Genomic DNA, 67,760 nt, shown 5'->3' with positions numbered 1-67,760 from the left:
TGGAGTCCCCAGAGGTACAAGCCGCTTTGAGTCAGTTTCATCCTTTGCCCAGAACGTATATTGTTGGTTTAACAACAGATTTAAAAGATGATTATGATCGTTTATACGGTGTTCGCGAAACTCCCGAAGGTTTCTACATTGGAATCAGCCCTGTACACTTTGAGGATCAGGATATTCACGTTGGAAATTTCAAATACACGGGAACCGTTGGTTTATACGATTTACTATTTAAAAACGAACCAGGCAAATTTACAATTCAGGACATGCGCAACTACAAAGATATCTTACTACGTTCAAATGCTCCGTACATTAATTACATTCCAGAGGCAGGTATGACTACTGAAGACGAAAGTGAGAAATTTCAGAATATTATTAAGCCTATCGTTGAAGGTAACAAACCCAAGGTGCATTGGGCTAAATACTGGCCGAATCCGAAGAAAAAAGTCGGTGGTGCATTACAAAAACAAGTCGTTCCTGGGGCTCTTATCGAATACGAGTATTGGGACGATCCCAACGAACTTGTCGACAGACTGCGTTTGTTGATGGCCTCGCAAACTGCAGGTCATTCTGCACATGACAATGAAATATCATCAATAATATCGGAGCTAACAGAGGCCGAGATTATACGTTAAAATATTATCATAAATATACGACTCTCACGTTTTTTGTTTTAAAACACCGACGTTTGTGAACTAGAGCAGATGAGTTTAAGCAAGTTCGGAAAACATTCGTCTAGTATGACGATCGATAAGTTTGGTAAACACGTACACGGACACAACATTGCTGCTCATTTTAATAAACGTGAAAACTTACAACTATATTTCAAACAACCAACAATACTTACGTTTAGCGGAGATGGAACTACGGATACAACGGATAATTATTACATTATTCAAAATTTAGGTTACGTAAGTAAATATATAAACTTTTTATATATTGGTGAAATAGTGAAATACCGATTTGAAGGAGACATTGAAATGATTATTAACGTAAGTATCTTCGATCCAAATAAAAAGTTAAATGTTCTCTCCTTTGGAGATAAAATAGTTTGCAAACCCACAACGAAGACCACTTTACTCAAGAAACCATTTATGGTAGAACTGCTCATTGAAATATCCAGAAAATGAGCGATATTAAAAGGTCCGTCGTAAACGAGTTGCACGCGTCCGTGAGGAAAAAGTATAAACGCAGACGTGTTATTATAAAAGGTTTAACGGACTTATTTCAAGCTGATTTAGTGGAGATGATACCTTATTCAAAAGCAAATGGTAATTTTAAATATATTCTAACAGTTATTAATTCTTTCTCAAAGTATGGATGGGCTGTACCACTAAAAAACAAAACTGGCAAAGAAGTTACGCGAGCTATGGAAACAATTCTATCGGAAAAGCGGAAAAACATACCGAAGAATCTGCAAACGGATAACGGAAAAGAATTTTACAATGAGGATTTTAAAAAGCTCATGTCACGATATCACATCAATCACTACAGTTCATTTTCCAATTTAAAGAGTTCTATTGTTGAACGGTTTAATAGAACAATAAAAGAAAAAATGTGGAAAGAATTTAGTATGCAAGGTAACTATCGTTGGTTGGAATTGCTTCCCAAATTAATTCTGGATTATAACAACCAAGTTCACAGGACGATAGGAATGAAACCTAGCGAGGTAAATAACAGAAACGCACCGACACTGTTAAAAACTGTTTATAATTACATAAAAATTGCCGATCCTTATACCAAAAAATTTAATGTCGGTGATCACGTCAGAGTGAGCAAGCATCGACACGCCTTCACCAAAAACTATACTCCCAATTGGTCTAACGAAGTGTTTACAATACATTCTGTTCGTAATACTTTCCCAACAACATATCTGCTCAAAGATGCATCCAATGAAAAAATTATGGGTGGTTTTTATCGAGAGGAATTACAAAAAGTTAAATATCCTGACGTCTACTTGGTGGAAAAAGTGCTACGGTGAAAAGGAAATCAAGTGTTTGTGAAATGGTTAGGATTAGGTCCGTCTCATAATTCTTGGATCTCAAAAGCTAACGTTCTTTAGAACGTATATATAAAGACCTATATAAAAGTTCACAAGACTTTATTAACAATCGAACATTACAAATACATTATTATTATTATTATTATTCTTTACAATTTTTTCTAAAATTAAATTCATTTATTCGCATTCAATATTTTCATCAACCAATGACCCCACGCCAAAGTATTACATCCGTTCGGTAATATGTATCGTTTATCATCGCACGATGAAACAGCAATTTTATTCTTTAATTCGGTATACATAGTATGAAATTCTGACTTAAAAATGTACATTTTTTTATGAATCGATCCGCCACATTCAACCACACGTTTATAATCGGTCACGCTTAAATGTTTATCTATAACATATTTCTTTACTCCTTTAGCCTTTTTTACATTATCATTCAACAAGGTGATGCAGTACGCCTTAGCTCCTGTTCCAACAAATGACGTTATGCACCTGTTTGGATATTCATCTTTCATTCTTCCCAACACAGATCGACCGCGAGGTATATTGTGTATATTCTCTAACGGATAATTGGACGTGTCAAAAAATTCAATATTTTCTTTTATATCCTCATATACATTGGGAGTAGTAATTTCTAGGATTAGAGAGTCAGTATCGGTGTAAAAAAGTGTTATGTTATTTCCATATTTAACTTTTAAGTAATCATAGAAGAAGCTGTACATTACGGTTTTCGAAAGCTCTAATATACTGAAACCCACATACAGCGGTTTGCAATAACGAACTTCCGCGACGTTCAATTGAACGGCTATCAAATTATCGCAAAATATTTTCGAAGATTTAAAATTTGGTTTAGCTATTAGGGCTTCCACGCCCGGTTTCTTATGACGACATTCCCAGTGGGTAACTAGTCTTATATCCACTCGCTTTTCCACATTTTCCATTGTCTTACCGTATGCGATGTTATTCATTGCTTTGTAATGATTTTTTTCAAATTCATTCTTAGCTTTCGCACGTTTATCGGAATTCAAATCGATGTAGCTCCGCATCCAGTTGGATTGTTTAAATTCTAATACTCTGTAAATCTTCGTTAGTTTCAATCCGAACTTGATACACTGCTTTAGATTCACGTAATGAATGATGTATTTTGTTTTATTTTCCAAATTTGCTATTAACTTTGCATTTTTTGAACCTGAATCCGTTCTGGACAAAATGGCAAATCGTTGTGTTCATCATGTATTGCTTCCGGATACTCTAAATCTACCTCGAACACGTAACCCTTTTCGGAATCGTCTTCCGTATTGTAAATATCTAACTTTTGAATCTCTTCATCTGATAGCCATCGAAATCCCCCCGTCGGTAATTTTCGTCTCATTGCGTGTCCATACAAATTCGTAGCGTCGAGATACAAAATATAAGATGGGTCTTTGGTTTCATCAAATTCCATCATTAATTTATTGTTAGCCTTCGCACTGCGTTTAGTGCACATACTTAATCCACCGCGAATACCATTTTTAAAGAAGTGTAACATGTCTATGTCCGTTAATAATTCTAATTTTACCCCTGTCATTCGTAATAATGCATCCCAACCGAAGCCCGGCGCTGTGAAGTAATGACATGGATCTAAAGAGTAATACTTCATCGAGATGGTTCGGAAATTCTCAAATACGTCCGCCAAAAGTAAAACGTCAGACGTTAAATAAATGTCGCTATATTCGCCTAAAGTGCGACAGTTAAACAAGTTCCACACCGTTTGTGCACGACAATAATTTTCTTCGGTTATACTATCGTCGCATAAAGTATTGTAAAAACTACTTCGATCTGGCAGAGCGGTAAGATTCAGCTTTTCGAATGAATCCACAAAGGAATACGGAAAAACTCCTTTCTGACGTATAAGTCGAAACTGTTGTTCGTTCCTAAAATATTTTCTGATTTGAACGCATTGGTTGTCTTCCAAAAATGAACCCAACTTCTCTAGCGATAAAGCCATAAACCTAAATGAATCCACAAATCTCAATTTCATATGAACCCGCCTTAGCTTTCCCTTGCTGTCAATGTTTTCTCCTACGATAATTTTTTTCGAAAATGATATATACTTTTCTTTATTCTGTGCTATAACGTCCACGTCTTCTTCTTTTAATGCCATATCTTTCACAAACATATGACAATCGTAGTTCGAAAGATTGTGAAAGAATATCGGTATGAACTTTGGTAATTGATAATTGATGTTACATACAGCATGTGCGGGTCCTCTATACAACCCAGTTAGGTGATCATGATCGCACACTTTATTACCTTCTTTTATTTTGTGCGAACAAATGTGACAGATATCCTGCATCTCATGTATTAATCTATCTATAGGTGGTAATGGGAGCATTTCTTTTGGTTGGCTTAAATAATTTTTGTATATATTCAGAACGTCATGTTCCAACTTGCTCATGAAAATTTGAGCAGCATTACATCCGCGATATATTTCAAACTTCGACAATGATTCGTCATATGAACATTTTATATAATATGCAAATGCATAAGGTTCGTGTTTGAAACATTTGACGGAGTATGAATTATCATCGTTAAGTTCTGTTGCTTCCGCATCGGCGATCGGTTTCTGTAATGCTTCAAAATCTGCATACACCACGAACGGTATTTTTAATTGTCGTTCAAAATTTTCGAACTGTAGTATATTTTCCTTTTCTTCATTTCCATATTTATTTATTTTCAAATTTGTTGTTGGTAAAATTGCCCTTACCTTGGTGCAATCGTCACTTTGATGACGGATAAGTTTATTTTCTGACGTAAAGAATACCAAGCATCCGTCGCAAATGTACTTTTCATGACCATTCTGCGATGCTTGCGATGATAGTAATCGAGACAGATTTTTTATCCAACAATAGTGACTATTGCCGGAATCATTTGTAACCAATAATAAATTTATATGTGTAGTGTATGAATAAAAACTACGTACATATTTTACTATAATATATTCAATACCACTTAACCTTATGACAACCCATTAATCAGTGTCGGGGCGATCGGCATTGCGCACCGATCGACGATCGTGAGTAGAGGGGAGGCTTTTTAAACATGTTTGTACTTTAATACACTACATTTCCTTCCCCTTAAAAATTTACACTAATTAATAAAACAAAACTTAACATTTTCTCTTAATTATATTCTAATCGATCGGGAGGACGCCTTTTACGAATTGGACGATTTACATTACAAGATAAATCTTCCTCAAGTGAGGTGATGAACTAGTGAAGGTGACGAATTAGTTTCTGTTAAATTTTTATTAATTGATTGTGCCTTCATTAGAACACCCGAAGTTACATGTGAATGTGTTAACATATCAAGGTAAGGATGACTGTCATTACTACTATTATTTTGTTTACATTCTATCATTTGATTCGCGTGTCTTTTACAGTAAGTATTTGAATCAGGTAAGTAAATTATATATACAAACTTTCCTAATTTTTTTGTTATTTTTCCGTCAATCCAACTAAATTTGCTACCTTTATATTCCTTAACCAAAACTTTTTGTCCTATTGAAAATACTACTTTTCTTCCCCCCTTAAAATTGTATTTATTACGATTATTACTAGCCATAATATTGTCTTTAATAATTGCAGACGTTTTATTATCTCTGTTTTGAATAGAATTCGGCTTGATTAAATCAAATCTCGTTCTTAAGGGTCTATTCAAAAATATTCTTGCTGGTGATTCACCAGTACTGCAATGTTCTGTGTTACGATAATCCAAAAGAAAATTATTTAACAACAAATTCAAATTGGCTAGATTTCTCTTTGAATCTTTCAAAACTTTAATTAAAAATTTCTTTACAGTTTTTACAGAATTTTCGGCACTGCCATTAGACGCTGGATGATAAGGAGGTGAAGTTATATGAGTAATACCATTTGACTTTAAAAAATTTTTAAATTCTTGTGATGTTAATTGAGGTCCGTTATCAGATACAACTGTTTTTGGTAATCCAAATCTAGAAAATAATTCCCTAAGTCTATTGATCGTATTTAAAGAAGTTATTGATAACATGGAATAAACTTCTAGCCATTTTGAGTATGAGTCAATGACAATTAAATAAAATTTATTGTTAATAGGACCCATAAAATCAATATGTAATCTTTCCCACACCCCGGCCAAGGGCCAATTCTGTAGGGAAACTTTTTGTGGGGTCTGTCTTATACTTTTACAAGATGAACAATTTCGAATCATATTTTCTATTTCGTTGTTTAGGGAAGGCCACCAAATGTAAGATCTCGCTAGACTCTTTGTTTTAACAATTCCAAAGTGATTTAAATGTAATTCATCTAATATATTTTTTCGTAAAGTTTCAGGAATAATTACTCTATAACCCCAGACGAGTATATCGTCTTCAATATTTATTTCATTTTTTCTTTTAAAATATGGTTTAATATAATCATTGCAATTTGCAGGCCAACCTGACTTAACGTAAGTATAAATTTGTGATAAAATTGAATCCTTTTGTAATTCAGAACGAATAGTTTCAATATTTATAGGAATATCCGTATTATTTGCAATATAATTAATATAGTAACATAGATCTTCTTCTTTTTCTGTTTCAGGTAAGGGCATGCGTGACAAAAAATCAGCAACATTCTCAGAAGATTTGACATATTTAATTTCAAAGTCAAAACCAGATAGAAACAATGCGTATCTTTGCAATCTGTTAGCTGTCATCGTAGGTATTCCTGTCTTAGGACCAAATATAGACACTAATGGTTTGTGATCTGTTAACAAAATAAACTTTTTGCAATATAAATATTGATAAAATCTTTTTATTGCCCATACAATCGCTAATGCTTCTTTGTCTATCTGTGAATACATTTTCTCAGATTTTGAAAGAGTTCTGGACGAAAAACAGATTGGTCTTACTATTCCTGACTCATAAACATGGGAAAGCACTGCTCCCAACCCGAATTCTGAAGCATCAACTGTTAATTGAATTGGTAAATCGGGATTATAATGAACTAAAAATTGATCTGAAGCTAAAATTTGTTTAATTGTTGAAAATGACTGATCACATTCGTTACTCCAACACCAAGGAACATCTTTTTTAATTAATTCATACAATGGGTGTAACATATTTGGTATATTTGGCATAAAACGGTGATAATAATTAATTGCTCCTAAGAATGATTTTAATTGGGTGACATTATTTGGTTTCGGGATTTCTGTGATTGCTTTTATTTTATTCATCGATTTATGAAGTCCGTTCTTATCAATTACATAACCTAAGTATGAAACTGATGGTACAAAAAAAGAACATTTTTCTCCCGTCACCGTCAATCCGCAATCTTGCAAAGTTTCAAAAACTTGCTCTAATCTATGTAAATGCTCTTTATCGTTTTGACCAGCGATCAAGATGTCGTCCATAAAACAACATACACCATCCATTTTATTAAACAGTAATTCCATCGTACGCTGGAATTTTGCTGGAGCACAAGCCACACCAAAGGGTAATCTATTATACTTAAACAAACCTCTATGTGTACTAATTGTAGTTAATTCTTTGGACTCATCATCGAGCAATAACTGTAAATAAGCCTATCTATTTTCGAAAACTGTTTACCCCCCTTTAATTTTGAAAACAAATCATCGATCTTAGGAAGTGGGTATTTATCAATAATTAAATAGGGATTAATCGTGACTTTATAATCTCCACAAATTCTGACAGTATTATTTTTTTTAAGTACAGGGACGATAGGTGCTGCTACACTGCTAAAACTTACAGGAGAAATTATTCCTTCACTTAATAGCCGATCTAACTCCTGATCAACTCTTTCTTTTAGAGCATAGGGAACAGGTCTAGGTTTATAACATTTAAAAGTACAATTTTCTTTCAATTTTAAATTCACCTTAAATTTATTAAATGTACCCAATTGTTTTGAAAAAACTTTAGAATATTTCTCCGCAAGATAATCTTTAATTGTATTTCTGCATTGCAGACTTTTAATTTCTTGTAAGGCCAAACTAAATTCACTAATGAAATTACGACCCAATAATGGTAATTTCCCATTATGATCTACCACACAAAATTCAATGTATTTTCTATTTTTATTATATGTAATTTAAAGTTTAATTTTTCCTATCATTCTAAGTTCAGATCCACAATAATTAACCAACCGTAAATTTGTTTCATACAAATGATAGTGACCAAAATTATTTAACCAATAATCTTTTGACATAACTGATATACCAGCTCCACTGTCCAATTCAAATTCATACTCTTTATTAAGTACAGTAATTTTAACCATTATAGGTTTGAATAATTCAACATTTGATTTAATATTATTTAATGAAATATCTAAATAATTAACTTTTCTTTTACTATTGCAAACTGCGCTCAAATGTCCTATTTTGCCACAAGAATTACAAATATAATTTTTATATTTACATCTATCTGCCCTGTGATTTACGTTACCGCATCTATAACACCTTACTGCGCCGCCACCACCGTGGATGTCACCCCTTGCTGATGACGCACCGGCTGACGTCGGCGTCGTGTCTGCATAAGCTCGGCCGCTCTGGCCGCGCGTGAATCTTGTACCATGTCCGCCTCGCTCCGACTTCCCTCTTCCCCTATTTCTGTGCCATCGCTGATCCAGCCGCAGGATTTCTTCTTCTACGGGCTCGGTCTTGAATCGGGAAACGCCGCCGCTAGCCTCGCTCGCCGCAACCCCGTAGCCGTCCAAAACTGACTCAACCAGTTCCGCGATTTCGACCGCCTTCTCGAAGGTTAACTTGTCGTCTTCGGCAAATAAGCGATCTATGATTTTTCTATCGCCTATGCCTACAATGAATTTGTCCCGCATCGCAGTCTCAAGGAATGCCTCAAATTCACAATTAGTTGCTAATTTCTTTATTCTAACTGCCCATGACTGTACGTTTTCATAAACGTCTTTCTTTGCGGCGTAAAAAACATGGCGCTCAGCAAAGATCACGTTTTTCTTAGAATAAAATTTGTTTAAAACGCTTATTATATCCGCATATGGACAATCTGATAATTTTTTTGGCATTAAATAACTTTCTACTAACTTGTAGGGTTCCTGGGACAAACTGTTGATGAGGATTGCTTTCTTAATTCGGTCTTCGACAATACCATTTGCAATAAAAAATTGTTCCAGCCGACCTCGATGCACCGTCCATTCTATATTTTTCGGATCGAACTCATGCTGTATACCAATATTTCTCATACTACCGCGTGTTTCATCTTCTTTGTCAACCATTCTTTAATATCCTCGTCGCCACTGTAGTGTATGAATAAAAACTACGTACATATTTTACTATAATATATTCAATACCACTTAACCTTATGACAACCCATTAATCAGTGTCGGGGCGATCGGCATTGCGCACCGATCGACGATCGTGAGTAGAGGGGAGGCTTTTTAAACATGTTTGTACTTTAATACACTACAATATGTCTTTCTTCTTTTTGTCGACATATATACATTGTAATTATGTCATAATTCATAACACCGTCTTTAAAATACTCATTTATTCCATATACATTAATAGATAGTTTGTTCTGCTTTTCAAATACAGGTATATCTCGTAATTTAACTGGAAAAACAATATTTGAATAGTCTAAGCCGCAGTCTAGGTAATTCGGATACGAAGATGTCCTCTGTGGTAAACCGTTCGGTTCATGTAGTGCGGATGTTACAGCCCATGCAAAACATGCATCATCCGCGTTTTGTATATTTATCACAGCACGCTTTGCTTTTATTTGCGATGGTAGATCGATGTAATTAGATGCTCTGATAGGATTATATTTGTTTAAATTTAACTCCATATAGAGAATTTGCATTAAAGTCCATCCTAAATAAAATATTGAAACATTTATTTTTTAATATATAGGTATATTATGTCACATTACGCTTACCTGAATCTCGTTCCTGGAATTCTGACATTTTTGATGAAATTTCATCAATAAATTCCTTATATATTTTATACAGATCCGACGCTAATGATACTACCTTATTTTTCGTATTGAATGATTTTATTTCACAGTCTTTATTTGATTGTAAAAAATACAAACCAAAACATTCCATATTTAATTTTACATTTCGGTGAATATCGATTGCGCTTTGTATTAGATTTAGTATTTTTTCTCGAATTCTATGAGAAAATTCATCCAAATCCACAAAAAAACCTTCTTCACTTATTCGATAACTGACGATTTTGTCACCGAATGCTCCAGCTATTCTCTCCACTCCGTCATCGATTATAACAAAAGCGTTACGCTTGTGTGCGTTGCTTCGTAAATGTGCAGAGTAACATTGTCTATTTACATAATCATCGCAAGCCTCACATTTTACTGCTTTTGGAATTTGCGGTGCGTCAAGCTTGATTCTCTTGCCAATACAAGATAATCGTTGATGTCTTTTTAAATTGTCAACTCGAGTAAAACTTTTTCCACAATCCTCACACACGACCATTTTACAATTTAATGTTGTACACTTCTACTTGTTATGAAAGAACTACGTCAATGCCACATTTCGCAGGCGTTTATAAACCCTCACCGCTCCTGAAACTTATTGGGAGGAGGAGGATGCATCGAGTGCGTTTGTATACATGTATATTTATAACTCCGTATACTTCTGCATAATAAATTAAAAAAATATCTCGCAGGTAGATCATGACTCACTTACTAGTATTAAGTTAATTGACCTCCTCCTCGAACGTATCCCCCCAAAAAATTAGCCGATTCAAGAACCTCCTCGCATATTTTAAAGCTCCGTATACCTTTACACAATAAATTTTAAAAAAATATCCCGCAGGTAGATCATGACTCACTTATTTGTATACCTACATGTGCTAAAACCGTATACCTTTGTGTACAATAAGTTAAGAGATATATCAAAAACATTAACAGTTCATTGAGAAGCGTCGAAGGATAAACATAGTAATTGTTTTCATCTAGGTAAACAGGTTATAAAGATAAATTTTTAATAACATAACCTAAATAAAGATAGATTTTTAATAATTTTGTCAAAATAACATGACCTTCTCAAGTTAATTGACCTCCTCCTCTCTTCATCGAATCTCCTCCGACCCTCAAAAGAATCGCCGATTCAAGAACCTCCTCTCCTCATCGAACCTCCTCTGACCCCCAAAAAATTTGCCGATTCAAGAACCTCCTCCTAGAACGCAGGTTCGAGGAGGAGGTTCTTGAATCGGCGAATCTATACTACTGATATGGTTCTCCGAAGAGATTGTTCGGAATGGATTTAATCCCCAAAATAAAATAAGATGCCAAATTTGCTCCCCACAATAAAACCTGGATAGAGAATTAAGAAGAATAAAAAAAAAGATTGTAAGAAATCCATATGAGACTGTTATAGTATTAGAATATAAACAATTATAAAAACCAAATGGGCCTCAAAGTCTCAATTTATTTTAAAATTTTTTCTTTTTAAAATATATTTAAATTTATATGGTACATGTTTCGACTTTCGTCATCATCAGCCAAATCTATAAACATCAGCAACAAATATATAAAACGTTAAAGTAAATTAAAGCACTACTTACAGTCAAAGGTGTAAAAAGGTAAAATACATCAAAGAATAAACACGTTCAACACATAATCACAATCGAAAATACTTATAAAATAGCGAAGCGAAATTTTCTTTTATTTTAAAAATAAACCATTTCTAAACAAAATAAAATTATAGAACGAACGACCAAAACAAGAAAGGAAAAATGTCTGTCAAACAACACGAGAAGAAACACAATGAAGCGGTCAAACAAGAAATATTGACGATTAAAAATTGGTATTCATGTAACCAAAATTAAAAAGAATATAAACATCATCAAAAAATTATTAATATTTAAGAAAAGAAAACAACGGTTTATAGAAATCATCATAAATTTGATCATTAATAGGTTGGAATTCATATTTCTTTTCTCTTTATCAATTTCTAGTCTTTCTAATAAGTGAAGTTTAAGACCCTTATCACATTTATGAATTAATTTAACGTTGTCATAGTCAATAATATGACCTGTTTCGATGTAACCTCTTAGAACTAGGGATTAATACCAAGAATCTCATACCTATGAATTGCTTCATCCCACAGCTCTACTCACTCATTAAACTCCACAAAAAAGACTTACCCATCAGACCAATAACTGCATACTATAATTCTCCTACCTCCAGATTAGCCACACTTATTCGAGATTTATTTAAAGAGATCGACTGTTCAGGCAACCCATTGTACCGACCGGTTTTTGAAATAATTTTATATATAAACTTTTGAGAGGGGGCGCTCGGCCTCTTGCGACTCGACCACCACCACGTGTGTATCGTGCGTTAAATTAATCAATGTGCGTAAAACTAAAATTCAAAGTATTGTGATAAGGAAGGGAAAAATGGGGAAGGAAATATAAGTAAGAATAGATTTTATTATTTTATTCTTTTATTTAAACACAAATCGCCATCCAAAACCTCCACCTTTTTTTATCTGAGCACGGTTACTACCGGATTGTTCATTGGTCCTTCGAGCCGGATCGGCAATTTGTGATATTGTTTCTCCGGCTTTTTAAAGAGCGTGTTTCTGCGGTATTTTCTATGCCAATTGATCTCCTTTACAAATTCGTTTCGTTTTTTGGTGTTATCGCCGTTTTTATCTGTGACCTCGTGCAACGTGGTAAACGGGTTTTGTTCGCTGTCGTAAGGGCGACATTTACTCAATCCCCCAGTGGAATTACCTGCAATTATTTTTTATTATTTACGGTTTATAATAATTATTTAGTATTAATAATTATTTTAAGTTTTCTTTTGAATTAATTTTTGGTTTGGGTCGTTACCAGTTTTTCTTTCTTTTCTTTTTTTTCTCGGTCTTTACCGGTTACATTTATTTTTTTGTTGTTTTCTGCAACAGATGGTCTTTACTTTTTAGTAAAATCTTGGTCTTTTACTTCCCCTTGGAAGCATTATTATTTTTACATCATACTATATCTATTATTCTCCTTGACCATTCCTTTCTCCCTTGAGACGTGATGGCAGAGGAATTAGACAAATTATTAATGCGGCGCCAGGTATTTGAAAATCGGCTCATTGAGTCAATGAACCTGGGTAAGGCTGTAAAAGACGATCCTGTAGAACGTTTAATATTTATCGCTCAAGCACAAGAAGCAGATACTTCATATGATGATTTCAAAACAATTCACAATCAGATCATTGGGTTAATTTCGGAGGAAGCGTTCGATGAGCAAGATACCATTCGAAAACGAGTGGATATGGCATACTTTACTATTAAGGCTCTAATCCACTCTTCTACGTTTACTACTACAAGTCCAACCAATGATCATCAAAACCTGTCAACACCAAAATTAAATAAATTATCTCTTCCAACTTTCGCTGGCAATTATAAAAATTGGCCCAACTTTTTTGACCTGTATCGTACTATGGTCCATGATAATGAATCGCTATCTCCTGTGGCAAAGTATCAGTATTTGCTAACATCGCTGACTGGAGAAGCTCTAAATATCATAAAAGGGTTCCCAGTTACCAATGACAATTATCTTATTGCATACAACACTTTAAAGGCGAGATACCAAAATAAACGCCATCTAGCAACACTTTATTTCAATGAAATCGTTGCAATGAAACCGATGGTTGAAGAATCTTCAAAATCATTTCGCTTGATTGTCGACTTATTCAAAGAAAATGTCGAGGGTTTCCGTATGTTGGGATTTCCCGTGGACCAATGGGATTTCTTATTATTTAATATTTTGCTCCAGAAGTTGAATCTTTCATCTAAAACGAAGTTCGAATCTGAACATACAAATGTTGAAATTCCAACCTATGTTCAGTTAATAGACTTTTTAGAAAAACAAGCAAAGGCTTTAGAATCTGTATCGTTAACATTTTCAGATAAAGCTTACCTTAAGATCAATTCATCCAGTCTGCCTCGTGGAAAGGTCGTCAATCTGAAAGTTGAAGAGGTAAAATTAACAGCCAAATGCATTTTATGCCCAGAATCTCATAATATATATCGATGTCCACAATTCCATAACAAGTCACCAGTTGACAGGTTAAAGATTGCAAGAGACCATAATTTATGTCGCAATTGTCTAAATAAAAATCATTCAACAAATAATTGTTCGTCCAAGCATCGATGTCATTCCTGTAATCAAAGACATCATACATTACTTCATTTCGAATCGAACCAATCAACTGTGTCTGCTCTTCATGTGAGAGCCACATCAGATGATTCATCACTTCATATTGATAAACGTCAAGTTATATTACCCATCACATTTGTACACATTCGAGATCGATTCGGTCAACTTCATTTGGCCAGAGCGCTAATTGATTCCGGCAGCATGTCGAATTTTATTACTACCAAACTAACGCAGCGCCTTCGATTATCACGTCAAAATGATTCGTCACTGGAAATATGCAGATTGAATTCAATGAAATCGATCTGCAACAAAGGAAGCGTTAATTGTACTATCCAATCCTGCCAATCAAATAATGTATCCTTCGATCTAAAAGCCATCATTACCTCTTCAATTTGTTCAGCACAACCTTCATTGTCCTCTATCATTAACTCATACGATCACCTCAAACATCTCGATTTTCATCCTGCCCATAATTATTCATCTAACGAAGTGGACTTATTATTAGGAGCTGAATTGGTTCCTCAATTATTTACTGGTGGTCGTATTTGCGGTAACCAGAACGATCCCATAGCCTTGCATTCTATTTTCGGCTGGATAGTGATGGGTAAATCAGAACTGTCTTCAAATAAATCATTGGCCACCTGTGTGTCTACCATCGATGATTCATTAAACTCCTCGTTACGTGACTTTTGGGAGCTGGAATCCATACCTGAAAATAAAATTATGTCAAAAGAAGAAGAAAAATGTGAACTTCATTTCAAGAATACATACCTGCGTAATACTGAAGGAAGATTTATATTATCGCTGCCGTTCAAGGCCGAAAAACCTATGCTTGGGGATTCTTATAATATGGCTTTAAAAAGATTTAACTTATTGGAGCGTCGACTGCTTAAAAACATAACTCTTCGTGAAAACTACGTTGAGTTTATGAGAGATTATTTATCGTCAGATCACATGTCTCTGCTTCCTTCTAATTTTCCCATGTCCAACAATAATTATTTTATTCCTCACCACGGTATATTTCGTGATGAAAATCCAAATTCTAAATTGAGAGTCGTTTTTGACGCCTCTGCTGCGTCAGCAAATGGAAAATCTCTAAATGATCTCCTCCTAATTGGTCCAAAGTTGCAACAAAACATTGTTGATATTTTACTGAACTTTCGTTTATTTCAATTTGTCTTTATCTGCGACATACAGCACATGTATCGTCAGATCTTAATTACACCAGCAGATAGAATATATCAATATATTTTATGGCGTTTCTCTCCAGACGAACCCATTCAAATTTATCAACTTAATACAGTTACCTACGGTATTGCTTCTGCGCCCTTTCTAGCGCTTCGAACAATCCTAGAGTTGTCTAATTTATATTCAGAAGAGTATTCACAAGCTTCTCATGTCCTGAAACATAACGTTTATGTTGATGATATTGTAACGGGTGCCAATTCGATTCAAGAAATACTTGTTTTACAAAGGGATTTAATTGAACTTCTTCGACAAGGAGGATTCAAACTCCGAAAATGGGCAAGCAACTGTTCTGACGTCCTCGAGTCAGTCTCCCAAGATGATCTGCAACCTCCTTTGTCCCTAGATCCAGAATCCAATTGTATTAAAATCCTTGGCCTTCAATGGGATCCAACTAAAGACGTATTTAAATATCATTACTCCCCACGTTCCAATTCCATCACCAAACGTCACATACTTTCCGATATCGCCCGTATTTATGATCCCTTGGGATTCCTTACTCCTTGCACCTTTAAAGCTAAACACATCATTCAACAGCTTTGGCAATTGCAATGCGACTGGGACGAAATTCCCCCGGATTACCTGGTAAATCAATGGAAATCCTTTAAACAACAATTATCGTTATTGTCAAACTTTGAATTACCACGATTTATATCATCCGAAGATTACTTAATATGTGAACTCCATCTTTTTTGCGACGCGTCTGAGATTGGATACGCTACTTGCGCTTATTTAAGATATCACACAATTGATAATTCCATCCGTACCTACTTCATTGGCGGTAAATCTCGCGTAGCACCTCTTAAAACAATTACAATTCCTAGATTGGAATTGTGCGGAGCAACTCTTCTTGTTGACTTTCTTGAAACCATTCAACCGATTCTTACATCTGTACTTAAAATTAAATCTATCACTGCTTGGTCGGATTCACAAGTAGTTTTACACTGGCTGAATTCTGTTCCTAATAATTGGAAAACATTCGTAGCGAATAGAGTGGCTCATATTCAGAATATTTTACCTGCTAACTGTTGGCGGTATGTTCCGTCTGCTCACAATCCATCTGATTGTGCCTCTCGAGGTCTTAATCCGGAGCAACTTCTCAATTCTGATATTTGGTGGCATGGTCCTCGATGGTTCTTGGATCATGATCGAAATTGGCCAAATAATCCTTGTGCTATACCGAATGAGAAAATTAATTTGGAGAAAAGAGCATTACAAGTTTGTTCAACAGAAGTTATACCAAATTTTCTTGACAATCTACTTACCAAATTGTCGTCGTTGTCTAAAATCCAAAAAATTGTCGCTTATGTTCTTCGATTTATATATCATTCTCGCAAGAAAAAACGATTTACGTCAACAATACTATCAGCCTTTGAACTCCAACATTCATTGGATACTTTAATCAAACATGTTCAGCGGCAACACTTCTCGGATATTTTTAAATCTATCCAAAACAATGAATTGCCCAAAAAACCCTTTCGTCAACTTGCTCCTTTCTTGGACCGTGATGGGTTGCTCAGGGTGGGTGGTCGGTTGTGTAATTCGGGAGTGCCGTTTGAGCAAAAACATCAATTATTACTTCCGCGAACGTCTCGGTTAACCAGACTCATAATTGAAGAAGCTCATCTTAAGTTTATGCACCCTGGACATCGAACGTTATCATCATTGTTATCTCAGCGATATTGGATCATCTCTCCTCGTCATGCGATTTATCAAGTTCTATCCAACTGCATCCGATGTTTCAAAGCCAAGCCAAAGTCTTATACCCCATTGATGGCCGACCTACCAACATTTCGTGTGACCGACTTGAAGCCATTCTCAGTAGTAGGAGTGGATTTTGCTGGTCCTATATTCACCACCATGCACAGAGCTAGAGGTGTACGGTCTGTAAAATCGTATATATGTTTGTTTGTGTGTGCGTCCACTAAAGCGGTCCATTTAGAAGTAGTTTCAGATCTATCAACGGATGCCTTTATCGCCGCTCTGAAACGATTTATATCTCGGCGTGGTAATTGTAACACCATTTTCAGTGACCAAGGCACCAATTTCATCGGGGCTTACAATAAACTTCGACAGTTGGCGGACGTCACCGGCACAACATTGGGCATCACGTGGAAATTTAACCCACCTGGGGCACCCCATTTCAACGGTCTGAGTGAAGCAGGAGTTAAATCTGTAAAGTATCATCTCACTCGAGTTATTGGATCTCAAATACTCACATTTGAGGAGTTATCCACAGTTTTAAGTCAAATTGAGGCCGTACTAAATTCTCGGCCATTATGTTCTTTATCCACCGATCCCAATGATTTATTGCCGTTAACGCCAGCACATTTTTTATGTTTAGGGCCATTAAATCTGAGTATTCCAGACCCAGATGTTACAGCTGCACCACTAAACAGATTAACTCGATGGAGTATGCTACAAAGAATGGTTCAAGATTTTTGGGGTCGCTGGAAAAGGGAATACTTACACACCCTCCAACAACGATCCAAATGGAACAAATCGATACCACCTGTTAAGATCGGCGACTTGGTTATTATTAAGGAGGACTCAAAACCCCCGTTGCACTGGACCACTGGACGAATAATACAAACATATCCCGGTCAAGATGGTCTGATTCGCGTGGTCGACGTAAAAACCATTAAAGGCACGCTAAAGCGCCCTGTGGCGAAATTATGTTTATTGCCAACCGAATAGTCAATAATACAGATTACAGATTAATACAGAGAGATAATGAGAGATTAATACAGATTTCTATAATTCCTGTAATTACTTAATAGTCAAATTCATTTTTTGATTTGTATAAATTCAATAATTCTTGTGTTAGACAATTATCAATTTTCACTAGTTTTTTTTTGTTTGTTGAAAAAATAATTATTCACTTATTTTTTGGTGGGTGGTAATGTTCAGGCAACCCATTGTACCGACCGGTTTTTGAAATAATTTTATATATAAACTTTTGAGAGGGGGCGCTCGGCCTCTTGCGACTCGACCACCACCACGTGTGTATCGTGCGTTAAATTAATCAATGTGCGTAAAACTAAAATTCAAAGTATTGTGATAAGGAAGGGAAAAATGGGGAAGGAAATATAAGTAAGAATAGATTTTATTATTTTATTCTTTTATTTAAACACAAATCGCCATCCAAAACCTCCACCTTTTTTTATCTGAGCACGGTTACTACCGGATTGTTCATCGACTTTAGACCTGACTTTGCCGTTAGAAACTCTTTAGAATTTATAAATAAAATTAAATCCATAAAACCTGAAAAATACATTATTGTCTCATTTGATGTTAGTAATCTTTACAACAACGTTGATACTAATTATACACTAAAAATAGTTGAAAACATCTTTGCAAAATATTTTAAAGACAAAAATCTTACCACTGACCTTACTAATATCATCAAACACATAATCGACCAAAATTATTGTCGTTTTAACGGAAAAGTTAAAGTTAAGATATATAAATTAAATGATATAGAAAATAAATACATCAATAGCAATAAAAATCTTTATTACAAAAATATAATAAAATGGGTCCGCTATGTGGACGCCTTTTTTTGCGTGTGGAATGGTAGCGTCTCAGATCTCACTGATATGTAGCATTACATGAACAATATACACGATAAACTAAAATTTGCTCTAGAAATCGAAAGTGATAAGAAACTTAATTTTCTTGATTTAACTATTAATAGAGAGCAACAAAACTTCAATTTTGAAATCTTTCGAAAACCCACTTCTCTTAACATAGTTATTCCTTACGATTCCAACCACTGTAACAGCCACAAACTTGCTGCATTCTGCTCATTCATTGATCGCGTCTTTTCATACCCCATTAGCAATACATCCAGATTTAAAGAAATTAATTATATCTTCAAACTTTCATCTAAATATGGATTTCCCAAAGGAATCATTGATAACATTCTGTACAGAAATATTATTAAACACGATCCTCTATATACACCAACAATAAAATCCAATAATATTTTCAAGTCACTCACTTACAACAGAATTAACTGTAAAATTAAACATCTTTTACAACAATATAACGTAAACATAAGTTTTAGTAAGGCAATAATCAGCTTATTGACATTTTTTCGAATTACAAACAGATTGAGAAAGATTGTAACAATAGCGGTGTTTATTCTATAAAGTGTAAGAATTGTCAAGCTATTTACATCGGTCAGACTGGTAGGAAATTACACACAAGAATGCAAAAACACAAAAATAGACTATCATCTAACGTTTTTAAACACCACATCGAAACAGGTCATATTATTGACTATGACAACGTTAAATTAATTCATAAATGTGATAAGGGTCTTAAACTTCACTTATTAGAAAGACTAGAAATTGATAAAGAGAAAAGAAATTTGAATTCCAACCTACTTAATGATCAAATTAATGATGATTTCTATAAACCGTTGTTTTCTTTTCTTAAATATTAATAATTTTTTGATGATGTTTATATTCTTTTTAAATTTGGTTACACGAATACCGATTTTTATTCGTCAATATTTCTTGTTTGACCGCTTCACTGTGTTTCTTCTCGTGTTGTTTGACAGACTTTTTTCCTTTCTTGTTTTGGTCGTTCGTTCTATAATTTTATTTTGTTTAGAAATAGTTTATTTTTAAAATAGAAGAAAATTTCGCTTCGCTATTTTATAAGTATTTTCGATTGTGATTATGTGTTGAACGTGTTTATTCTTTGATGTATTTTACCTTTTTACACCTTTGACTGTAAGTAGTACTTTAATTTACTTTAACGTTTTAATATATTTGTTGCTGATGTTTATAGACTTGGCTGATGATGACGAAAGTCGAAACATGTACCATGTAAATTTAAATATATTTTAGAAAGAAAAAAATTTTAAATAAATTGAGACTTTGAGGCCCATTTGGTTTTTATAATTTTTTATATTCTAAAAAAAGAAGCATTATTTTCAATGTCTTCCTCTTTTTCAAACTTTTCAGAGAATATATTGTTTAAAGCAGTATCTTTTCCTTCAGACCAGAGCTTAATAACATTTTGAATAAAATCTAATCTTTTGTGAAATATTGGTGTTGACACTTCACTGCATAACTTAGCCATTATTTCCCTTGGTCATCAATCATTTTGAATTTTTGGTGACTTGTCATAAATTTTGGTTTTATATTGGTTACTTTAACTGTTATCTCCTTGGCATTTGCTGTCTCAACCAATTCAACATTAGTTGACAAATTACTTTCACATTCTTGTAGTATTTGTTCAGAGTACCGTCTCGTTCATCTGTTTAGACATAAGCAGATGGACGAGTTCGAATAAAGACAATGATAAAAGTTTTCTGCATTTAAATATATGTCTGCAGGGTAACTGATTGGATTTACGGAACATGCATTCACAATCTAATGGTGTTATTTTTAACAGTCCTTCTGTCGATATAGCCAAAAATGTGTCATCCTCAATATTTTTGAAGTCAGTACATGAATCTGACAATTCAAGCTGTTTTTCAACTTTTTCATATGCAAATGTCGTCAAAAGTTCGCAATATAACGCTTTCACAGATCCAGTCTTAAACGGCTTTGCCAAACGCTTGTTTAACATTTGTGAGATTTTGACGTCTTGTCCAGTACGGAACCTGTTTATGTAAACAAACAAGTGCTTGATAAAATCTTCTAGAGGGCTATATCGGCTTATTACGCTTTTTAAATTAAAGTTTAAGTTCTCCAACTGATTGTAGTATTTGATAGACATAAATTTTGGAAAGACAGATATTTTACCCATTGATCAGTAATAGGGGCCCAGTTTGTTTCATAATAATCTTTTACAATTTCAAGTACATTGTCTATCATTTCTTTGTAAATTGTGTCATATTCATGCTCTGATTTAGCATAAGTTAATTTTTGTAGAAACAATTTGCTCTTTTGAACTTCACTGGTTGTAATATTCATTTTTTTAGCAGAAATCTCTTTATTAAATATTTGAAATACATGAAATAACCAAATCATGAACTTTGCGTTTGGAAAATGTATTTTTATTATTATGGAGATTTTAATGATATTAATGATGGATGTTATGAAATTTATCGAAAATGTAAACTTAAAATTAAATTTAAACATTTAATTGATTGCTTCCTAATATTGCTCCTTAGAATTAACGGTTTAAATTTCTATTTATCTGTATGTATTTCCTTTCCGTTAATAATTCTATTGCTCAGCATTATTGTAACCACAAGTTAACTTAACACTCCCGCTGGCGTGGTGCATTGGACTTTACTTAACCTTGGTGATTTAATAAAAACTAGTTAATTTGCATTTTATGTAGATTTGGGCCTCTCTGAGTTTAAACGGAAGAAAAATGTATCCGAACTTCAGTTGGATTTACCTTACCCCATTCTACATGCAAAGCGTCTTCCGATCTGCGCCTGGCCTTCGGTACTGATGGAGTTAGAAGCTGCTTTCTCAACGTTTTTGCGTAACCGGCTCGCTAATTATATTATCGATCAAGAAATTTTTGAAGTTAGAAGATCAATGTATAGTGTATAAAGGTACCAGGGATCTTGGTAAACCGAAGCCTACTCATATAATTGAATTTGTAAAAAGTACCGATAAATTTAGAGTTTATTTGTTTAATTGTGCATATACATTGATGATAATATCTATTTGTAAGTTTTATTTTAAACTGCTTCAATATACCTAAGTTGGGTTGATTGCATTATTTCCGAAATATTCCTAATTTCCTGAGCGCGCGCATTCAAACGTTGTGATGCACGCCTTTAAGGTTTCAAAGTCTGTTAGGTAAAATTAAATTTTGGAATTTACGCGCGCGCCATCTATCGCTCATCCGGTAAACCTCCTCCCCCTTCGCCGCACACTACAAGATGGCGTCAGGATAAATTTTTAGGTTAGGTTTTCAATCAAATCAAATCAAATCACCTTTATTCACCCTTTCAGACTATAGTTAGTAGTATAAGGTATGTCAAAAATAAGTACTAATCGTTATAGTATTCATCCAGAGAGTAATTTTAAATTTGTCCAAAGGTAAAGATTTAACAACATTTGGTAATTTGTTAAATATATTGGCGCACGAGTAGAGCGGCGAGTTTTCGTACAATGCCGAGTTGTGCAAGTCTAAAGTTAATATGTTGATGTTTCTAGTATTATATGCGTGGTGGGACGGTACGGGTTTAAATTTGTCGCTATTAGATTTCACGTACATGCAACATTTATATATGTATATCGCAATTACCGTCAACATTTTGTGTTTTCTAAACACAGGACGACAGGAATCCCTCTGTTTTAAGTTAAATATTAACCTTATTACGCGCCTTTGCAAAACGAAAAGCCTCTTGATGACAGTAATATGCCGTAAGAAATATGGGAATGTACGGGGAGTAGTACAATTGAAGGGGTTAATGCAAGAAGTGGACTTGTCCACTTTTAAAAATTTTACAGATTGGGTAAAAAACGTTTTTAGTATTTATTAATATAATTAATCAAATTTTGAATTTGGACAGTTAAATGTGGTTACTTTTTTTATAAATTATTCCCATTTTATATTTTTACTTGTCTAATAACAATAGTAATAATAATGGACATGTCCACTTTTTGCACAGGTTTTTTTTCAGTATTTATTAAATTATTTATATATTATCTTTAATTTAATAAAAAACATTAATTTTATTAAGTATTGTTTATTTAATTCTACCATAGTTGTAACATTAACATTAATCATCATCTTCAAATTCCGAGCAAGATGTTCTTTCTTCAGGTTGTAGGAAATCCTGATGAAAGTTTTTAATTTTCTCATAGAACCACTGATCCGATGCTGGTACATAATTTGTAGCAAGAGACATCACATGTTCGAATTTCTGCTTCTTTAATTTTCTTCATTTTATGTATAAAATGTTCGTATCTAGGGGCATTGTCAGAGAAATTTTATTATTTATTTTAAGTTCAAACTCTTCGAATATTGGTAGTGATACTGAAACGCTACATGAAATCTTTGGCAATTTTGCCATTTCATATTGAAAGATTCTATATTTCGATATTGTAAATTTGTTTTTTTTTCGTACTGGGATTCTTTTTGAAACTTGGCATAAAATGTTCTTTAAAATTTAGAAACATAATTTGGTCAGGTTTTATAACATGAAAATTTTTTTCAAATTCTTTAATGATTTTGCTGTACTCGCTTGGAAGATAAATTTTGTCATATCGTCGCTTTCTTTTTTCAATAGCTGCAAAACATCTATCACAAGGTAAAAAACTGTGACCTGGTTCAGGAAAGCGGTGGTGAATTAATTTAAATCTTTTCATTTCTACTAGTGTAAAAAGGTATTGAACCATTACAAAATTTTTGTTTTGAGAAGCGCAGTTGTCAGAGTAAAGACCTGTAACTTCTGGCCTAATAACATGTTTGAAGAAATAATGTAGTAGACTGATTACTTCGTTTTGTCCTTTTCCAGCAATGGTTTCATCGTATAGAAAAAAGTAACTTTTGCCAGTGCTTGCAACATGAATACAGAAGTTATAGACCCACATTTGAATCTTATAGAATACATCTCCACTTGATGATACTGGTAATGGAAAATTTTGTTGGAAGTCGAATGTTATAACTTCCACGTGAGCAGCAGTTTTCGATAGTTCCGATTTATCTTTAAGATCCTCATAGAAAGTTTGTGCTTTTGAAACATGAAGCGATTTTTCAGTTTGAAGTCTGTTTTTCTCATCTTCTGTGTCAGCAGAGTCAATTTGTTTAATCAATTTGTCACATTTTTGACACGTGTCAGATTTTGGACTGCCGAATGTGATATTAAAATTTTCTGTGAAGTATTTCCTAAAAAATTCATATTGCACCACAGGTTTAAAATTTTCATTCGTTCCATTCTCTTGTAGTATTCTATAATGAATATATCCAGGTTCATGTTTTTCCAGATACAACATGTGTAATTTGGCAACATTTAGTAAAGGTGAAAGATAATATTTGCTTAAGTTATCATTTCTGCTGTAATGAGACTTATATTTCGGAAAGCTTAATATATGGTTGTGGATCTGGTCAACAATGTCTTGAGAAATTTTATTTGGTCTATTATTATGTCGTCCTCTTAGATCTGTTGGAGGGGTGGCATTATTTTTTAAATGATTGATTAATCTATCTATTCTTCCTTTGTTAATACCATGTATTGTCAGTAACGCATTTTTACAGATTTGAAAATTCTTCACACCATCTTTAACCTGAAATAAAAAATAATAAGTTGATGCTAAACATTAGGACAAAAAATGCTTACACTAAATTTGCAACTAATACTTTTTGGTTTGAATTGTTGGTCCATACGTTGTCTTTTTCGTGCGACGTCAGTCACGGTAATAAAGTGACATAAATAAGAATCTTGAAGATCTTTACTTGGTAGCTTATTGAAGTTATCGAAAAGTTTTTGTCTATCTGCAAGGAATATTTTATGAAAACAGTTTAGTCTACAGTTGCAAGAATTTCCCATTACTCTCTCTGGTACAACAACATTAGAAGTATTAACATATTCTTTGCCTGAGTTGCGATTTTCCTTTCGTATGTTTCGTTTCCATTGTTTTCTTATTCATTAACCGTTTTTTCCCTCTTCGGTTGGTTAGGTTATGATCATTTTCATCACTGTTTTCCAAACTTGATTCACTTAGCTCATTTGGTTTATAATCACGATCAACATCAGAATCATCTCCACCAAATGGATCTTCTTCAGATCCCGAACTCATTATTATTTTATTATTAAATTACGTTTTTGTGGGACAACGTTAACACACGAACTTTTAACAAGCTGAATAATTCACAGAAGAATACTGTGCAAGAAAGAGATATGTCCATGTCATGTCCGGTTCTTGCAAAGTATTGTAGGGTAGACAACAAACATTACTCTGCTGTATTGTTGGCTGTATAAATAAAGGTCTGCTTCTTGCACACGACGATGCAAAATTCTTCAGAGAACATATCTACATCAAAAAGTAATTTTCACCAAAAACTGGACATGTCCACTTCTTGCACTGACCCCTTCAATTGCAAAACGCATCTTTAGGTAACTCCGATCTTAAGTTTAACATAGCATAGTAAGACTGAGCAATTTTTTTACATATGTGATCGATGTGCGGCGACCAGGATAAATCGTTGTCGAAATAGATCCAGAGGCATCGAACACTGGTGGCTACACTGATGTTAGGAGTGGAAAGTTGTTCCTTACCAAAGTATAAATATTGAGTTTTTGCTACATTCAGTATTAGTTTATTTTTGTAGCACCATGTGTCGAATTTTTTTACAATGCCTGATATATAATTTTCCAATGACGTAACATCGGGAATGTTAATTATTATGGAAGAGTCGTCCACTTAAATAACTTGGTAAATCGTTTATAAATAGTACGAGGAGTATAGGGCTAATAATTGTACCCTGACCAACGGCACAGTCCAGATTATATTCGTCGGATTTTACGCCTGGAACCGATACATAGATCGTTCGATAACTTAGAAATGACTCGAACCAACTTAAAATGTTACCTCTTATACCAACGCTAGATAATTTATTCAAGAGAAATTTTAGATCTACGCTGTCAAATGCACGAGACATGTCAAAAAATAATGCTGCTGTTTTTTGTTTTTGATCAGAAGCTTTATAGATAACCGATACTAAATCTACACATGCAGTTTCCGTTGATCTACCAATTCTAAATCCATGTTGAAAATTATTCAATATTAATTTGGTTTCTAAGAATGTCACAACTTGCTGGATTACGGTTTTCTCAAAAATTTTTGATATTGTATTTTGTATACTTATTGGTCTGTAATTTGCTATGTCCGAGAGCGGACCTTTTTTATGGATTGGGATAACAACAGAGTTTTTTAGTATATTGGGTAATACACCTTCGCTAATTGGCAGATTTACAAGTTCGCTAATGGGTTTCGCTGTTGTATCAGCTATTGCCTTCAGCACTGGAACGTTGAGCGTTACGTAAGTCTTTAATAACCTTTATGATATGTTCCACGCACACCGGTTTCACGAAAATTGTAAAAGGTTGCAGTTCACTTGTTGTGCAAGACTATGACACTTTACCTTTAAAATGTTGATTTATTTGTGCATTAGTAACATTCGCGAAATACTCGGCAAATAATTTTGATACCAATGTTCGTCGCAAACCTCCGCACCATCATTTTGTAGTGTGATTCGTTGGTCTGGTCTTCTTTTCCCTCGATTTTCATTGACAATTGACCACATCGCTCTACTTTTATTTGAAGAGTTTTCAATTTTATCTAGGTTGTATATTTTTTATTGTCCAATGGAGATTTTTGAGTGATACACTCACCTGTTTTATTCTGTCGGTTATCCATTTTTTTTTTGGTTTACATTGTTGTATGTTCCTTGTGGGACACGCGTCGTTATATATTGTAGTTAATGTCTTGTGAAACCAGTTGAATTTATCTTGTAAAGTAATTGATGGGTTATATATCATACTCCAGTCTATCTCTCGGAGCAATGTGCATAGTCTATTTAAGTTTTTTGAAGATAAATTTCGAGTGTATCTAGTGATATTCTTTGGGATTTCGGTATTATAGCGTATAGTTAATATTTACACTGTGTGGTCCGATATACCAAGATCCAGTATCTTGGATTTGGTGTCAGTATCCTCAATGTTAGTTACCATGTAATTAACTTTTAAAAATCCCACACTTTTTTGAATTTCTTTAATTTCAAATTTCCCGCGCTAACGTTGGCGCGTGACGTCACAGAGGGAGCAATTTCCGATCCAACTTAACAATATAACAGCCCCATGTATCGATCATCAGGTAAATTTTAAACTGCACCATCTATCGATCATCAGGTAAATTTTAAGCTATGCCATCTATCGATAATCAGGTAAATTTTAACAATAGCGTATAGAATTAAAAACATGACAGCGCCATCTATCGATCATCCGGTAAATTTTAAGCTACACCATCTATCGATCATGAGGTAAATTTTAGAATTGCGCAAGGAGGCTGAAAGTTTTACAAAATATTTAGATCTAAATATCCCAATGGTTCCACTTACACCAGAAGAGCAAATAGAATTTGTTCTTTATGTTCAACTACTTTTGATTTAAATTTCACTAATAATAAAGTCAGTGATCACGATCACGCTACAGGTTATTATAGAGATTATAAAAAATTAAACCAATGAAACGATGTAACGATGAAAAATGTTTTATTTTTATTTTTGTGTATAGCTGTTTCGAAACACCAACGTGTCCTTGTTCTGGCACGACTAAAGATTAAAATACACATTGTAAGAAAAGTTGTGATATAAAGAAGTTATATAAGATTATTATTGAAATTAACATTTAAAAAACCCTTGAAAATCCCTTTAAACATTCTTAAAAAATTCAAAAAATATATATTTACCGTGAAAGGTTAATGATGAGGGTTCATGCTTATTATTTTAGGCATGTTACAAGTTGAAACAATTCGAAAAGGGCTGCAAAATATCATCGAAACTCAAAATTGATACCTGAAGGGAGCGTTAATTTTTGTGGAAATAATTGCTTAAAATTCAATTAAATATCATCGAAGTATTTCTGTAAAATAATTGAAAAATATTAGATCAGGGCAGCGTGCTACCAAAAATGGCGACTTACTTCATCGTTAAAAAATTTTTTTTGGTAAAACCACGTGGATAAATAAACCACCAAAACGAAGTTTATAAACGTAAAAATTAATTTTCTGTAAAAGAACCAAGTGTTAGGGAACCCAAGACCATATTATAGAACATTATAAAATTTAATTTTGAAAAAATCTACTTACAAAATATGTGAGCAACCAATAAGTAAGGGAATCAAAGGTGTACTGGCGTTAAGAAATGAATTGACTGCGTATGAATGTATTGAACAAGACGGAGAAATTCTGTGAAAGAGTAAGATGGTTGTAAATTAAATTTGAAAATAGGTTTAGAAGTCAAAAAATAAAAGTGAACATTATAATTTATAAGAAGATTGAATTAATGTTAAATGAATGAAATGAAAAATCTATTTTTGTTATCAATGTTAGTTAAATCATTGAGAAGTTTATTGTTTTTATCTTTAGTTTTATTAATGTGAAGTTCCTTATAAAGGTCTAATTCCGGTGATTTTGGATATGAGGTTAAATTATTTTTTTTGTACTTTATCGATGTTATTTATTTTTGTGTTTTCTACATGTTTCGAGGAATCTGAGCCCTCATCATCAGGAAGAAGTCCTGTTACAATTATAAATGTTCATTATTATTATTGTTCGCGCGACAAATGTCGGGAATAATTGTAGGTGTTGGTTCGAAAGAAAAATTGGAAAGTTCTTACTTGAATTGTGGTTCGAAGTTGAATTCTTCAGAGGATCGAATAAAAAGCGTCGTTTTAATAACGAATACAACATTGGCTTCTTGTTTTATTTATAACATTTGAAATCGACAAAATTGTCATGGTTACATAAAAAATTTGGTTTGTTATTTGGGTTGCCTAAACAATTATCTTAACTACGTTTTAAATTATCTAAGGTTATGTTGTTGAATTTGTTCTTAATTAGCTAATTATCTTAAAATATAATAAAACAAAGTAAACTTACGTCTATTTTCATGAATAAATTCACCATGTTCCGTTTTTCTATTTGTTGTTATTGATGTTTATCGATTACTTATATAACTTTTAATTTTCTCGTTGTTGTGGCGTGTTTAGTAATGGAGGATTGTGATATTTCGTGTTTGGTTGGTATCATTGAGAACAGTTAATAATGCAAAATTAACTGTTTTTATGTTTCGAAACTTAAATTCAAATTTGAAATTTAAAATTTTTAATCTTTTCCTTTTATGAACTTTCGAATTATTTCTCTATCACTATTTATGTTCTATTTCTTATTTCATTTTATTATTGTAGGTATGTTGGGAAAGGGTGTAGGTTGTATGTTAGGATTTATGTAGGTTAGGATGGGAGTGTAGCTTAAGGGAAGATAATGTTGCAGGGCCAAGGTGCTACTTGCCTTGGTTCTCTCGTTCATTTACCTTTTGTTTTATATTGTGTTGTTATTTGGTATTGTGTTTTTCGTTATTTTGTTATTTTCTTTTCTTTATATATGTAATTGTTCATCTTATCTATTATTTTCTTCCTCTTTGTTATATTTGTGGTAAGTTAGAATTTTCTTATGCTTTGTATATTGTAGCGTACAAAAAAAATTAATAATCAAAAAACTCAAAACAAAACGCCACGAAAAACAAGGTGCCGGCAATCTCAGTAGAGAAGGGGTGGATTTCTTTTTTTTTTATAGGGCGCCAGTGGATCTACGATAGTATTCCTTGTCTCAATGCCAATCATAACAGGACCCACTCTGAAGTGAAAGTGAATGACGAAAATCAAAGAAAACAAAACGGATAATAATAATAATAATACTCTATTAAAAGAATTTAAAAAAAAATAAAGTAACTTTTCGTGCAAGTAAAAAAAATAAATAAATCAATTATAATAATAATCATTCAAAAACTATAAGAAACAAAAATTTAATTTAACCAAAGTTTACTCGAGTTAACTGTGATCTTACAAAATCAAAAAAAGTAAGAAAATGAACTAAAAATAAACTAAACCAAATAATAATAAATAACCAATTATTTCAGGTAAGTATAAAAATATCAAACATAATTCTAGGTAAGTAACAATAAACTGTTCTATTTTTTTTTATAAATTTTTTCCTTTTTCTTTTTTTTTTTATCTCAAACTTTATTATATTAAATTATATATTTAATTCAATATTTTTCTCAAAATATATATAGCGTTCATATATTTGAAAAACACGCTTTTTTTTGTTTGTTAACAGGTTACGAAAAAGACGACTCGACGAATGTTCCGAGAACGAGAAAATTAAGTAATCTGACCTTGAAAATTCTGCACACGCTGAAAATTTTACTTTCCCGATGATAATTCTTTATCCGGAAAAGTCATACGATCTTGGGAACGACGGTTTTTAACGATGTTCGCCTGTTGGATTGACGGACCGAAATCGACAGGTCGTAGACGGGAAAAATTTAGACCAAAAATAAATATCCAATACAAGAAGCTAAAAAAAAACGTAAAAAAACTATAACCGACGAAACAATGAGAAAAAGAATTAACGTTATTCTTACCGTCTCACTTCACGCACGAAAATTTATTAGAAGCACGCGTAAAAACGCAAAACGTGGTTTGAAAAATCCTCCCAAAGGAGTACCGACGAAAATTTGCAAAAACCAACAAGAATTAATCGTCGAAAAAAATTCACAATGAGACCCACAATCCCAAAATAACTTTGGAGGGCACTACTAAACCCTTAATTTGATCTCAACGTAAAAATAACGCACGCGGATGTTAATAAAATTTAAACTTTCGTCGCTAGCTCAACGCTTCAACCACTTCTCCAAAATCTCTACGTTTTCAAGAACGGCCCGCCGCGTCAAACCCGTTCCGCCAAAAAACCACGATCCGAAAATTGAAGAAAATTTAACCCCTCATCTATATGTAACCCTTCAAACATATAACTTTTTTCCAAAAAAATTTCGCGTTTTCAAATTATTTCAAATAAAACCGTTACAATATTCTATATATTTTTCGTCAATGTAGAGTATGTATTTATGTAGTTTCATGTGAGGTTGGTTAAACCACAGGTTCCTTTATCAAGGAACTCAAAAGTTGCAAAGTTTAAACATTACCCTATTTAAAAATTCTCGTGCAGTTGAGCAATTCAGGAAAAAGGAAATTTGGAAAGACCAAAAAATTCGTCATTTCAAATGTTTCAAATACATAAACAAAGGTTTATATTGAATTTCAACTTGATCATTAAGTAAAATGTTATCGTTGTAAATTTTATGTTTATTAATCACTAGGGTTTCTAATAAATCAAGGTTTTAAACTTGATTTTTATCGCACTTGAGTGTTACATTTTCATAATCAACTCTACGACCTGTTTCTTTGCCGTGTTTAAAAAGATTAGAATTAGATTTAGTTTCGTGTTCATACGTGTTTCTAGTTTTCTGCCAGTTTGGCCAATATAAACACCTTTACATTCAGAACACTTGATTGAATACACACCATTTTCTGTCATTTTACTATTAATCTTGTAATGATAATTAGAAAAGATATTAAGTATGTTGTTCCTATTGGAAAAAGCTAAAGAAATGTTGTATTTAGAAAAGATGAATTTGGAACGATAGGTAATATTATTAAAGTCAATAAGTTTATAAATGTTGAGTTCTTTTTCGGGTTTCGAATATAAAGGATCGGTCTAAATATATATTTTATTAAAAGGATTGTTAATAATTTTCAAAGGAAATTTGTTTTGTTTGGTTATATTTTGTATAAAATTCTTAAATTTCTTTAATTTTATTTTCTTTGGATAGAGGATATTTTATTGTACGGTTAAGTAAAAATCTGAAATTTGCCAATTTATGGTTAAGGGGATGGGCCGAATTATAAGGTATAATTGTAGGAATTGTAGAGGGTTTCCTATATACATCATAGCATATGTAAATCTAGAAAGTTAAGAGTTTTATTATTATTTTCTATTTCTACAGTGAAATGCAAGTTTTTATGTAAGTTATTTAAGTATTCTAAAAATTCAAAGAGCAATGTTCTATCTCCCTCCCAAACACAAAACACATCATCGACATACCTAATCCAGCTGTGAATATTTTCTTTGAAAGGGTTATTATCGTTAATAATATTATTATTCTCAATGTAGTTCAGAAAAATATCAGCTAGTAGACCTGATAAAGGCATTCCCATAGGGAGTCCTTCTTTGACTTTATAAAACTCGTTGTTAAAAGTGCAAAAGTTTTGAGTTATTATATGTTTAAGTATGGTATTTAAGTGTATTCTTAAGTGATGAATTGTATCGTGTTTGTTTTTAAAATAATAGTAAAACAGTTGGTTGGTTAGATTTAAGGTCATGTCTATGGGAACATTGGAGTATAGATTGGTGACATCAAATGAAATTAATATTTTATTGTTATAATTAATGTGTTTAGTTTTTTCTCTGTCAAGAGGATTATAATTAAGTTTGATATAGTTATTGTTTTTCATGAAATCATAAGTTTTACTATTATAAGTCTCTTTATTTAAAATAACAACTCCAGCTCCCTTGTCAGCTCGTACAAATATGGCATCGCTTTCAACAAGTTTCTTTTTAATAGATTTTATTGTTTTTCCGTATTCACATTGTTTATCGATTTCCTTATCTTTATATTTTTGTTTGTGAGATGTTTTCTACTTTTTTCCAATAACCTATAAGTTCGTTTTTTAAATTATATTTTTCAGGCTGATTTTTAATTACTATGTCAAAATCGATAGCGATATTAGTTAATCTAGGTTATTTATCATAGAGCTTTTATTTACTTACCTGTTTGTCCGCCCGTTTACACTTTTATTTTATTTATTTATTATAGAGTTTTATTTATTTTCCTGTTTGTCCGTCCTTTAACATTTTATTTTATTTTATTTATTTATTAGTATAGTTTTATTTATTTATTTATTTTATATAGTTTATTTACACTTGTTTGTTATTTATTTGTTTATACGTCTCAGTCATCTGGTTCAAAATCAAATCAAATCCTTTAAAATTCAATAAACCCACTACCAACTTCATTCAGTGGAACTGTAACGGATTGGTTCGACATTATTGCGAACTAAAGTCCCTAATGAACCAGTTTGACCCTTTGTGTGTTTGTCTTCAAGAGACTCACCTAGCGCCGGAACATAGCTATAATCTCAAACGCTACGAAACTTTCCGCGGTAGCGCTACTAGTCAAGAGACCGCACGTGGCGATCCCGGTTGCCGTCACCCGCAACCTACAGGTCGTTGCGATCCGTCTGCGGAGTCCATTCCAGATCACGGTTTGTTGTATTTACCGGTTTGTTGCTTCTGGTCGATTTCAACGCCCACAGTCCCATGTGGGGCTGTAACCGACGAGACGCCCAGGAGAGCAGTATCTATTGAATACCGGCGATCCCACACACTTGGCTGCCAGGTCGGGCGCTTTAACGGCTGTCGATTTGTCCATCGCTTCTCCGTCGATAGCTCCAAGATTACCATGGAGCACGGCGGAGCATCTTTCTTTCAGCAACCACGTTCCCATAATAGTATCGATTCCTGGTCAAACTGAAAACCACGAAACACCGAGAAAGTGGATTCTCGAGAAGGTGGACTGGACGCGATTAGCGCTCCGGCTCCGCAAACCGACCTTCAACGGTGACGTGGAGCACGACGTGGCCGCGTTACGCGTGCCATTCAAAGGGTGGCAGAGGAATCGATACCGCGCAGTAGCGGACGTGTGAGGACGGGCTCCGTTCCCTGGTGGAACCCCGAAATCGAAGCAGCCGTTAAAGCAAAGAAAGCCGCATACAACCGCTTTAAGAATCTATCCACGCCTGAGCGTTTGATAGAATTCAAAAAAGCGAGGGCCAACGCGAGACGTCTCGTGCTCGCGGCCAAACGGGACAGTTCGAAAAATTTCGACTCTTCCCTGACCGGCAAAACCTTCCCCGCCGAGGTGTGGAGAAAGATCGGAGCCATCAAGGGGGCCGGATACCACGGCCCCATATCAGAAATTCTCGAGGGCGATCACTCTCTGACCAACAGAGAGGACATCGCCGAGACTCTGGGTCGGCACTTTGAGTGTACCAGCTTCTCCCAGAATTATGATGGCGTTTTCCAGCAAAATAAAACAAATAGAGAGTCGGCCCCGCTAAAGTCACGAGTTAGTTATCCTATAACTTACCTTTCACGATGACTGAACTTCGAGAGTCCTTGAAGTCTGCAAAACCCTCAGCCGCCGGTCATGACGACGTTCGTTAAGCTCGTGAAGCACCTTCCCGACGAATGGTTCAAAATACTTCTGAAACTGTACAATAACGTATGGTCCTCCGGTACGTTTTCGCCGTCTTGGAAAACCTCCCTGATCGTACCGATCCTGAAACAGGGCAAGGACCCGACGTCGGCGAACAGCTGCAGATCAATCAGTCTTACGTGCTGTCTGAGTAAGTTGTTCGAAAAAATGATCAATTTCAGATTAATGTGGGTGCTAGAAAGTAAGCGACTCCTCGCCGTTGGTTTCAGGCAGGGTCGCTCTACAACTGATAACTTGGTTCTCCTGGAGCGAACCAGCCACCTTTCTTCAAGCGGGAGCATCTGGTTGCCGTTTTCATTGATATAGAAAAAACGTACGACATGACTTGGAGATATGGCATTCTCGAGCAACTCCACGAGTGGGGATTTCGTGGAAGACTCCCAGTGGCCCTATCCTCGTTCCTGGAAAACAGAAACTTTCGAGTTTGTGTAGGAAATTAGGGACCAGGTTCTATACCACCGGCTCCGTTTGGGACATACGGCCCTGACCTACTCTCACTTTCTAAAGGGAGAGGGGCAACCTCGATGCGACGAATGTGACGAGTCTCTGACCGTCACAAACATATTATCCTGAATTGTCGTCGCTATGCAAACCTCAGAGACCGCGTTAACATCAATCTCGAGGCCCCATTCAACTTATCCGCGTAAAATATTAAAAAAGTCCTGTCGTTTGTTAAAGAGGCAGGTTTACGTAATAAAATATAATTTAATTTATAGAGTATTTACTTACCTATTTGTGAGTCCGTCCGTTTACACCTTTTATCTATTTATTTATTTATTATTTATTCATTATAGAGTGTCTATTTACTTACATGTTTTGTCCGTCCATTTACAGTTGTTGCTTATTTATTTATTATAGAGTTTTATTTTCACTTACCTGTTTGTCCGTCCTTTTACACTTGTTGCTAATTTATTATAATTTTATTTTACTTACCTGTTTGTCCGTCCATTTACACTTGTTGCTAATTTATTATTGTTTTATATTTACTTACCTGTTTGTCCGTCCTTTTACACATGTTGCTTATTTATTATAGAGTTTTATTTTTACCTACCTGTTTGTCCGTCCTTTTACACTTGTTGCTAATTTATTATAGTTTTTGTTTTACTTACCTGTTTGTCCGTCCTTTTACACTTGTTGCTAATTTATTATAGTTTTATTTTTACTTACACAATTACATTTAGGAGAGATATTGCAAATGTGAGTCACGTCTAAATGCCATGATGGCCTTAATGACCTTAGATGTCGATGGGCCTGTAAAAAAAAAATAAATAAAATTAGGAAGTGGTAGGCGAAAAGTGGAAATATTAGTTAAGAACAGAAAGGAAGCAGATTTAGTGTATGTAGACTTTACTAGATTAAAGAATGAGTTTAGTGATAGGGTAGCTAAATTAGAAGTAAAGGGTAACGACATAGAGATTATTAAGAAGTTAGTTATTAAAGTAGATACTATTTACTGTGAATTAATTAGTTTAACCACTAAGGAAGAGATCAATATGTCAAATTTCGATTTGAAAGTCGCAATTAGTCTCCTTCCAGTGATGAATGATAAGGAAAATATGACTAATAAATTAATAGATTCTGTTTTATTTTACGAAACTATGCTTGATGATGGCGGTAAGCGGCATTTAATAAATTTTATTCTAAAAGCGCGTTTATCTCAGTCGGCAAAGATGAGGTTAAATTCAGAGTATGCCACAATTACGGGTTTAGTTAACGATATGCGAAAACATTTACTGACGAAAAAGTCAGATACTTCAATACAAATGAAATTGACAACGATTAGACAAAATGAAATATCAATTGCCGATTTTGGCCAGGAATTAGGATGACTTTTTGTCGTTTTTTTAACAATTTCACAGGCAGATGGCAACGATGTATCATTTAAAGTGTTAGAACCAATTAACGAAAAATTAACTATCAAACGGTTCGCAGAAATAGAAATAGCAAGTTAAGTACAATTATTGCCTCCAGAAATTATGAATCCCTTAAGGGTGCGATCCGAGGAGCAGATGAAGATGAAGAAATGTGTGTTTATAATCAACCACAAGTTATGGCATTCTCGAGATCTAATAGAGGTCGACAGAGATATGTTTTTTTTTTCTTCCAACCGCTTTGTTACTGTTATTTATTTTATTTTTTATTTATCTTTCACAACACAACATTTGTGTATCCCCTAATATATTACAATACATTGGCAAGCTAATTAACAATAAGGTATATCGTTCCTCACAATAGATACTTATGTATCTGTGTTGTGAGTTCGCAAACTAGCAATGTATTATTCCATCAGCGAACATACATATCCCGGTAGCTACTCCAAACAAAAAAAACGAACAACTCTGCCCACATCAATAACCAACTGAAACAAATGAAATCCTGTTAGAGGCGCCTCGGGCGTTTCAGAGGAACTAGGAGACAGCCAAAGTCACTCACACCATACACCGAGGACACCACATTAGCGTCACTGTAACATTGCAAAATATTCATGGGCTTCCATGAATTTTTTTAATTTCAGTCTTAAAAGTCTTAATTTGTTTAATCTCTCTTAATGCACTTGGAAGGAGGTTATAGTGCTTCAATGCACGGTACAAATGATAATTTTTATATACGGTAGTATTCACTTATTTAATCTGTTAGCATGTGATCTTGTATTATATTCATGATTGATTTCCGTATAAAGATTCCTTGTTTTATGAACGTGAATTAAGCTTAATATTATGTATCTTTTTTGGACGCTACTACTATCAGTGCAATTATACAGTCTATTTGCGGAAAAGGTCCGCAGTTTATTGTGCAGTACCTTTATTACGTATTTATTTGTGTTTTCCAAAATTTTTATGTTAGCACTCTACGCTCCACCCCACACAACAATACCATAATCAATCTGAGACAGTACCATAGTGTCATAAAACAACTTTTTCAGTTTGTTATCGAGTATGTTACGAATAGCATAACATTTAGGCAGTAAAGTCTTTAGCTTCTTGGAGATGTATACCACATGATAATTCCATTTTAAATGCTGGTCTATCACTATACCCAAGTATGTAGCCTTTTCAGAATGTGGAATTGTTTCCGATTCACCGTAGGAGCAGCCCCCATTTTTGTAGAAACTGTTATGATCGTTATGTATTTCTAGATGTAAGTTATCAATTGGCTTAGCTGCAGCTGTTGGCGAAAATGTTATACAGCAGAACTTTTCGGTGTTTAATGTAAGCAAGTTACATGACAACCAACCATTCCCACTCATCCTCCTCCACCAGGACCACTGTGTCATCTGCATAGCCTATAGATTTGGTTCCCTCGAATTGATCATTAATGCTAAATAAATCGTTAATAAATATTATGAACAGCAATGGAGCGAGGACGGTACCCTGAGGCAAACCAGTTTTTAAATTTTTCATTGAGCTATAGGTACTATTGATTTTTGTCATCTGCTGTCGCCCTGTCATATAGCTTTTGATTACATCAAAAGTTCTTCCTCTGATACCAAACTGTTGTAATTTCTGAAATAATCTGTTGTGAGGTACGGTGTCGAATGCCTTTTTTTACGTGCAAATCGAAAATTTTACGTTTTTAATTCTTTACCGTGCAAATTTGCTGGTATTATAGGTCCAAATTTTCTTAAACAGCGTTTGCGCAGGCAAGAACCCAGACAACAACTTTAAATAAAGGGCTGATTCGTAGATTCGTGATAAAAATGTACTGAAGGTTAATAATAGATCGGTGTGAATATAAATGTAAGATTATATTGTTCCCCTTTTTATACAAAAAACTTACGATTTTTATTGGAATTGCACTCCGAAATTGTTACATTCCGAAATTTTTATGTTATGTGTGGGTGACTTGTTTATGTGTAATGGGTTATGAGTTGCATACATTCGGAAACTTATTATTATTATTTTTATTTACTTTGTTTACATTTTGTTTGTTTATAACATTTTATTGTTTTCTCTTTCAGCAACATATTCTGAGTATTCCTTTTTTTCCCTTTTAACTCCTATCACTTTAAAATTCCCCTTTTTGCTTTTGAGAGGGTGTCGTAAATTCATGATGTTATCTTGCGCAGACGTAATTTTTTTGATATTTTCGATCTTTGGGTATAAAAGACCGTTCAAGTTTCTTCTTGAGCCTCTCTTTCTTACTATATTACCAGAGCTATACGTGTTCTCGAGTGTTAAAGAAATTTTGGTTGGTTCGCCATTTTTGGTTTTGGTGTAAAATTTTGTTTCTAATCCATATTTGTGGGATTCATCACTCGAAATAAAGTTTTGGAAAAGTGTTTTTCTTTTACCAAATTGTACGGAGTTTCCGGATTTCAACGTATTTCATTACATTTTCTTCTGTCCTCTGGTTAAACCTCGAACATCAGAGGTTTTTGTTGAGGGGAGCAACTTTTGGCATCTCTTATTGGAACAACTTTTTTGTTGGTATTTTGGAACCATTGTCCAAGGGTATAATTTCCATTACATCCTAAGGATTCTATTTATTCTTTTGGAACAAAACAAAGAATATTACTTTACCTTTCCTGAGTCATCAGAATTTGTTGCTGAGGATTTATTTCGAATCGGACCGGTGATCAAGACTTGGAGTAAAGGTCAGATAGAACAACATATTATTTTGGTCATTGAAGAATTTGTATCTTATATATTTTTTTTTTATTTTTTTGATTTTCCTTAAGAAAATCTTTAAATTAATTAATCTTTGGAACATCAAACTTTTTTCATTTTTTTTTAATATCATTTCATTTTTTTGTAAATTCTTGTTTGGCGAGTTTTTTTTTTAATTATATTTTTGGCGTTGATTTTTTTTATAATTTTTGATTTCACGTTGAGCTCAACCATAGAGTCAGACGCGGGTTAATTTTTCATTTTCATTTTTTTTGGTATTTTTATTTAAATTTCCTTTTAGTTTTGACTTTCATTTTTTTTAAAGCTCGCAAACATCAATATAGTTTTTTTTTGTTGTTTGAACCTAAAAGTTTACGGTTTTATAATTTTGTTATTAGTTTTTTTTACTTACCTGTTATTTACGGGAGTTTTAATAAATTTTGTCTGCAACTCAAAACCCATTTTGTTGAGCGTTTATGTTTTGTTGTGTTATTTGTTTATATCATCTCACGTCACAGTTCGTGTTGTACGCGGGGTTAACTGTGTGGCGCCATATAAATAAACATCTCAGGGTGATAAAACTAGTTTTGTCCTTGTTGAAAATTACGTTATTTTTTTTGTTTTGATTTAAACTCTTTTAACGCATTTGGCGTCATAAATTTTTGGCGCCCAACGTGGGGCCATTTAAAAAAAAGATTGTCGGTTAAAAGTAAAGTTGGTATTGTTGATAGAACCCGTCATAGGTTCGTTATTTTGATAAACTATGGAGGGAAAATTGGATGTGGGGAGATTGAGCGCCGACGCGTTGCGATACGAACTCAAAGTCAGAGGTGTTACAGAGCAATTAGCGCTCGATGAGATGCGGCATACGTTGAGAAAGTTAATAAAATTGGAGAAAAATGCTACTTTTGTTTTACCGGATTATCCGTTTAATTTCGTGGACGATTTGAAAGCCATACGGGAGGATTTGGCCCAAATACAGATCAAAATCGATGAGTACGCGGGAATCGCGAATACGTCAGAATTTAAGCGATTAAACCAACCATCTGATATCTTTGTTGGGGCGCGCGAATCGTTCACAACCGAAAGACAAAGCCGATAAAGACTTAAGAACGGGGTTGGTTACACAAATCGTAACGTTGATATCGCGACTTGAATTGAAAACGAGGACTACTTCTACTCCGAATAAGACGAACGCGAATTTAAGTGTGGTAAACGTAGATCCTTGGTCGAATCTGAGTGATACGTCATCGGATGATAGCGATGTTCCAGATGGTATGGCGGGATCCTCTAAATTAGTTTCGGTAACGAAGTGGGGAATTTCTTTCGCCGCAGACGGTAAAAGTTCTTTGAGTGCGTTTTTAGAACGCGTAAATGAATTAAGAGTCGCGAGGGGTGTCTCGAAGTCTGTTCTGTCTACGGTGGATTTGTTTAGGGATCGAGCGTTGATATGGTATCGTGCGAACCGGGGTAATTTCGCGAATTGGGAGGAATTAGTGGAAGGTTTAAAGTTAGAATTTCAGCCCGTTGATTACGATGATAGACTCTTTGAAGAGATACGTCATCGCACACAGGGACCTGACGAATCGATGGGAATTTATGTGTCGGTTATGAAGAATTTGTTCTCACAGTTAAATACGCGAATACCGGAAGATACTCAAGTTAAGCTAATGCTTAAAAAGTTAACTCTAGCTTTCCAGCGACAATTAACTTTGGTTGAGGTCGATTCGGTTGAGCACTTATTGCGGTTGGGGAGAAAATTGGAAGCAACTAAGTTATCCGTGGATAGTTACGCACCATCGAATCGTGTTGCAAGGGTATTAGAACCAGACTTAGCGTACATTCAAACAGACGAGACGGTATCAGTTGCGGTGGCGGTCGAGCAAAGCGCGACAACGAGAGAACCAATATGTTGGAACTGTCAAAAACGTGGACATAGGGCTAGAGAGTGTAGAGCTCCTAAGAGGTTGCATTGTTTTCGATGTGGTGAACAGGGTGTGATTACTCGAGATTGGTCTCGGTGTTCGGGAAATGGGTCCAGGGTGCGACGTTAGGTCGGTGTCTGCACCAAGCGAACGTAAAGCCGATCGGAGTTTTGCTTGATTTTGTCTTTAGTCATGTACGTGATGACGAGAGACCGTATTTGACTGTTGGCGTGCTGGGGAGAAAAATAGTCGGATTGCTTGATTCGGGGGCTAATCAGACGGTTGCGGGTCTTCGGGGCATTTCCTTTATTAAAGAAATGGGATTACCGATACATCCCACCAATAAGAGAATCACGGTCGCGAATGATGGGAGTTGCTCGGTTGAGGGCGTAGTGACTTGTCGATGGAATTGCAGGGTCGGGGAAAAATCGTGGAAGTTTTGTTAGTACCGGGTTTGAGACACGAACTCATATTGGGAACAGACATTTGGCGAACGATGGGTATAGTACCTGATCTTAGGCGCGGTGATTGGTCGTTTTCAAAAGAGCCACCGTTGGTGAGAGTTAATGCGATACAGGCGCGACCCGAACTTAATCGCAAAGACGAAATTAAGCTGCGGGAAATTATCGAGAATCTATTTCGTAGAGATATGGAAGGCGAATTAAGTCATACGACGTTGGTGGAGCATCATATTCGTACGGATGCGTAACCGATAAAACAGAGATACTATCCGATTTCTCCGGCAATGCAGAAAGTAGTAGATAGGGAACTCGATGAAATGTTACGGTTGGGGGTCGTGGAGAGATCGCGAAGCCCGTGGTCATCACCGGTATTGTTGGTTCCGAAAAGGGATGGCGGTTATAGATTCTGCGTGGATTATAGACAACTTAATAAGGTTACACAGGCGGATGCGTATCCTTTGCCGCAGGTATCATGGACGTTAGACCGTTTAAGAGACGCGAAATATCTGTCATCAATTGACATCAAATCGGCGTACTGGCAGATACCGATGGCTAAAACAAGTATGCAGTATACGGCATTTACGGTACCGAATCGCGGGTTGTTCCAATTTAGGCGTATGCCTTTTGGACTGTCGAATGCTCCGGCGACGTGGCAAAGATTTATTGATGGGGTAATAGGAAATGATTTAGATCCACATGTTTTCGTTTATCTCGATGACATAATAATAGTGACCGCGACGGTGGAGAAGCATTTCGAGATTTTGCAGACGGTTTGCAATCGTTTGATAGAAGCGGGACTTACTTTGAATAAAGAAAAATGTCAGTTTTTCCGGGATAGCCTTAAATACTTGGGTTACGTGGTAGACGGTAACGGGTTGCATGTCGATCCGGATAAGGTCAAGTCGATTCTGGAAATCCCTGTACCAAAAAAAATATCGAAAGTTAGAAGGATGATTGGTGTATCGAGATGGTACAGACGTTTCGTGCCGAGTTTCGCGGCTATAATTTCACCATTGACGGCTTTACTTAAGAAAAATTATAAAATACTTACATGGTCGAACGAATGTGACGATAAAGGAGAAACTTGTGACTGCTCCTATTCTGACGCGTCCCGATTTTGATAGGGAGTTCGTTATACAGACGGATGCTTCCGATTTTGGGTTGGGGGCGGTATTAACTCAGGTAATTGACGGTGAAGAAAGAGTTATTTGTTATATCAGTCGTTCATTAACAGCACAGGAACGAAAATATAGCACCACGGAAAAAGAGTGTTTGGCTGTGTTGTGGGCTGTAGAAAAATTGAGGCCATACGTTGTGGGTACTCATTTTCGCGTCATTACGGATCATTACTCGTTGGTTAGGTTAAATAAGCTAAAGTCTCCTTCAGGACGGTTGGCCAGATGGTCAATTCGACTTCAGCAGTACAACTTCACAATTGAGCATCGTAAGGGTAAAGACCATGTTGTACCGGACATGCTGTCTCGTGCGGTACCGGTGGTAGTCGATGAGATCGTGAAATCGGTGATAAAGGATCCGTGGTTGAATAAACTCAAAGAGAATATATTAGATAAAGAATATAAATATCCGAATTACAGAATCGAGAACGGGATAGTTTATAAGAGAATTAAAGTTACTTATCCGAAATTGTCGATGGACGGGGGTTGGCGTGAGGTTGTTGCTAAGAAAGAACGGACGGGAATAATTCATAAATATCACGACGTAGCGGAAATGGGAGGTCATTTGGGAGTGTTTAAAACCATCACGAAGATCACTCAAAATTATTATTGGCCCAAATTAAAGAGCGATGTTATGAATTATATAAAGAATTGTAGAATCTGTCAACAGATTAAAGTCGAACAAAGGGCTCCCGCGGGGAAAATGCATAGTCACTTGAGTGCGGATAAACCATGGCAATACTTAAGTATTGACCTTATCGGACCGTTACCGCGAAGCGCGAAAGGGTTTTCGTTCATACTAGTGGTACTCGATGTGTTTAGCAAATATCCGGTGTGTTTCTCGTTGAGAAAGGCAACAGCATCAGCTGTGGTTCGTTGTTTGGAGGACGGTGTCTTTTTAACATACGGGGTACCTCATACGATCGTGTCGGACAATGGCGTGCAATTTAGATCTAAGGAATATAGTAAACTTTTAGAAAATTACAATGTTAAAAGTAAATTCACACCATTGTACCATGCACAAGCTAATCCTACTGAAAGGATTAATAGAACCATAAAAACTATCATTACGGCGTATGTGTGGGATAATCATAGGAAATGGGATACCTTTTTGAGTAAAATTGTCTGTGCGATACGAACAGCTAAAAGCGAAACCACGAAATTTACACCGTACTTCGTCAACTGTGGTAGAGAGATGATTTTGGATGGAAATTTACATGAGAATTTGGACAATAAGCCTCCTAAAAGTCTAATTAAAGATAGAGCTAACGAGTTCGGTCGGTTGTATAGAGAACTTTATACGCGTATTGGAGTAGCATCAGATCGCGCGAGAGAGAGATATAATTTGAGACGTCGGTCAGTCAGTTTCGAACCGGGTAATGTGGTTTGGCGACGTAATTTTGTCCTTTCGGATGCGATTAAGGGTATAGCAGCGAAAATGTCAACCGAATATGTAGGACCTTATCGGGTTCGGAAAAAATTATCACCGGATATATATGTGTTAGAGGAGATGGACAGTAATGCCATGCCGGGTCACTGGCATGTTACTCACCTTAAAGTATTTAATGCTGAATAAGTGTGTTTGCCCTGTGGTTGGGGGTGTAAGAATTCCGCCATGGTGTACCACTGCCTGGGGTAAGAGCCCCGTAAATGTGTTGGGTTTTTGTTGTAGTCAGGGGTTGGGAACAAAACTACCTGTCTTTATTTTCACAATCCTTTTCCACTTTGTATCCCATATTTGTAGTAATAAACCTATTTTTTTGTTCTTCCTAGTAGAGTCGTTTTTCTTTTTTTTGTTTTAGAGAGTTTTCGCTTCACGAATTCCTCTATGTTACTGATATTAGTCTGAAGTGATGCTGGATTGTATCGTGCGGTGGTTTGTTTGGTCCCTGTAAGTCGTAGTATTATTTCCTTTTTTACCGTCTATGGTATCTTCTTGCTTCACCGGTTGCGTATACCCGAGAGTTGCGACGTAAATCCGGGTAGCGCTTTCAAACTCCTTTAACCTCATTCCTTTTCTACTCCCAATTTTATAATTTTATTATTTTTTTGTTTACGAATCTCAGGGATTGAATTGATCATCGTATGGTTATTGATGGTATTCATGGATTTCTATATCTATGTTTTTTATTTTATTTTATTTTTTTTTATTATTTCCTTCCGGCCGATTTGCCGAAGACTTGGTGGCTTAAATTCAAACCAGACATTAACTTCAAGTAAACATGTGTTTAGTTGTGAGGATCATTTTGATGTAAGTTAAACTTTACTAAAGTTGTGTTTTGAATAACAGTCAATATAACATGTATTTTTTAGTTGGAGAAGGATGCTGTAAACTGGGAAAAAGGATGGGAAGTAAATTAATTTTGAAGAAAGATGTATTACCCAATAAAAAAATTGAGGGAAAGTACTATGGTTCCCAATTGACTGATTCTGCTAAAAAAGGAAACGAGAAAATCTAGAAGAATGCAGTTTTCGTAAACGACTTTTTGTTAGTAAAGACATAGATGAACCACAACCTTCAACATGTTCAGCACCCGTTCAATTACCTTCTACCCCAGCATTGACATTGTTGTGTAATGTCTGAGTCTTCATTTGAAAGTGCATATTTAATTGAATCATCATTTATGTACACACCCTCCAAAACCGCCATTATTTCATCGCCATCAGGAGAGTTTTATGAAGAAGAAGTTAAAGTAAAATGTGACGCAAGCACGAACACCTATCTTAAGACTTCTAATAAGAAAATTCAGGTAAATTTGAAAGGACAACAACGCAGTATAGGCTGCAATACAACGCAGCTAAAACCAATAAATATAAACCATCCTCTGAAGAGAACTATATCTTGGACAGCAACTAGTAGTTCTATTGATGCATCTATTTCAGAATATACGCCTCACGCAAGTTCAAGTTCAACATCAAGTACAAATGTATCATATAAAAAAGCACCACAAAAACAGACAATTTTAAATTTAACTGTGTCAAATGTTGAATCTAACAGTAGATTTTATTTAGGATTGCCACAAGACGAATATTTTTTAATTAGACTCACATGTGAAATAAGTCCTATTACTTACACTGATGTATTAATAACTATTAAAAAAATACGCCTCAATGATCCATACGTGAGACTGGCAATAGATTTTGGAATGAGCGTTTCTTTAGTGAATAAAAAACTATCAAGCTACACTAGCAACTATCAAGAATTAATTTATTGGTCAAATGCATCAAAAATAAAATGACGTTTACCAGTACCATTTAGATATAGATATCGAAAAGTTTAATCTATTATTGACTGCTTAGAAATTGAAATTGAAAAGCCAGGAAAACCAATCCATCAAGCCTTGACTTGGAGTCAGTATAAAAAATGCAATACTGTAAAATATTTAATATCATCTACTCCCAATGGACTGGTCAACTTTATTTCAAATGGTTTTGGTGGCCGAACTACTGACAAAGAATAGTGGAAATGAGTAACTATTTACAAGTATGACCCTATAACTGTGGAGTTATAGCTGACCGGGGGTTCAAACACATAGATGAACTGCTTGTTCAAAAGACATGTTTACTGATTTGACCACCATCTGTCAGTGCAGGTAAAAAAAGCACCACAGAAGAAGTTCTAGAAAGTAAAAGAATTGCAGCATTGAGAATTCATATAGAACGAGTTATAAGAAGGTTACGCGAATTTTCAATACTTTCTCCTCATGCTTGTGTTAAAAGTAAGCTCGTTCAGTGGTTAGACTAGTGGTTAGACATTATTATAATTGCATGTGGTAATTAGAGTAATTAATTTACAAGGTAGACTAATTAAGTAAATTGATCAAACTAATTAAATCACATTTTCCACAATAGTGACCGCTTTGGTTTCTTCAAATGATGGAGATGCCACGCAGAACAGTCCATGTTTTCTTTGACTGAGAAACATCTGCAGCTGGAGCTGGGGATAACCTTTTTTAGAGATTTTACCCTCATTATCAATATATTTAACATAATTTTGAGATTGGGGACATTTTATCTCGATGCAATATTTTTCGGATATTCCATAAGGTGATGCGCCAAATATTGGGCAATCTTTTAATATAAAAATTCCGCATTTTATATTAATTTTATAAATTTTTTGAACCATGTCAAGAACCTCTTCCTCTAAAAAAAATATCTCAAATTAGTTGCTATAAAAAAACTGACAAGAACAATATATTACCTAACTTAACGCTGTCTGAGGAATTTTTCCTGAACCAAGAATGCTTTCAACCAAACATCCATCCTCAGTTTTGCATCTACATACTTCATACACTTTTGAAGCGGTTATTCGACCATATCGCGTCTCAAACCACTCATTTGATTTTGATTGCTATTTGGTTAAGGCTTCCACTGAAACGCAATCCTCTTCCTGTATTATATCTTTACAATAATTGATAAGCCCATCAGCACTATACACTGCATTCTCTGCTTTATATTTTAAACTAAGGTGATGTATTGACGTTTTCATAATAAGCGATTCTTCATTAAAAATAATAATTTAATAATATAGAACTGCTACCAGCTGCGTTTTCCCTTTTCAACTACAGCTTCCAGGAAGCGCCCTTCATTTTTTCTTAATTTGGGAATTGGTTTAGTAAACATTTCTTGAACGGTTATGTTTTATATAAATACCTTTATATTTACATACCTGTTTTAACATTTTTAATTTCTGCACTCATAAAATTCAAATTTTTGCAATAAAAAGTATGCACCATAAAAGCATTAACAGCAGGTAAATTGCTAGAATCTACTTTCATAAAGCCTGCCTCCATAATAAAGAAAGGAATAAAATAACTACAAATTACTATTAAGAAAAAACTATTAACTAATAAAAAAATTATGAACTAATAAGAGAAATGCTACAACTAATAAGTAAAATAATAACTACAAAAAACTATTAAAAAATAACTATTAATAATAATAATAATAATATAATATTTATTAACCCCATGTAATACATTGAAAAAAGAAGAGTAATACAAAAAAAAATCAAATGAACAAAGGAAAGTATATGAACTAATAATAATACTAATAAACAATCAATGGAGTTAAAGAGGGCCAAGTCAATTAGCGAAAGCGCAAACTGTTTTTCATTGGACCTCGGAAGTATTAAATGAAATTATATCTAAAACCCATCCCACCACCCACCCCAAGTGCAACGCCAATTCAAAGGTTTCAAGGTGTCATAAAATGCTTGATATGCCTAATGATTGCCCGCTTCCTCCTGCTGTCTCCGCAGTTCAATTTTTAATTTGTTTCTGAAACCACGCACATTCTCCAGCTTTATAATAAGTGGGATATTGTTATAAATGCTAGGCACACAGTAGGAAAAGGCTCTCTTGAACAGTTCGAGCCGATGCTTCGGTATTGTTAACGTGTAACGGTGCCTAACATTTATATTATGAATATCTGTCCGATAGCAAATTTTGTTGTGTAAATAAGGAGGGGTTTTATAAGTAAGGATTTTATGATACAGACAAGCGGAGTGTAATATTCTACGTCGTGACATATTCAGCCAACCGACCCAACCGAGCGTATGAGAAATTCTCTCACGTCCTCTGATACCATAGATAAAGCGAAGGCAAGAATTCTGCACCCGCTGAATACGACATCTACTCGCAGCATCGATGCAAGAGTGCTAAAGAGCATCCCCATAATTAAAAATGGATAACACAAGTGACTCGCATAAATAAATTCTTAATTGTTGATGCAATAAGTTTTTACTTGAATACAAAAGCTTAAGAGTGGGGTAGGCTCCTTGAAGGAGATTACTGACATGCCCTTTAAATTTCAAATCAGAGTCCATGGCAATACCTAAATTACGGGCAACGTGCGTAAAGTTTAGTTGTTCATCGTTAACAAGAATGTTCAAGGATTGCCTAGCCTCATCCGCGGGAGCACCGGTTCCGAAAATAATGACAGACGATTTGAGCATTAATAGATAAACAATAGTGTTCGGCGTTGTCAACTAGTAACTTCAAGTCCTTCAAGTATGTTATCCCTACTAAAGCGAAAGTATACTTGTGTGTCGTCAGCATACATATAGGTTTTACAGTGCTTTAGGTTAGAACACAGATTAATCGTGTAAATAAGATACAGTATAGGTCCCAAAATCGATCCTTGAGGCACTCCAGAAGTAATAAGGCCTCTCCCCGATAGAGCATTGTTTATTAATTTTGCAAATTATTCGTTATTGTTCTTTTATTAATTTTATATCTCACTGACCTTTAAATTCGGGACGGGTTTTTATCTTCCAAAACGCTTGAAGACTGGACAACAAGAGGATTTATTCAGAACAGGACATCGAATATATATCGTACAAACAGGTTTACAAATGGTCGAATTACGAATATTTACAACAAATAACATGAAATATATTCAAAAAAAATAAGGTTTTATAATACATTTATGTACAACGCGGGTTGCGAATTAAGGCAACGAAATAAAGAAATTAAAAAAAAAGGTTGAAATGTAATTAAAATAATAATTAATAATATATATAAAAAAAAATAAACATAAAGTTCTGAACGTACAGCCCGCCTTGCTGGACTAGCGAGCTAGTCAGCAAAATAACAAAAGAAAATGTTCGTGGGGCGGACTGACAGGTAACTACACATTAGAAACAGGACTCTGTAATCAACGGAAAACGGAAGAAGGCATAGTGCTTCATTATTGTACCGCGGCGCCGCGACCTTCAATCTAGAAGGGGTACCAAACGCGGGTTGAATACAGAGTTGTAGATCAGAATTCCCCTAAATGAAAAATCAGCTGAATGATTCAGCGAAACGAAGATATGCGCAATGAAATTAAGTGACTGTATTGTAAAGTATTTGAATGCTAAAGTTGCCAGTAAAAGGAACAAATACAGTGTACATAGTGAAATGAATCGGTTATTAATATGTGTTGAACGAAAATTAAAGTTTGAACGTAAGTACTCATAGAATTCACATTAAAAATAGAAAATTTTACGTTAACAATATGCAAGGAAATTGTTAATTTTTTTTTTTTAACAAAGAAGTAAACATAATTTCACCAATGGTCGAACTAAAGTGGTAGTTGAAGTCTTTATGGTAGCTACGCGAACCAAACCATCCTTTCTAGGATGAAGCTCAGTAATTCTTGCTAGAAGCCATTTCGAAGGGGGCAATCGTAGTATAAATAGTCGGCCGAAATTTTGTTTTGGATCAGTTTTCGATAGATTTCGACAGTCTTCAAGAGTTCGCCAGACTTCACCGAAAAATCTCCGAGCAGCTATACTGCAAGATATCCGACGAGTTTTGGAAATAACCGAATTTCATCGTAAGTTTGTTTTTGGTCTTGCAATTGTGGGACTTTGATCTTATATTGTGAAATAAATTTTCATCCAATCTCCCGACCTGGTGTTGCTGCGAGTTTTCCGCAACACTTTCCCGACCTGGTGTTGCTGCGAGTTTTCCGCAACACTTTCCCCGACCCGGTGTTGCCGCGAGTTTTCCGCAACACTTTTCCCGACCTGGTGTTGCTGCGAGTATCTTTAATATTGCCAGATGTGCGACCACACGTGCATGTCCGAATTTTAGGAAGAAATTTTTCGGCTCTAATTGACACTAGAGCTGTTCATTCGTACATTGGAGATAACATTAATCGCCTGTGTCAAGAGACGAATCAACATCATTTTGAGGTAAAGTACCAAAAAGGAGTACTGAATAAAGTCGCAGATGCTTTATCAAGGGCCCCGTTAACCGTAGGTGGTACTCTCGAAAGATAAACGAAGTCCAGCACAATCCGATGTCATTTCCCGACTACGTTACCGACATTTTTGGGATACTTTAGATTACACTGAAGTGGAGATGGCAGATCCGTGGAAACTATGTCTACCGAAACCGATGAGAATTAGAGTACTACAAGAAAATCACGACTCTCCGACCGGTGGGCATTTAGGTATTGCTAAGACAGCTCCGAAGATTGCCCGACACTATTATTGGCCGCGACATTGCCAATTATGTAAGAAGTTGTGAATACTGCCAGAAATATAAGACATCTCAACAGCAGACTCCGGGGAACATGCAATCATATCCGAATAATGGTCCTTGGGAAATTGTGAGCACCGACTTGGTGGGACCATTACCGAGATCTAAAAAAGGACATTGTTATTTGGTAGTGTTCTTTGATCGTTTTACCAAATGGGTTGTTTGCCGTCCTCTCCGAAATTCCACCGCGAAAACCGTATCTCAGGCATTATATGAGGACGTAATTACAAAATTTGAATGTCCAAAAATTCTGATCACCGACAACGGAACCCAATTTACTGGACAAATCTTTCAAAATATGCTAGATGAGTGGGGAATCCATCACTGACCGACCCCACCGTATACTCCTCAAGCGAATCCAGGAGAACGTACAAACCGAACTATAAAAACGATGCTTGCACAATTCTGTGACGGAAATCACAAGACATGGGATGAGTCCCTACCGGATCAGCCGAAGATTTTGAAACGGTGGAAGGAAGGGATGAGGAAAACTAGAATGTCGCCGGCGAGGAGTTCGTAAAAATCCACGAGGGCATACTGGCGCCTATCCGAAATTCTACCGTTAGCGACGCACCTGTCGCTACCGAAAAAATCCCGGTCGAGTATCCAACCGATTTCGCAGATTTCGACGACAAAAACACAATATATACCGCACAGGTTACCTTCACCGACGCTGCCACCCAAACCGACATAGAGGAAAAAGTACAACCACCGCCCCTACCACCGTTGTGGGAAATCCTGGATGTGTTAGGGAAAAGTCCCAACCGATCGGCACCTACCCCAATCCCAGATTGCGCGAGCATCAACCAGGAAATTTGCTGGCGCTGTGGGAATGATGGACATCGTCGGGATACGTGTACCAATCCGGCCCTATTATTTTGCTCCCGGTGTGGGAAAACTGGAGTGATGTCCCGAGATTGCCGCTGTACTTATTGCACCTCCTGTAAGATATGGAGAGTACCAAAATCCGAAAAATAAAATGTTTCAAAATTGAAAAGCCGAAAAGAAATCCGAAGACTTTAAAAAAAAAGTACTAAAATTCATTTTTTTTACTTGTGGGACTTTGATTTTGTTTTGTGAAATACATTTCCATCTAACTTTCTCGACCTAGTGCTATTGCGAACTTTCCGTAGCACTTTCCCGACCCTATCCTATTGCGAGTTTTCCGTAGCATTTTCCCGACCTGGTGCTATTGCGAGTTTTCCGTAGCACTTTCCCGATCTTATGCTATTGCGAGTTTTCCGTGGCATTTTTCCGGCTTGGTGCTATTGCGAGTTTTCCATAGTACCTTCCCGACCTGGTGCTATTGCGAGTTTTCCGTAGCACTTTATCCGTACCAATTAATTCATCTTTAATAATTGTTTCAATTGAATCAAATATTTGAGTCCCACAACATTGCACTAGACCTGACATAACCGAATACATGTGTCAATAAAGATTTTTTTTTGTTTCCCGTAAACCCCTATGTTGATTTTTTTTATTTAATGATAATAAATTTTCCGACTGTAACCGCCAAAAGCTACTTGGAGGCGAAAGAGTTCCTTAACTCTCTAAACATAAGATGGCGCTCGAGACCGCTAACATCCCAAACATATTAAAGGGCACCAAGACCCCTTTCCTAGGACCGAACCAGGAAGGGACGTCACAAAGGAAGTAAACATAATTTTACCAACGGTCGAACTAAAGTGGTAGTTGTCGTCTTAATGGTAGCCACGCGAACCAAACCATCTCTTCCATGGTGAAGTTCAGTAATTCTTGCTAAAAGCCATTTCGAAGGGGGCAATCGCTCGTCTTTAACTAGTACCAAATCTCCAATCGCCGGTAAGTTTTTCCCCTTGGACCATTTAGTAGAGTCTTGTATAGATTGAAGATAGAAGTCTTTCCACCGCTTTCAGAATTCCTCAACCAAACGTCGGAGATGTTGATAACGAGTGCGGCGGGATACCTTTTCATCCAGAAGAGACGGTTCAGGCACTGCGGAACCAATTTCGGACGAAATCCTTCAATCTGCTCGGATGGCTGCAAATCCATGAAAGCGCGACTGTGGAATCCGTCCATAGATAGATCGACACGCCACCGAGCTCGAGGGCGATCGAAACGCGCTTAACCAAACGCACTAAAACAACCGACGCGCACAACTTAACCCACGGTATTGACACATTTTTTAATGGGGTGTTACAGTCTAATTTCAATGTTTTGTATTTATGTTATTTGTAAATTTTTTTTAAAGCGATAGAATCTGGAGGTCCTTTTTTCCCCTTCCTATTATTTCTTAATTTGTACGGAATTATCATTATAAATTTTCTTTTCTTTCTATTCTTTTCTTATATTTCGCTTTCTCTTTAATAGATGTCATTTTGTTAAGTCTTTACATATTTTAAATTTCATACGAAAGTTATTGCGCGCAGGTAGAGTTTTTTTTTGAATTTGGATTTAGGTTTTCGAAGAGGAAGTCTCGCTCTCTTTGGTGGCACGAAACTCAACGTGTAACGTCGTTGTGTAGGCGTTTTGGTCTGACATTTTGAGTGATTAATTTGGTCAAATTCGATTTAACGCATCCGAATTAATCGGGATCATCACATCGACAATTATGTTTTCAATTGAGAACAAGTTTAAGTTCTTTCTTACAGTAAATCTGTTTCTTACGTTTTGAGTCGATTTACTTTTCACACGTGCGAGGCCTTTAACAACTAATCGGTAAGAAGTATCTTCGAGCGATAATCGTGGGAGGCAAATTTAAAACGATCTATTCGGGGTGAACGGTCAAAAAAAGTACAAGAACAACTTTTTACAATTTGCTAATATATTTCGGTTGTCGAATTACAACCTTCATCAGAGCGAATTTACATTTGCTGTTAAAGAGAAAAAAATTTCTTAAAATGATAGAAATTTTAGAAAATAGGTTTAAAAACTTACTTGTTTATGAAGTTGGTAAACTAAAAACGTTATTGAATACATTGCTATTGAAATTATTGAGTTTAATTAAAATATGGAAATAAATGTTAAAATTATTAAGACTATTAAGACGAACACGTTACAACGTAAAAATTTTTCTTTCTTGTTTTGATTCTGAAATTCTGTTTTATTTGAAACAAATTGGAACAATGCGCACAGCGCATGCGTTAAAATGTAAAGAGGAAACCGTTATTGAAATTCAAATTTAAAAATTTAAACATGATGACAAAAGTATACAAAACAAAAATTTAGAGTAATCCCAGCGATACAAAGGGAGGTTGTGAATTTGGAATAGGTTGTGAATTTGTACCCTTCTGCCGACTCCGAATACTTTCCCTCTCCAGAGGAAACGCTGCATGAAGGTCAGAACGTATATATAAAGCATCGAGATACATATAATTTACTGGAGTACGTGCTCACGATATTCGCTTGGTCGAGAAAACGGTCCGATTCGCCAGCATGTTCCCCCACCCTATAACGGCAAGAAATACAAATAGTACTAACTAATGGATATAATTCAGCATGAATTTATTCAATATTTACTAAGTAATTCAAATAATGTTATTCAATAATGATGAAAAATACCAAATAATACATATTTAAGTTATTATAGTTAGGAAAAAAAAAATAAATAATAAATTTTACGTATGTTACGTTGAAGCTTTTTACCGTTATGGGGTGGGGGAGGCCGGCTCGTTTTGTAGCTCAAAACACGCACTCCAGTAAACATAGTATATCTCGATGATGTAAAGTTATTTTGTCTCCATTATTGTGTTGAATTGGTATATTAAAAAAAAAAGGTTAATAATAATTATATTTAAAAATTTTACTTACCTTGCAAATAAATTGTTTCACATTGTAAGGGTAAAATCTAAATTTTGGGGTGATTTTTTTTTCGTCGAATTTCTTTTTTATTTGATTACGTTTCAAAAGACAAGCTAGTACTTTAAACAAAACGTATCGGGATCAATTTGTTTCAGTTTCTTTTGTTGAATTTTTTTTTTATACCGAATATTTTCTTGAGATTTTTTTTTATTTAAAAGTTAATTTTAACTTCTCCCAAAACCGTGGGTTTCCCATTTATTTAAATTTGATTTATAATACTTCAGTTTATATTTTTGAATCTTAAAGTTTTCATTTTTTTTATTATTCATTTTTATTACTACAATTCAATTTTTTTTATTTTGTTTCCTTATTCTTAATAAATAACATTTTCTTTCTTTATATAATATCAGGTGTTTATAGAAATTTTGTATATGTGACCCTTGTGTGCCTATTCCTATTCCTGAACATTTACATTTCCTAATTGATGGACACCGCTGTAATAAATTACATGGCGCCGGGTATAAATTAACGAACCTCCCCGTCTTCACTGAGCTAGTTGAGGTTCGGCAGTGTTTTCATTTTTTTGGGGGGGTTGGCGCGGAAGGGTTACGGGAAAACTATCTTGGTCAAAATTTTTTTGTTGATTCCGGTATGTTATAGGGCCATTTTTGATTTAGAAGTAATTAGAGAAACGCGCACATCCGAAGCATCAATCACACCCAAATAAACGACCGCACCGAACGCACGAACTGAAGCATCGGCGAATCCGTGGATCTCTACGGAAGTGGTATTATTATGAGTACCAATCCAACACGGAACGCGGATAGCAGGACATTGTGAAAGTCTTTTAAAAAGGAGATCCAATTTGTAGTTAAATAAGAAGGGAACTCCTCGTCCCAATCAAGACCAAGGATCCAAAGTTCCTGCATGAAGATTTTCGCGGTGATTATAAATCGCGATCATAAACCGAGGGTAAGTTTATTTAAAGTTTCACTCGCTTGACTCAACATAAACAAAAATTCATCAGTTTAATTGATCCAGGTCAATCCCAAGGCCCTTGGGGCGTCATTCTCTCTTAAATCTACTGTTAAAGTATGAGAAACATCGCTTGGAGAAACCCGCACAAGAACGTCCGGTTTAACATCCATTTCCGAGCATGAAAGCAGCCCGCCATAAGAATCGTTTGTAATTGAGAGATGACTTACTGGGCTTCAAGAACACCATCAGCACCTGACAGAATATCGTCGACATAGGTATCCTTCAGAAGAATCGCTGCACCATTTGGTGGATTACTGGAATGTTGCTCTGCCAACAGACGAAGACAACAAACAGCCAAAAACGGAGCGCAATTTAAACCGTAAGTAACTGTGGTTAATTCGTAACTTTTTATTTCCTCTGTAGGGCTATCTCGCCAGACGATTCGTTGGTAATGTAACTCATCACAATGGATCTTAATTTGGCGATACATTGGTGGTTAGAGCTTACACGAAAGTGTCTCCATAAAGGTGTCTTCCCTGATGTATGGAAGGTTGCGAGGGTGGTGTGGTTACCCAAGCCTAATGGGGGGATTAGGCCCATTTTCTTGGCGTCTGCGTTGGGAAAGGTGCTTGATAGAATTTTGGCGGATAGGTTGTTGACTTTTGTAGAGCGGCATGGAAGGTTGGATGATAGTCAGTATGGATTCAGGAAGAGGAGAGGAACGATACAGGCATTGGATGGGTTAGTGAAAGGTATGAGTAGGTGTAAGGAGAGAGGATGGCATAGTGTGGTAGTAGCTTTGGACATTTCCAACAGTTTCAATGCGATCTGGGTCCCAGGGATACTACGAGGAATGGTCAAGATGGGTGTGCCTGACTATCTGGTGTGTACAGTGAGGAGTTTTTTAAGTGAGAGAATGCTGAGGTGTGAGAATGCTGGTGTAATAGGAGAAGAAGCGACCAAGGCAAAAAGTGTAGTTGAAACATCGACTTTATTTTTCACTGAAATTGTCATTAACCTATTAGTAGACCGCACTAATCAACACATAGCAAAAGTGAAAGAAAGGTTTGAGAGAGCAAGAAACTGCCAATCTACTAATACTGCAGAAATGAAGGCATTTTTAGGCTTGCTCTATCTAGCGCTTGATTGTCCGATTTTTGGACTACTGATGGTTTAAGGATAGATATTTTTCGAATGATAATGCCAGAAAAACGTTTCAGATTCCTAATAGGGTGCTTACGCTTCGACGCTAAAGATACCAGGAACAGAAAGTTGACAAATTGGCTGCAGTGAGAGAAATGTTTACAATGTTTATTGAGAATTTTCGAAAACATTTTGAGTTAGGAGAAAATATAACTGTCCTGTTCGACAATATATACCATCGAAACCCACCTAGTATAGCATAAAAATATTTTATCTGAGTGATGCAAAACTGTATTATACCAGTAACATGGAAGTATACTGTGGATAACAACCGGAAGGTCCTTTCAGGCCTTTCAACCAAATTCGGCTGATTCCATAGTTATAAGATTGTCCAGACCGATTCATAGATCTAGTCGAAACATCACTGCAGACAATTGGTTTACTACTCTAAAATTAGTGAAACAACTGGAAGAAAATAAAATCTCCTATGTAGGTACAATTAGGAAAAATAAACGTGAACTTTTATATCGCTAAAACATAGAAATATATTTTTCTATACAGATCATGAGACACTTGTTTCATATGTACCAAAAAAGGGAAAATCTGTTCTTCTGCTGTCCAATCTGCACGTAGGTTCAAGCGAAATTTCTAATGACGAACAAGCGAAGCCGGAGATAATTTCTTTTTACAATAGAACCAAATCTGGTGTTGATGTCAGCGATAAGCTTTGCGCAAACTACAACGTCAGCAGATCAACGAGAAGGTAGCCAATGGTAATTTTTAACCACTTGATGAATGTGAAAGCAGTAAATTCAAGGATAATTTTTCTGTTGAACAAGAATGCATTTATTTCAAGAAAGGACTGCTTAAAAAAATTTATCCAAGAGTCTTTTAGAAGACAAACTAAAAATACGGGCACAAATTGTAAGTCTTCCTTTGGAAATCCAAAATATGCTTCAAATGTATATACATTTTGACGTGGAAGAAGTGGAATTACTAAGTACCTCGACAACAGCCAAGAAACGACGCTGTCATCTATGTTTTACTGACAACAGAAAAACATCATTTAGTGTTTACTGCTGCGAAAGATGTGGTGTTTGATTGTGCTTAGAAAAACATTCCAAAATAATATGCGAAAATTGTTTCAACGATGAACCAGAATCATCGCGAAATATCTGTTATTGTATCAACTTACTAACTATATGTGTATTAACTTTTGTAACCTTTATTTATTATATACTAAATAATATATTTTGTATACATACATGTAAGCAGTTTCTACTTAAACAAAAAACCCATACAAATGCGCGATCAAATTTGATCATCGGTCTTACGAAATTATCGGACCTTTTTCATGCGTGCTATCAATATATGTATAATTTTCATTTCTTATGAGGTTCGACTTATCGTTCCACTGTATTACCAAAGTAATACAGTAATTATTAGTAATTATTTTCATTTACTTCAGGAATTGCGTAAAGTAAATGGATTGCTTATACTTATTTATTTTCTTAATTTTTCTTTGTGATTCAGTCATCTTGGCCATAAATCACATCATCCCGCTAGCCTGTTTGGAACTTTTACAACACTACAGAGCAGGTAAAACCTGGATTGAATGCCTCGTGAACGTAGGTCGTTTCTAGTATAATTTTATGCCTCTACGAGCGGCTCTTTTCGCATTATATCTGAACAGAACTGTAGAACTGTACAGGTGTCCCAATCTCGATGTCCGGATAGGCTATCTCCGTAACTATAAGAGATAGAAAAAAAGTAGCTTACATGTCATGATCTCGTTTTTCAACAACAAAAGGAACAAAATGAATTTTTGTTAATTATTCAATAAATATAAGAAATATACCCTACTATGGTTTCCATTTAAAAAAATAAAGTTACGTCTAAAATCTCGAAAATAAAAGATGGGAAAAAAATTCTACCTACGCCACTAAATTCTTCGTAAAAAGTTGCCCATATAATGTTTTATTTATAATACTCCATCTTTTATAATAAGTGAGATATTCGCGATTGTCGTTTTCGCAAAATTTGCAGTTTTTGCGAAAATAAGGCGAAAACAAAAGACGATAGCTGTTCGGAGTTTTCGGCATTAGCATTTTCTCGAAAAACGAGATCGTGACATGTAAGCTACTTTTTTTCTATCTCTTTTAGTTTCGGAGATAGCCTATGCGGACATCGAAATCGCTTTAGCAGATGCAAAAACGTACCATACTTTCAACCAAGAAGTATATGTTGGTCAACAATCTCCGGGGCCTTGCCAAGTGCCTAATGACTCAAAAAACGTAGTGTTACGTTTGATTGAATCAATTTCTAAAACAGACAGGAATGTTACAACGGATAATTGGTTCACCAGTTATCCGTTAGTTGACGACCTGTGGCAAAATCACGATCTAACACTTGTGGGTACCATAAGGAAAAACAAGAAAGAACTACCTCTTGATTTTGTGAACACAAAAGAACGTCCAGCATTCTCTAGCATGTTTGCTTTTCAAAAAAATAGACGATTGTGTCTTACATTCCTATTTTGTCCTATTTTGCCACAAGAATTACAAATATAATTTTTATATTTACATCTATCTGCCCTGTGATTTACGTTACCGCATCTATAACACCTTACTGCGCCGCCACCACCGTGGATGTCACCCCTTGCTGATGACGCACCGGCTGACGTCGGCGTCTTGTGTGCATAAGCTCGGCCGCTCTGGCCGCGCGTGAATCTTGTACCATGTCCGCCTCGCTCCGACTTCCCTCTTCCCCTATTTCTGTGCCATCGCTGATCCAGCCGCAGGATTTCTTCTTCTACGGGCTCGGTCTTGAATCGGGAAACGCCGCCGCTAGCCTCGCTCGCCGCAACCCCGTAGCCGTCCAAAACTGACTCAACCAGTTCCGCGATTTCGACCGCCTTCTCGAAGGTTAACTTGTCGTCTTCGGCAAATAAGCGATCTATGATTTTTCTATCGCCTATGCCTACAATGAATTTGTCCCGCATCGCAGTCTCAAGGAATGCCTCAAATTCACAATTAGTTGCTAATTTCTTTATTCTAACTGCCCATGACTGTACGTTTTCATAAACGTCTTTCTTTGCGGCGTAAAAAACATGGCGCTCAGCAAAGATCACGTTTTTCTTAGAATAAAATTTGTTTAAAACGCTTATTATATCCGCATATGGACAATCTGATAATTTTTTTGGCATTAAATAACTTTCTACTAACTTGTAGGGTTCCTGGGACAAACTGTTGATGAGGATTGCTTTCTTAATTCGGTCTTCGACAATACCATTTGCAATAAAAAATTGTTCCAGCCGACCTCGATGCACCGTCCGTTCTATATTTTTCGGATCGAACTCATGCTGTATACCAATATTTCTCATACTACCGCGTGTTTCATCTTCTTTGTCAACCATTCTTTAATATCCTCGTCGCCACTGTAGTGTATGAATAAAAACTACGTACATATTTTACTATAATATATTCAATACCACTTAACCTTATGACAACCCATTAATCAGTGTCGGGGCGATCGGCATTGCGCACCGATCGACGATCGTGAGTAGAGGGGAGGCTTTTTAAACATGTTTGTACTTTAATACACTACAATATGTCTTTCTTCTTTTTGTCGACATATATACATTGTAATTATGTCATAATTCATAACACCGTCTTTAAAATACTCATTTATTCCATATACATTAATAGATAGTTTGTTCTGCTTTTCAAATACAGGTATATCTCGTAATTTAACTGGAAAAACAATATTTGAATAGTCTAAGCCGCAGTCTAGGTAATTCGGATACGAAGATGTCCTCTGTGGTAAACCGTTCGGTTCATGTAGTGCGGATGTTACAGCCCATGCAAAACATGCATCATCCGCGTTTTGTATATTTATCACAGCACGCTTTGCTTTTATTTGCGATGGTAGATCGATGTAATTAGATGCTCTGATAGGATTATATTTGTTTAAATTTAACTCCATATAGAGAATTTGCATTAAAGTCCATCCTAAATAAAATATTGAAACATTTATTTTTTAATATATAGGTATATTATGTCACATTACGCTTACCTGAATCTCGTTCCTGGAATTCTGACATTTTTGATGAAATTTCATCAATAAATTCCTTATATATTTTATACAGATCCGACGCTAATGATACTACCTTATTTTTCGTATTGAATGATTTTATTTCAGTCTTCCTTTGATTGTAAAAAATACAAACCAAAACATTCCATATTTAATTTTACATTTCGGTGAATATCGATTGCGCTTTGTATTAGATTTAGTATTTTTTCTCGAATTCTATGGGAAAATTCATCCAAATCCACAAAAAAACCTTATTCACTTATTCGATAACTGACGATTTTGTCACCGAATGCTCCAGCTATTCTCTCCACTCCGTCATCGATTATAACAAAAGCGTTACGCTTGTGTGCGTTGCTTCGTAAATGTGCAGAGCAACATTGTCTATTTACATAATCATCGCAAGCCTCACATTTTACTGCTTTTGGAATTTGCGGTGCGTCAAGCTTGATTCTCTTGCCAATACAAGATAATCGTTGATGTCTTTTTAAATTGTCAACTCGAGTAAAACTTTTTCCACAATCCTCACACACGACCATTTTACAATTTAATGTTGTACACTTCTACTTGTTATGAAAGAACTACGTCTACGAGTGCGTTTGTATACATGTATATTTATAACTCCGTATACCTCTGCATAATAAATTAAAAAAATATCTCGCAGGTAGATCATGACTCACTTACTAGTATTAAGTTAATTGACCTCCTCCTCGAACGTATCCCCCCAAAAAAATTTGCCGATTCAAGAACCTCCTCGCATATTTTAAAGCTCCGTATACCTTCACACAATAAATTTTAAAAAAATATCCCGCAGGTAGATCATGACTCACTTATTTGTATACCTACATGTCCCAAAACCGTATACCTTTGTGTACAATAAGTTAAGAGATATATCGAAAACATTAACAGTTCATTGAGAAGCGTCGAAGGATAAACATAGTAATTGTTTTCATCTAGGTAAACAGGTTACATATAAAGATAAATTTTTAATAACATAACCTAAATAAAGATACATTTTTAATAAAGATAAAGTTTTAATAATTTCGTCAAAATAACATGACCTTCTCAAGGTAATTGACCTCCTCCTCTCTTCATCGAATCTCCTCCGACCCTCAAAAGAATCGCCGATTCAAGAACCTCCTCTCCTCATCGAACCTCCTCTGACCCCCAAAAAATTTGCCGATTCAAGAACCTCCTCCTAGAACGCAGGTTTGAGGAGGAGGTTCTTGAATCGGCGAATCTATACTACTAATTTAAATCAATTTTTTTAAATCATCAAAACAAAACTAAACGTTATTATGATTAAAAAGGTGTAAAGTTGCGTAATCATTTTAAGACAGGTAGTTTGATAAGATATCAATTTAAACCCAAAGATATCTGGCATCCTGGCATAATAATTAAGAGAATTGGGCCATATTCTATAAAATAAAAAAGGAAGATGGACGATGTATTATTCGCAATATGATTTATTTGAAACCCGATAAAAGCTCAAAAATTAGATAGATTACCAATTTAATAATTTACGAACTAATAAATTTGTATACGATAATACATGTGAAAATACTATTAATGATACGTTCAAAGCCGTAGTTGTAGATAATCAAAAAACTTCAAGTTTTGGCAGAACTATTCGACCGCCGAATAGATATACTGCGGAATAGTTTCTAGTTTTTATTTTATTATCATTTAATAAAGTTTTCTTTTAAAATTAGTTTAAATAGTTAGTTTCAAGATAGTTAGTTTACAGTACGAAAAGTAAAATAAAGAAAGGCAGATGTTATATTTAAATGTAAGTTTAAGTTTATTGTATAAAACAGGTTTTGAAAATAATAAAAGTTCAATTCATCTCCAGACATGGTTTGATTCACATGACAGCGTTTGATGTTAAAGATGATATTCACAATAACTGGGAGCCATTGAGGTCTTATATATAATCTAGAGTGCGTATGTGGTGGTGGTGGGGGTAATCAGAAAGTCGGACATGTTGGATGTACCGACCTGAACTTAGCTATAGTTTCAAATCTCTCTTGTCCCTAGAATTATAACCTCAAAATTCTCATAAACGTCACTTTCGTAGTTTCGTATACGGTTTCGTATTTGGATACGTCGTTATTTTCCAGTGTTGTGTTTGGTTTGTGTTATTGTGTTTTTTAGGACAAATTTTAGTAAACATGGGACGAACATGTAGTGTTATCACTTGTAAAAATTCGTATAAAAACAAAAATATTACGTTTCACCAGTAAGTTGCTACTTTCGGAATGTAAATAATCTTGTAAATAATTCTGTTTTTATTTATTTAGAATTCCAGACTATGCGATTTTGAAGAGAAAGTGGATAGAAGTTTTGGAAGGGAATGTAAAGCGCACTGTAAAGACTATTTTTATTTGTAGTGATCATTTTAATAATGAGAGTTTGGACAAATCGGGGCCTAATGTTCGAGTAAAATTAGGTTGTGTACCGACAAAAATACAGGTTAGTGAAGAATTGTTTGAATACACCTTGAAATCTAATCCAACAAGAATATATTTTATGTTATTTATTTTAAGAATTTATTTTAGTTTACTTCAAAAAAGAATAAATTTTAATTTATAATCAAGAACACTTGACAATAAAGTGTGTAGGTATTTTAATGTGATTAATATACATTAGGTAGGTAGTTAAATAAGTACTTAGCAATGCTTTCGCTTGAACGTAAGTAGATCAATTATTTTTAACCTGTATTTATGTGAATATGTGTACATTTGTGTAAGTATACTCTGCAGCATGTTGAGCATAATCTAATATGTTTCACACATCTTCAATAACTTGTTATCATATAGGGCAATTGGCATACACCTAAAACTTCTAGGGTTAAAAGTAACAGATTCCGATTAAAGCGGAATCTTAAGCTGTCATTCGATAACGAACCTGATGTAAGAAAGTTATTTAGATCTACACACAACAACTACATAGTCACAAGTGCACGATTTAGGTTTCAGAAAAAAGGCGAAGAGTCGTTTTAGACCATACCTACTGCATTAATGATGAAAAATTATATAAAGAAGTACAGATGTTAAGAAAAAAAATGGTTTTTTACAAGAAAAAAATTCATTTGCTTCAGCAAAATTTGAGGCATCAGAAAAAGAAAATCTGTAATGGCAAAGCACTATTAAATAACTTGAAACAAAGTGGTAAAATTTCGGCAATAGCAGAAAATATTTTAGAACATTCCTTTTCAGGTGACTTGTTCTATTTTTCTATTAAAATATTCTTGTATAATTTCATATTTTGTAGATGTTTTAGATAGTCTTCTTTCTAGATGTGCCTTGCAAAAAAAAGAATGATTATACTATTAAAAAAAAGTTTGATGCGGATTTAAGGACATTTGCATTAACGCTTAATTTTTTGTCATCTAAGGCTTATGAGTAATATTTTTTAATATTTTTTAATTTTTTATGTTGTTATTCTTATTAAAGTTTTATTTTTGTTGTAGGTTTTCGAATTCTTCTTGTTTCACATATATTTTTGTAATTTGGTAGGTTGGAAGATTATTTACAACAGTCCATAAAATGTTTCTGGTTACTTGATTTGAAGTTCAAGTAAAATTTATTATTAAGGAATGTTCAGTTCTTTTAAAATAAACTAACAATTATCTATAAACAAAAGGTAATATTTTCTTCTTAGTTTATGTTAAAAATTATTAAGTTCTGTTAAAATATTATCTAATTAATAATTATTTATCAATAAAAAATTAATGTGTTTTATTTTGATTATTATTTTCTGTCTTTCCAGTTTATAATAATGTAAATTCTTGCATAAGTATATATAAGAATTTCGAATTTCCCGCTAAATTGGTACATCCAACATGGCGACCTTTTGGGCTTCATTTTTGGCGTGGTGGGGACAATAGCATACGCACTCTAGATTATATATAAGACCTCAATGCTGGGAGCTCACTGGAGTAGTATAGATTCGCCGATTCAAGAACCTCCTCCTCGAACCTGCGTTCTAGGAGGAGGTTCTTGAATCGGCAAATTTTTTGGGGGTCAGAGGAGGTTCGATGAGGAGAGGAGGTTCTTGAATCGGCGATTCTTTTGAGGGTCGGAGGAGATTCTTTTGAGGGTCGGAGGAGATTCGATGAAGAGAGGAGGAGGTCAATTAACTTGAGAAGGTTATGTTATTTTGACGAAATTATTAAAAATTTATCTTTATTAAAAATGTATCTTTATTTAGGTTATGTTATTAAAAATTTATCTTTATATGTAACCTGTTTACCTAGATGAAAACAATTACTATGTTTATCCTTCGACGCTTCTCAATGAACTGTTAATGTTTTCGATATATCTCTTAATTTATTATTATACACAAAGGTATACGGTTTTGAGACATGTAGGTATACAAACAAGTGAGTCATAACTTACCTGCGAGATATTTTTTATTTTATTATGTAAAGGTGTACAGGTATTTAAGAATATGCGAGGAGGTTCTTGAATCGGCAAATTTTTTGGGAGGACAGGTTTGAGGAGGAGGTCAACTAACTTGTTAGTAGTAGATGAGTCATGATCCACCTGCGAGATATTTTTTAAGAGCTTCTTAATAAATTTGTCATGCGTTTTGTCTGACGTCTCACGATATAATGACATGTTAGAACATGTATAATAGATATATTCGGTAATGATGTGAAATATTACTCCCCCCACCAGCAACCTTATGTATTGCTATAAATACAAACGTTGGTCGAAGTTGTACCGCAGAGTGTTGTGCTTCAGAGTAAGGTTTTTGTGTATTTAGTACATATTAAAAATATCGTGTAGATTTTTGGTGCATTTAGTACAGAGGATTTTTAACGTAACGAGTAAGTAATTCAAATGTAATACAAGTAGATAATGTACTAATGTAAACAATAATATTGATGTTTAGTGGCAACCAGACCGAACCCCAAATGTCCAACTAAGAGAGCTGCTGTAAATTCATTTGAAAAGGGTGAAAATAAAAAACCTGCCCGAAACATCAAAATGGAGGGTAATTGTAATGAGACAACTGCAACAAATGTGTCGCTAGTAAGTGATAATCAAAGAAAAAAGGATGTGGTATTCGATGGAATTAATTTGTTGGCTTCCGACTTAGCGGAGTACGTATTTCCTAGCAATCAACAACATTATGTAGAAAATTGTGGAAAGTTACCTTTCACAAGTAACGTAGTATTAAATGAAGCAGTGAAAAATAATCTCCAAAAAGGTAATCAAGCGCCATTATTCTCCGAGAGTACATATTATTTAAATAAAAGTCGAACGAAATGGATATCGGTTGGCATGTCTGCCAATCTACATTTTGATCCGGTTATAAGATTAATGGGAAAAGGACAATGCATAACTTTTACCGAAGACGAATGGAAAAATGTGATTAATAGCAGACAATTGATTATGAATAGTTTTGTTGGTGATTTATCGACACCACCACATTTCGTTGTAAGCGGCGTGACCTGCAGCAGCCAATGGATAGAAAATGTACGAAAAGTGTTGAAAATGGAAAGGGGGTCAGAAATATTTTACCTGGCGTACGACTCGTTACACGAATTGTGGAAACTTAGCGATTTAGTTTCGAGTAGGGTAGAAGTATTAAAGTGTATGGAATATAAAAATTATTACGATAGCGTGATCGATGTGGTATCAACAATGCAAGGTGATATAAAATCGAATATATTGGTTGCTTCAAACGGTGCACCAAGTGAACATTTGTGCGTAACTAAAGAACTGCTCGTATACGGTATGGATAAGATATTACTGGATTTAGATTTGCACGCATTAATGAAGATGTGAAGTGAATAAAATGGAAAAAAAAGTGACGTTTTGCGAATCGAAAAATAGAGTGTACCGAATGCACACTTGGACGTTTGCTTACAGACAATCAAGGATAAGTGACTGGGAAGAAAAGATGTTGGATAGAATTAGATTTAAGACTAGGATAAGAAACGTAAATAAGTTATTAGAAAAATATTTAGATGTAGATTATAGATTAAATATATATCAAGAACGTTTTAGCATTGTAGAGTAATCGAAATGTTTTTAACTGAGTAACGATTAATTTTTAGGATAGGTATTAGTAGATTTAAGTGTAGCCGAATAATAATAATAATAATAATAATATTAATAGATTTAAGTATAAATTAAGAGCAAAACTGTTTTTGTAAAATATTTAAAAGGAATAAAAGCTTAAAGCACAACAGCAGAGCTTCATTTCTAGTTTTTCACTGTGAAGAAAAGGAAGAAGGAGTGAAATTATAAAATGAATTTGTTAGAACCTAATCGTAACAGTTATCGTTTGACAGGCAAACGAATTGGTCGAGGATTTTTTAACAAGTTGATAGATAAACTTCCGATAGAACTTCATTTGCCAGGATATAATTTTTGTGGACCGGGTACCAAGTTGGAAAAGAGATTATCGAGAGGAGATCGAGGCATGAATCCATTAGACGAAGCGTGTAAGAAACACGATATAGCATATACGGTCAGTTCAAATTTAAAATTTAGACACGACGCAGACAGAGCATTATATAAAGCAGCGAAAGAACGAATACGAAATAAAGAGTCTACTCTTGGAGAAAAAGTGGCATCGTCCGCAGTTGCCGCCTTAATGAAAGCAAAAGTAGCGGTCGGTATGGGCGTAGGTAGAAAAAGAAATCGTACGGGTCGACGACCTTTAAAAAAAGTCCGAACGCGTGTAAAGCGTGGTGGAGCTATATCTTTTGTAGATGCACTTCGATTCGCTCGCAACGCAATATCGAGATCAGGTGCTAAGAATTTGTTGACAAACGTTAAAGCGGCGTACGGAGCTTTGAAAAAGATAAGAAAAAGAATTTCCGAACCTAGAGGTCGAGTTATTCGAATTCCGAAAACGGGAGGATTTTTACCTTTAATTCCCCTGTTCGCAGCTTTAGGTGCCCTAGGTAGTATCGGCGGTGGTGCTGCCGCTATTGCAAGAACTATAAACAACGCGAAAACAGCTAGAGAGCAATTAGATGAAGAACGAAGACATAACAAGGCTATGGAAGCAAAGGCCGTAGGTAGCGGATTTTATATAAAACCATATAAGAAAGGTTGCGGTTTGTTTATTGAAGGAAAGGGGAATAATGTTGGCGGCACAGGTTACTTCAATAAGCCCTATAAGAAAGGTTGCGGTATAACCACTAGTTCAAAAAACTAGTTCGAATACCTCGTCGTGCGTTAACTAACGTCGAGTTGGAAAAGTTTGCGAAAGTACTAAAAATTCCACATTTTCGGGGTATATTTA

At 35.0% G+C, this 67,760-nt stretch overlaps 4 protein-coding genes, 1 long non-coding RNA gene and 1 pseudogene across 6 annotated transcripts; 4 read left to right on the top strand and 2 right to left on the bottom strand.

Moving 5' to 3' along the window:
- Positions 1–3,173: 3,173 nt before the first annotated feature.
- On the bottom strand, positions 3,174–4,379 carry LOC139431228 (uncharacterized). The gene has a single exon (XM_071198866.1). It carries the CDS (start codon positions 4,377–4,379, stop codon positions 3,174–3,176), a length of 1,206 nt encoding a protein of 401 aa, XP_071054967.1.
- A 3,730-nt stretch (positions 4,380–8,109) lies between these two features.
- LOC139431227 (uncharacterized) lies at positions 8,110–9,267 on the bottom strand. Its single transcript, XM_071198865.1, has one exon. It carries the CDS (start codon positions 9,265–9,267, stop codon positions 8,110–8,112), a length of 1,158 nt encoding a protein of 385 aa, XP_071054966.1.
- Positions 9,268–13,042: 3,775 nt separating this feature from the next.
- Positions 13,043–18,112, top strand: LOC111429476 (uncharacterized). The gene has a single exon (XM_071198864.1). It carries the CDS (start codon positions 13,043–13,045, stop codon positions 18,110–18,112), a length of 5,070 nt encoding a protein of 1,689 aa, XP_071054965.1.
- Positions 18,113–45,047: 26,935 nt separating this feature from the next.
- LOC139431226 (uncharacterized) lies at positions 45,048–46,216 on the top strand (annotated as a pseudogene).
- A 16,196-nt stretch (positions 46,217–62,412) lies between these two features.
- Positions 62,413–64,057, top strand: LOC111419515 (uncharacterized). Of its 2 annotated transcripts, none has more exons than XR_011641374.1 (6): positions 62,413–62,730; positions 62,792–62,963; positions 63,038–63,403; positions 63,463–63,709; positions 63,765–63,895; positions 63,964–64,057. It is a non-coding gene; the product is annotated as an uncharacterized lncRNA (long non-coding RNA). The 2 variants fall into 2 exon arrangements; XR_011641373.1 differs by having other exon boundaries at positions 62,414–62,730; positions 63,050–63,403.
- A 540-nt stretch (positions 64,058–64,597) lies between these two features.
- On the top strand, positions 64,598–66,583 carry LOC139431037 (uncharacterized). The gene is made up of 2 exons (XM_071198604.1): positions 64,598–65,325; positions 65,391–66,583. Coding segments are annotated over exons 1-2 (900 nt in total). The 5' UTR covers positions 64,598–65,324; the 3' UTR covers positions 66,290–66,583.
- The last annotated feature ends 1,177 nt before the right edge of the window (positions 66,584–67,760 follow it).

This window comes from Onthophagus taurus, chromosome 8 (genome assembly GCF_036711975.1).
Source record: "Onthophagus taurus isolate NC chromosome 8, IU_Otau_3.0, whole genome shotgun sequence".
Taxonomy (NCBI): Eukaryota; Metazoa; Arthropoda; class Insecta; order Coleoptera; family Scarabaeidae; genus Onthophagus; species Onthophagus taurus.
Note: the sequence above shows the minus strand (reverse complement) of the source record. Positions and strands in the feature narration are given on the sequence as shown.

Coding starts and splice junctions, on each gene's coding strand:
- LOC139431228 (XM_071198866.1), bottom strand. CDS start 4,379: ATGCTCCCATTACCACCTATAGATAGATTAATACATGAGATGCAGGAT.
- LOC139431227 (XM_071198865.1), bottom strand. CDS start 9,267: ATGGTTGACAAAGAAGATGAAACACGCGGTAGTATGAGAAATATTGGT.
- LOC111429476 (XM_071198864.1), top strand. CDS start 13,043: ATGGCAGAGGAATTAGACAAATTATTAATGCGGCGCCAGGTATTTGAA.